General features: G+C 37.4%; 1 long non-coding RNA gene across 1 annotated transcript; it reads left to right on the forward strand.

The window, feature by feature from the left end:
• Positions 1 to 28,175: 28,175 nt before the first annotated feature.
• Positions 28,176 to 37,768, forward strand: LOC116529068. Its single transcript, XR_004259366.1, has 3 exons — positions 28,176 to 28,264; positions 37,044 to 37,046; positions 37,753 to 37,768. It is a non-coding gene; the product is annotated as an uncharacterized LOC116529068 (long non-coding RNA).
• Positions 37,769 to 72,089: the final 34,321 nt, after the last annotated feature.

Genomic DNA, 72,089 nt, shown 5'->3' on the forward strand with positions numbered 1-72,089 from the left:
GGATGTGCTGTTTTTCTCAGGAGGATGGCAGCCAAGTGAGATGTGTAAACCCTAGTCTGTCTCTGTGTTTCCCACCCCTGCCTGATGGCCAGGCAGCAAGAGTTAACTCCTTTTTGGTAGTACTCAGTTTGCCCACTAGTAATTTGGCCTCCATTCCTATACTATAATCGTGTCTTCTGAGGTGAAAAATAAAATAATTTCTGTAGAGTTATGATCTAAGAAGGAAAGCATATAGATATATTGAGAAAATTAATATTGGGGATGCAAGGGATGCACACATTTTAGAAGATGCCTATGTATTTTGTTAATTTCAAACACGGTTCTCCAGTGGAATAGGAATGCCCGTAGAACCTATTTCAATACGTGCAGTTTACTTGGCCATTAACCCAAATATAAGGCCAATTATTTGATGACTGTTGGAGTGAATGAATTAATGGCCTATGACAAAGTCACCACCACTCTCCCACCCTCATGATCTCAAGAGGATGTTTAAACTGGCTTAAGGACTTCCTTCTCTAACAAGTCCTAAAATAGATGTGCAAGGCAGAGTCAGACAGACAGACAGATAGGGACTCAGAGAGATCCTCTCCCCCTAAATTATGGACAGCTAGGAACTTGGAGTTACAGAATGCATATTGTATTCATACAATTCTGAGCCCTTGCAGCTGTGAAGACAGATCTCAGCAATTTTCAGCTCTTAGAAATACACATCCTGGGGGAGGGCAGGCCTAAGGTAACATTGTTTTTATTCCCACCTTCGCTGTCCTGTGACCCAGGCTGAACATGATCCAAGAAATGCTAGTTCACCACATTTGTAACACAGCTGTGCATAAAATGGGGCCAAAGCATCACACATCTCAATTCTGGCCTCTCTCTTTGGGGGTCTTTTCTCATAGCCTCATATCCTCACCCCCGGTACCTCCCTTATCCCCCTGAGCCATCTCTACAACAGCAGGACCACGTCTTCCCACATGGAAAGTTCCAGTACCTTTTGTCCTGTGGAAGAGTGTTGCATGCAGCATGACTATGTGGTTTTGTTAAGAGCTGTGGTGACATAGCTTTCTTGGACTTTCCGGTGTGTGAGGGTGGACTCTCTCACGAACACGTTATCCAACACAGCCTTTGTTCTTTACAGGCAAGAGAGCAAGAGAATACTTGGACGATGCTTCAGAATGTATAGCAAAACCCTGGCTTCCAGTCAAGGACAGAAGGCGGGGGGCTTAGGAGGAGGTTAAGACTCCCTCAGCATTTATAATATAGACCAGACTTGAATCCATATGGCATTGTAACGGCAATCACTGTGGTTTCACTCTCCAGCCAATTCTGATCTTAGTAGGGAAGAAGTGTTTCTTTTGTTGGGTGTGCCCTTCCTCTTTTCTGAATATTTTGGGGCCTGCATTGCCTATCAGATAGCTGAAAGATGGAATTGTTCATATGTTATTCAGTTTTCACCAAAGGCTTAAAGCTATCAAAAATCTGAGAAACCCATCTTGTTCTTTCAAAGTTGGCTTGCTTCAGGAAGAACTGAGAACTTTCAGAAAAGAATAAGTTAAAAAAATGGTATATCACAAGCGAAATACATTGAGAGTCCATAGCTTATCCTTGGGGCTTCCCCTCCCTGGATTCTAATTAAGTCAAATCTTTTCAGTAATATTCCCACTGTGGTCCTAGATCTGCCTCTTGGCTTACAAGTAAATAGGTAACAAGTCAAATATTTTTGTCACTCTCTATTGCGCCCTTTAAGTAGATAAAGGGGCTATAGGGACACTTAGGAAAAATTTACCAAGATTCTGCATAAACATTAAAAAAACGGCTAGAATATCTCCATAAAAATGAAATGTCTGGTTTGCATAGTTTCCAGAAATAAAGCTAATTCTAAGTATAATATATTCTAAATCAGAATAATAGCTTTGAGGTTATTTGAAGACTGAAACATGGAGCAGCCATGATACCACGCAACTTTCTATCATTGGACTCGCTCTGTCTCCTGGCCTTAGGAGCCCTTCTCTCGTAGGATCTCTGTTACTCTCCCGCAGGATAGGGAACAGGGAAGAGGTGGCAGAAAGAAAGGGAGGTGGAAAAGTTGAGAGAAGTAAAGCCCACAAATCCAGGAGAAAGGAAAGGTCTACAGTGGAATTGGGAATATGGAGAATTAGACTGATGCATATGGAATTGTGACTCTCTAATAAACATTTTTTTAAAGTTGGAAATAACATTGCGGTCTAAATTTGGATAGACATCTTTAGTAGAAGACCAGATAATAAAAGGCAGAGTGTGTAGAAGGATTTGCTGAAAAGAAATGGGGAGGCAAGAGAGTTTCAAGGATGTTGTTGCTTGTTAGTGTTTGGTGCCCTGGGAAGCTTGGAATTGCAGACTACTGGCCTGTTGGAACAGAAATGGTTTTCCTGCATCAGCAGACTCTTATTTCTAGCCCTAACTCAATCTCTTGGGAGGAAGGTGGGGAGTCAAAATCTCCTTTAGTCATTATAAAAAGTATGTTTATTGAACTGCTTTAGGTCATTCTACAGTTATCAACCCCCCTCAGAAATTTCCTGGTAAAGAAACAAAGTCCCATGACTTTAGATAAAAAATTAAGGGAAAATAAAGTTATGGCAGATGGTAACCTGTCACCATGTAATGACAAAAGTGGTTCAAATCCAATTGAAGTCCGTTAAAGGTCCTCAGGGTTTAGTAAGATGTGGCAGCCTACAAAGTGCAAAAGTGCGATTATTGTTTTCCTCACTAGGCAGGAATTGGGCTAGTCTAGAAGCTGAAGTAATTATTTTTTAAGAGTTCATTTTCTTTTGTTTTCATTTGTTATTTATTTCTCTATTATTTTTATTTTTAGAGTCAGGATCTTACTCTGTTACCCAGGCTGGGGTGCCATGGTGCCATCAGAATTCACTTCAGCCACAAACTTCTGGACTAAAGCAATCCTTCCACCTCAGCCTCTCAAGTAGATGGGACTATAGTCATGCAACCCCACGCTGGCTAATTTTTTTTTTTTTTAATTTTTGTAGAGATAGAGTCTCACTATGTTGCCCAGGCAGGCTGGCCAGAATCATATTCTTAACCACAAAATTTAAGTCAGCTGAAATTACAGTTCTGTTTGCAAGGCATGGGACTCCTTTAATATGCATGAAGCTTTTTTTCCATGTACAGGTAGTTTAGGTGGCTTCACTCATCACATCCTGACTAGTTACGTTGCTATTTGCTAAAGTATGCCAACGTTAAACTGAAATATTTTAACCAGAACTGAGAAAACTTGAAAGTGTCTGCCCAGGTCAACACATTCCTTTTCATTAAGAAAAAGGGATTTGAGAGGGAAAAGGGCACCAGTCCAGGCCACACTCAGAAACTGGAGGAAGGAGCTCCACTTCTGATTACAGCTAAATTGAAAGTATAATGATAACTTTTTCTTTTTTTTTTTTTTTTTTTCACCTTTTGAGATGAAGTCTCATTCTATCACCCAGGGTGGAGTACAGTGGCATGCTCTCACCTCACTGCAACCTCCACCTCCTGGGTTCTAGCGATTCTCCTGCCTCAGCCTTCTGAGGAGCTGGGATGACAACTGTGCATGACTGCACCTGGCTAATTTTTTGTATTTTTAATAGAGATGTGGTTTGCTATGTTGGCCAGGCTGGTCTTTAACTCCTGACCTCAGGTAAGCCACTTGCCTCAGCCTCCCAAAGTGCTAGGTTGACAGGTGGAGCCACCATGCCCAGCCAATGATGCCTTTGTTAGTATCACTCTGAAAGGTGCATGTTCAAATGTGATCACTTTGAAGCCCTAGGTCAAGAAGTTTGGACATCAGTATATTTTTGCTAACTAAATCACTAGAGTTCTACTTTTTTACCACAAGCACTGCCAAATTACTTGCCAGCCCACAAAACATGTGAATAAAGAGATTTGGATAGTGAAAATTAAAAAAATGATACAAAGTAAATAACTTTTGACCTTGGAATATTAAATGTAGTCAAATCCACATTCAAGAAGAACATAATTTATCCCTGTGTGCAAACATTTATTCTCACCTGTTCTTTCATTTTTCTGGTAAAGTAACTGAGATATTTGTAACATGAGTCAGATGTTGGAGGGGGGCTGCTGAATTAAGAGTCCTAAGGTCTAACGAGGCAAATAAGATTAGTTTTTATCCTGAAGGCTGGTAGTAAAGATAGAAGCTGTATTAGTTTCCCAGGGCTGTCATAGCAAAATAGCATATATTTAGTGGTTTAAATGAGAGAAATTTATTTTCTCTTAGTTCTGGAGGTTTCTTCTGAGATTTCACTCTTCGGTTTGCAGATGTCTAGCTTCTTGCTCTGTTGTCACATGATCTGTTCTCTGCATGTGACCACTTTTCTAATGTCCCTTTATGTGTCCACATTTCCTCTTCTTATAAGGATACCAGTTAAATAAGATTGTAGACCTCATTTTATTTTGATTATCTCTTTAAAAACATTATATCTACACACAGTCACTGTATTATGCTGTTCTTGTATTGCTATAAAGAAATACCTGAAACTTAGTAATCTAAAAAGAAAAGAACATTTAATTGGCTCACAGGTGTGCAGGCTTTACAGGAAGCATGGTTATGGCATCTGCTCAGCTACTAGGGAGGCCCCAGGAAGTTTACAATCATGGCGCAAGAGGAGGCGGAGGGGGGAGGGACGTCACATGGCCAGAGCAGGAGCAGGAGAGAGACCAAGGTGCCACACACTTTTAAACAGCCACATCTCAGGAAAAGTCACTCAATATCTTGAGGACAGCACCAAGAGAATGGTGCTAAACCATTCTTGAGAAATCTATTCCCATAATTCAGACACCTCCCACCAGGCCCCACCTCAAATACTGGGAGTTACAGTTCAACATGAGATTTGGTCAGGGACAAATATACACACCATATCATTTCAGTCCTGTTCTCTCTCAAATCTTGTATCCTTCTCACAATTAAAAACATAGTCATGCCTTCCCAGTAGTCTCACAGTCTTGTTTTGTTCCAGTGTTAATTCAAAAGTCCAAAGTCCAAGTCCAAAGACTCACCTGAGACTCATCTAATTCGATCTAGGAACCTGTAAAATCAAAACAAGTTATTTGCTTCCAAGATACAATGGGGGTACAAGCACTGGATAAACATTCCTGTTCCAAAAGGGAGAAATGGACCAAAAGAAAGGAGCTACAGGCCCCATGTGATTTCAAAACCCAACAAGGGAATCATTAAACCTTAAAGCTTCTAGTCTCTTTTGACTCCATGTCCCACATCCAAGGCACACTGGTGCAATGTGTGGGCTCCCAAGGTGTTGGGTCACTCTTCTCCCAGGATACAGCACTGGTGGCTGTTCTCAGATTGTTGAGTGCCTTTGTAGGCTCAAAGTGCAAGTTGCCAGTGGATCTACTGTTCTGTGATCTGGAGGATGGTGGCTTCCTTCTCACAGCTCCACTAGGCAGTGCCCTGGTGAGGACTTCGTATGGGGGCTCCAACCACATATTTTCCCTCCACATTGCCCTAGTAAAGGTTCTCTGTGGGGGCTCTGCCCCTGCAGCAGGCTTCTGTCTGGAGACTCAGGCTTTCTCATTTACCTTCTGAAATCTAGATGGAGGCTGCCAAGCCTCAACTCTTATAGTATGTGCACTCAGGCTTACCACCACATCGAAGCCACCAAGTCTTACAGCTTGCACCTCTGGAGTTATGGACCAAGCTGTAACTGGCCCTCTCTGAGCTGAAGCTGGAGCTGGAGCAACCAGGATGTGGGGAGCAGTGTCCTGAGACTGTGCAGGGGAACAGAGGTCCCTAAAATGCTTTGGAGGCTTTTTCCCCATTGTCTTGGCTATTTGCACTTGGCTCTTTTTTGGCTATGCAAATCTTCTAGCAAGTGGTTCCTGTACAGCCTTCATAAATTCTTTTCCTGAAAATGCTTTTTGCTTCTTTGCCACATGGCTAAGTGGCAAATTTTCCAAACTTTTACACTCTGCTTCCTGTTTAATATAATTTCCAACTTTGAGTCATTTTTTTGCTCCTGCATCTGTGCATAGGTTGTTAGAAGCAGTCAGTTTACATCCTGAATGCTTTGCTGCTTAGAAAGTTTTTCTGCCAGATACTCAAAAGTCATCTCTCTCAAGTTCAGACCTCCACAGATCCCTGAGGCATGAAAAGAATGCAGCCAAGTTCTTTGTAAAGGCATAACATGGTAACCTTTGCTTTAGTTCCCAATAACTTTCTCATTTCCATCTGAGACTTCATTAGCCTGGGCTTCACTGTCCATATCACTATCAACATTTTAGTCTCAACCATTTAATCAGTCTCTAGGAAGCTGCACCTCTTCCATCAAGCCCTCCAAACTCTTCTAACCTCTACCTGTTACCCAGTTTCAAAGCTGCTTCCAAATTTTCGGGTATCTTTATACCGAAATGCCCCACTCCTCAGTATCAATTTTCTGTATTAGGCAGTTCTTGCATTGATATAAATAAATACCTGAGACTGTATAATTTATAAAGAAAAGGGGTTTGATTGGCTCAAGGTTCCGCAGGCTGTACAGGAAGCATAGCGCTGGCATCTGCTTGGCTTTTGGGGAGGCCTCAGGAATCTTAAATCATAGCATAAGGCAAAGAAAGAACAGGATTTTTAACATGACCAGAGCAGGAATGAGAGAGGGAGAGAGAGAGAGAGAGCAGACTTTCAAAACAGCCATATCATGCTAGAAGTCACTCACTAACATGAAGACAGCACCAAGGGGATGGTGCTAAGACATTCATAAGAAATTTGCCCCCATGATCCAGTCACCTCCCACCAGGCCTGACCTCCAGTACTGAGGATTACATTTCAACATGAGATCTGGGCAGGAGCAAATACCCAAACTGCATCAGTCACATTCTGAAGTACTAGGGGTCAGGACTTCAACATATAAATTTGGGATGTAGCACAATTCAGCCTGTAATAGATACATGAACAGATAAACAAGTGTAACAAAGCAATGTGGTATAAGAATAGAAGACCGAATCGGAGTTGGAAAATAAAGATTAATTCTACCCAGAGACATGCAAAAAGGAGGTAAGTTTGAAAAGGATACATGACAGTTGTCCAAGCAAGGAGTGGATATTAGGTGGGTCGCATGCAGAGTTGGAGAGAATAAAGGATAAATGGGAAAATAATTTCAAGCCCAGGTGGATGCATAAGTACAGACATAGGGTTATGAAACAAGATTTTAATATAAGATCAATCTAAGGGGACAAGAGAAAGGTGTGACAGGGGACAAGCCTTGAATGGCAAGCAAGTGTGAGGTCATGGCAAGCCTTATACTCGACAATGTTGCCTTATGGTCATAAGAGCAAGCTCTGAATTAGACAGACAGAGTCCAAACCCAGGTAGTACCAAGTAGTACCTTGTTCAAGTTACTGAGTATTTTTGTTCTTTCATATATATATCTACAACATAGAGTCTTTATAGAATTATATTAACTAATTAGTAATTTATTCCTCAGGATATTTGAGGATTAATTATGCTTAACACAGAGTTTGGCACTCTGGGCCTCATTGTCATTACTATTTTTTCATTGAAAAGTTTTACAGTTTATTCTGCAGGATATTTGGAGACAATTAAAGTTTTTTTGTTTTTTTTTTTTTTTTTTTTTTAGACGGAGTTTCGCTCTTGTTACCCAGGCTGGAGTGCAATGGCGTGATCTCGGCTCACCGCAACCTCCGCCTCCTGGGTTCAGGCAATTCTCCTGCCTCAGCCTCCTGAGTAGCTGGGATTACAGGCACGCGCCACCATGCCCAGCTAATTTTTTGTATTTTTAGTAGAGACGGGGTTTCACCATGTTGACCAGGATGGTCTCGATCTCCTGACCTCGTGATCCACCCGCCTCGGCCTCCCAAAGTGCTGAGATTACAGGCTTGAGCCACCGCGCCCGGCCGACAATTAAAGTTTTTAAGTAGAGAGGTAGTGTGATTAGATCTTAAAAACCATTCTGGTAACAGTGAGGATCACAAATCAATGAGGCAAAAGGCTGGTGGAGAGTGCCTGTTTGAAACCTTTTGCAAAATCCTTCTTAAGTGACCAAAGAACATAAACATGGGAAGTTCAAGTGAGAAGGAGAAGAAGAAAAAGAAGGAAGAAGAAGAAGGAGGAAGAGGAGGAGACAGAGAAGGGGGATGAGGAGGAAGAGGAGGATGGGAAGGAGGAGGAGATGGAGGAAAGAAATAGATGAGTAATGTAAGGTAAGCTCAACATAAGTTGGTTGGGGAATAAAAAGCAATAGAAGAATAGTATGATTTCCAGATTTCTAGCTTGGAGGATGGAGTAATCCATCATTGAGGAGGGAATAAAACACAAGAATCAGGTTTGGAGAGAAATATTATGGAATCAATTTTGGAAATGCTTGTTGACCATACCATTCATGGCCTCTATCCCTTCTCCCCAAACTTCAGTTTCATGGTTTTTCACCATAATCATTCCTTTGAAAATCTCCTCAGCTCCTTTACCAATCTTTGCATCTATCATTAAACATAATAAAATACCAATCATAGTTAAAAACACATCCCCACAGTAGAAAGCAGCTACAAGAACAAATTCAAAACCATGCTGACTTATCTCACTTTAAATTTATGACCACAATCTTAAGTGGGCCATCCTGTGCAGAAGGCATTTTTTTTTTTTTTTTTTAGACAAAGTCTTGCTCTGTCTTCTAGGCTGGAGTGCAATGGCATGATCTTGGTTCACTGCAATCTTCACTTTCTGGGTCTGAGCCATTCTCCTGCCTCAGCCTCCCAAGCAGCTGGAACTACAGGTATGTGCCAACATGCCCGGGTAATTTTTGGATTTTTGGTAGAGACAGGGTTTTGCCATGTTGGCCAGCCTGGTCTCAAACTCCTGACCTCAAGTGATCCACCCCGCCTTAGCCTCTCAAAGTGCTGGGATTGTAGGCATGAGCCACCGCGCCTGGCCCAGAAGTCTTATTTTAACTGACTTCTTGTGGAAAGTCAGTTCTCCTCCCACAACTATTTCACCATTTCCTCCTTCCCCAACTCCGCGGTCTTCAGTCTAGACTCAGCTGATAAAACATGTTTAATAGTTTACCTAGAAACTAAGAAGCAGCCCGAAGTCTAGGTCATCTTCCCCGTTCTCCCTGCACCTCTCACCATGTATTCTGTCTTCTTCCTATCACAGTGGAAGAAATATCTTTTCTTTTAAGGCCAATCCTTTCACTTGTCCTTGGATTTCCACCCTTCTTAATTATGCAAAATCTTTGCTCCCACATTCAATCCTAATTTCTCCTTTATTTTTAGTTTTTTCTATTGGATGATTTCATCAGCATACAAACATGATACAGTATCTCTCATCTTAAAAAACAGCCTCTCTCGTAACACGTTTTTCCTTCCAGCTTCTCGCAGTTCACTGGTCCACTTTTGACAAAACTTCTTGGAAGATTATTTACATTGTCTCCTCCTTTCTTCAGGCCCTTTTTCCCTATCTACCAGAATGCTCCTTTCTCATCTCTTTGCTGACCGTTCATTCCTTTGGTCCACAGACCTTCTTTCTTCAATTCTGCACCCTCTCCTATGTAAAGCCATCCAGTCTTATCCCAGTAAGTAACATCTTTATTCTGGCAGAGCTCTAACCCCAGCCTCTTCTTTGAGTTTCTGACTTGCATGTCCAGGTATCTATTCAACATCTCAAACTTAACATGTCCAAAAAAGAATTATTGCTATTCCTTTACCTCACACCCAGTTTCTCCACAATGTCCCCATCTAGGTAAAGATACCACTGTTCACCCAGATGCTCAGGCAACCTTGGAGTCATCCTTGACTCTCCCCTCTCCCTAACATTCTTTGTACAAATCTACCAGCAAGTTCCATCTACTCTCTCTTCAGTGTGTGTCTTGAATTAAATTACTGGCATGCAGCTGATAGTAGAATTGTTAACAGTTGGGAGGCAGACTATGTGAAGTGTTTCAGCAATAGGGAAGTTCCAAGGAAGCCTCTAAATTTTCAGGTGAGAAACTAAAAGACAGTAATGATGATATACTAGATGAATTTTCTCTGTTCTCTTAACCCCTGTGGGTATTTTAGTGATTGGATATGGAAAGAAATTACAAATTGCATTTACAATTGTGAAATTGTAATTCAGTGTTGAGACCATGAATTTATTAGCTTGCTTTTTCATATTGAGCCATTTCCCTAATTTTTGTTTTATTATGTTTTAATTCAAAAGAGCATTTTTGGGTGAATATTATATGCAAACAGCTAGGTAGTAGAAAATGCATAGTGGTGCCTTGGAATTTGAAAAAGGAGATCATATATGAATGCTATGGCTCCTGAGGGACAAATTGTTTCAAAGGGAGCTAGGATTCTATTCTAGTCATTCAGGCGAAGAATAAGAACCCAGAGAACAAACTAGTAACCACCAACAATAGAGCCCTCAGCAACTCACATAGCTACTAACATACCATTCCAATGTTTTCAGGTTAGTGGGATGGCCAAAGAAGAGAACAGACCATTTCCTCTCAGGGATTATAGTGGGAATTTAAGTAAAAGCTACTTAATATTTTACTTAAGTAAAACCTGTCAACTGGTGTTACTTTCTAATGTAAAAAAAAAATCTGTTTCATACAGTACCTGGCATCTCTATAATCTTCCATGCTTTAATAAGTCTACATTACCAGAAAAAATAATCTCGTAGCTCTCTGACCACAGGGTCTTACTCTCTCTCTATCCCTCTCTCTCCCTTTCCTTCTCTTTTTCTTCCTCCATCCCTCCCTCCCTTCTACCTTCTTTTCATTTATCTATCTCTCCATCTTAATTTAAATTTCAAAGTAAATTACTTCAAAGTAAGCAATTACAAATTCTTGGGACAGGAATCTTATAAATGCTTTCCAGAATATAGCTATCCTAGCTAATTCTAAAAGCGTTTTCAAGAAAGTCCTCAACAGGCTTAGTTGCCCGCTGAGTTTTACACCTGCTTGTTAAAGGTCGTAGGGGTGAGGAAGGAAAGGGGGAAATGGTGAGATACTTTTTTTAAACGAATAAACTGACTTTAAAAGAACTTCTTTCAACCTGCCGAGGTTCTTAGAAAAATAGGATAGTATTTTATAGTAGGCAACAAATTACATTATTTCCCCTGGTGTTGCTTGTGATAATCATATTACTCGCCAGCAACTCTCCAGGTATTCACGTGGCCACGAGGTGTAATTCCATAGTAGTTTAGATGTTCCACTATAATTTATAGTAATATGAATTAATATCCATTTACTATGAAGTATTAATAAGAAAAATACATGTAGGGACTTTGTGGAGTACTGTGTTTTTGTACTTTAGAGAAAAAAGAAAACCTTGCACAGTACCACATTCCCTAGTTATCCACAGTGAAAGTTTATTGAACCATCATTTTGCAGGCAAATAATCTGAAGTTACTAAAGGCTGAGGACACAGTAAAAAATGATGAAATATTGGTGGCTTGGTAAAATAGCTTGATTGATCAAGTCAGTCAAGTTGTTGAGAAAGAGCAAAGCAGATGAAGCAAAATGTTCCAGGGTATATTTGATCACAGTGACTTTTGGCACATTTTAAGTCTCCCTTTGATGCTTTTGGCATTGTATTCGGTAGCCAAGAGCTCCTCCCTCTACCCTCCTACCCCACTGACTGACCTCACACTAATCACTCAGTTTGGGCAATGAAATATGAACAGAAGTGACAATGCTTTGCCATAAGTTCTGCCGTCTCACATTGCTGTTCCTCAATCCACCTCCATCACTGAATAAGTATGAGCTGGAGCAGAGATACGCCAGATAGGCTACCCCACAGGGAATGGGGAATGGGGACAAGCAATGCAGTCATTCATTACTGCAGCATAACTTAGCATGGGTAAATAATACACCCTATTTCAAAGAGCCAAAACTGTTCTTAATCTGAAAAAAAAAAAAAAAAAAAAAGAGACAGGATTTAGGTTGCAATCATGTTATTCTACTTATTCTACTAACAACACAAAAGGCCACAGATCTTTATTAAACTTAGCTTCCAGGGAAAACCTTCTTAACATTTCCAAGAGAAAATTCCTTTTTGGCAATCTGCAGTTTTTTAAATCTTTATTTCAACTGAAATATAAAAGGAATACAACTAATTAATAGTTGTGATGTTATCTGTGGTAAAATGTTGGATGTAACTAAGAATTCAAAATTAGGTTTTTATGTTAACAATAGAATTCACAATGAGATTTCATTTATTTGCATGAACAAAGAGCTGAACATTGGGGAAATTTAATTCACCTTTTAGCCAAGGATAGTGGTTAAAACTTAAGGAAGACAAAATAAAATCATTAGAATTCTCAAAAGAGAAAAAGCTTCTTATTCTGGATGCATAATGTTGGATGCGTCTTTTATAAATTTGTACCACGTGCTTTGGTCTACCTTGTAATAGAGGCTTCCTCTAACTTCTGAATTAGTGAAAAAGGTTATAAAAAAAAACAGTTATTCCATAGTACTCCCTCATGACTGTCTTTTCAAACAAGTGACCCAGACTTACCCAATGCTATTGCCTTACCCAGCTTGGCAGCCTGGATGCAAATTTTCTGCGTAGTATTTGGGAAAATAACTCTTCAAGGGACAAAGAGTAGTCTAATATTTGCTGCCACCTCATGCTATGCAGACCCTGGTTTTTAGACTTTCGCCAAGTGAGGGGAAATCTGCAGCCACAATACAGAGATCAGCATGGAGGGCAGGTTTCTGCAGCAGCAGTCAAAGCCTGGGCCTGCCACTGTGGCAGCCCTTGGATTTCTCATTCTTTTTTGTTAAGCTCAAGCTGTTTTTCAGGGAATTCAAACAACTATGGATCATATTTCTAGTGAGGAGATAAACTATAGAATCGTGACCCTTCCTTCATAGAAAGAAACTGAATATGAGTAATTTCCCACCCCTTACCACCAAACCTAACCCTGTAATATTCTTGCAGCCTGGACACTCGGGTCTCTGCTTACCCATCTCTAGAGATGGAGAACTTAGTGTCTCCTACATCTGCACAGCTGGAGCTATTAGAAAGCATATCATTATACTTCACTATCATCTTACTCTCTGTTGTTTATACTCATTGACCCTGGTTTTATCTCTAGGGTCACACTGAATGAGTTTGATCCCTCCACATGAAAGGGCTGAAACAGCTGAAACACTTAAAGTCATTCAATATGGCTTCATCCTTCCCAGGGCAGGGACTCTGCCCCAAAGAAGCCTTCCTCTTTCTAAAGAAATAAGTCACTATCCCTCCACGACTATTCATTTGGTAGAATTTCTAATCCACTTACTTTTTTTTTTTTTTAAGGCAGGATCTGACTTTGTTGCCAGGCTAGAGTGCCAGTAGCAGGATCATCACTTACTGTCACCTCCAAGTTTTGGAATCATGCAGTCCTCCGGCCTCAGGCTCCTGAATAGCTAGGACTAAAAATGCAGGCCACCCTGCCTGGCTAATTTAAAAAATATGGCAGAGAAAGGGTCTCACTTTGTTGCCCAGATCATCTTGAACTCAGGGCCTCAAGCAACTCTTCCACCTTGGCCTCTTAAAGCACTGGGATTACAGGCATGAGCCACTGCACCTGGCTTTAGCCACAATTTTGATACTCTTTTCAGAATACACTAAGGTTTAACATTAGCTTCCTTAATATAGAAGTCTCTGAGCTCACTGTACCAAGCCTCATTATCTAGAAAATGCTGAGAAATATATTGCCAACATCTTTTCATTCTAGGTTTTTGACTAATGGGCTATGTGAGCAACCATACTCACCTATTCATCCATTAGTGCTATTTATCAAGAAAATTCTTTATTATTATTATTATTATTATTTTATTATACTTTAAGTTCTGGGATACACGGGCAGAATGTGCAGGTTTGTTACATAGGTATACACACGTCATGGTGGTTTGCTACACCCATCAACCCGTCATCTACATTAGGTATTTCTCCTAATGCTATCCCTCCCCTAGGCTTCCACCCCCTGACAGGGCTCAGAGTGTGATGTTCCCCTCCCTGTGTCCACAAGTTCTCATTGTTCAACTCCCACTTATGAGTGAGAACATGTAGTAAGTTTGGTTTTCTGTTCCTGTGTTAGTTTGCTGCGAATGATGGTTTCCAGCTTCATTCATGTCCCTGCAAAGGACATGAACTCATCCTTTTTTATGGTTGTATAGTATTCCATGGTGTATATGTGCCAGATTTTCTTTTTCCAGTCTATCATTGATGGGCATATGGGTTGGCTCCAAGTCTTTGCTAAAGTGAACAGTGATGCAATAAACATATGTATGCATGTGTCTTTATAGAATGATTTACAATCTTTTGGGTATATACTCAGTAATGGATTGCTGAGTCAAGTGGTATTTCTGATTCTAGATCCTTGAGGAATTGCCACAATGTCTTCCACAATGGTAGAACTAATTTACACTCCAAACAACTGTGTAAAAGCATTCCTATTTCTCCACATCCTCTCCAGCATCTGTTGTTTCCTGACTTTTTAAATGATTGTCATTCTAACTGGTGTGAGATGGTATCTCATTGTGGTTTTGATTTGCATTTCTCTAATAATCAGTGATGATGAGGTTTTCTTCATATGTTTGTTGGCCACATAAATGTCTTCTTTTAAGAAGTGTCTGTTCATACCCTTTGCCCACATTTTCATGGAGTCATTTGTTTTTTTCTTGTAAATTTATTTACATTACTTGTAGATTCTGGGTATTAGCCCTTTGTCAAGTGGATAAAAATTGCAAAAATTTTTCTCCATTTTATAGGTTGCCTGTTCACTCCGATGATAGTTTCTTTTGCTCTGCAGAAGCTCTTTAGTTTAATTAGATCCCATTTGTCAATTTTGGCTTTTGTTGCCTTTGCTTTTGGTGTTTCAGTCATGTAATCTTTACCCATGCCTATGTCCTGAATGGTATTGCCTAAGTTTTCTTCTAGGGTTTTTATGGTTTTAGGTCTTAACGTTTAAGTCTTTAATCCATCTTGAGCTTATTCAGGGGCTTATAGATAAAACTCCCATCTCCCAGAGACAGAGCACCTGGGGGAAGGGGTAGCTGTGTGTACAGCTTCAGCAGACTTAAACGTTCCTGTCTGCTGGCTATGAAGAAAGCAGCAGATCTCCTAACACAGTGCTTGAGCTCTGCTAAGGGATAGACTGCCTCCTCAATGGGTCCCTGACCCCCATGCCTCCTGATGTGGAGATACCTCCCAGCAGGGGTCAACTGACACCTCATACAGGAGAGTTTTGGCTGGCATCTGGGATGAAGCTTCCAGAGGAAGGAACAGGCAGCAGTCTTTGCTGTTCTGCAGCCTCTGCTGGTGATACCCAGGCAAGCAGGTCCTGGAGTGGACCTCCAGCAAACTCCAGCAGACCTGCAGCAGAGGGGCCTGACTGTTAGAAGGAAAACTAACAAATAGAAAGGAATAGCAAGGGAATTCTTTAAATCCAGTTTGTATGTGTGGCTCCTAAACCCTCTCCATTAGCTGGTAGTGCTAAGGGAATATTTGGGACCAAAGTTTCAAATCCTAACTTAGTAAGATGAACCTTCACCTTGCTAACATGTTTGGAGAAATCAAGAGACTGAATATGTAGCGGTAATTCCTACCAACTAAAGGTAATTTGAAGATAAGTTTTAGCTATTAGGACCTTTAATGGGATCCATCTATCCCTATAGGATTGTGACGAAAGCACTGAGAGCAGGTACCACAAAAGGGTTGTTCCGTCCTTGCTCAAATCCCTGGCACCCAATATAAACAAAGCTCTATGGACTTTTTTGCCTGTTCACTTCAACTGCATGAAACAAGTCTTGTAAATGTCTGCTAAGTCATTTTCTCAAGCCTCTGGTTAAGACAAGGAAGTCCTAGCAAGAGCCGCAGCAGCACAACATGCAGCCCCTCCACCACAAAGAGAAAAATGAAATTTTACTCTAAAAATACTCCTTACCATCTTATTTATTCCAGAAATATATAGACGTTGACTGCGATATTGTAAACATGACAGTCCCTTCAATGTGAGCTGAATTAATTGATTTATTAGGCGCAAAATAGCTATGTGGGCTGGACTAAATTGGCTTATTAAGGATTCAATTGTACTAATTGCTTGCATAGTGGGCAAAGGAACAAAGGGAGGAGGGGAGAAAGAGAAGCTAGTGCCTGTCAGAGAGATCCTTGCTAGTCAGTCCACAGTGAAAGAGAATACCCTGCACCTCAGTGGCTTGTGTAAAGCTACTGGTGGCTCCTGCAAGGAAGCAAGACTTTAGAATACCATGTTAACCCAGCTAAAGTTCCAAAGAAAAATCTATTTTGTTGTAACTAGTCACATGTCTTATTCTGCCTGCACTGACGTCGGTGCATAAACACTAGAAAAAATGAGGCTCTCCTTTCTCAGTTATAGGAGAGTAGGTTCTCTGAAATGAAAAGAACCCTGGCTCTGAGCTGAGGGAAAGCAGGAAAGCCTCGGGTGCCTAGGTGGTGTGTTAGGGCAAGTTTATATCTTTTCCCCAGGCATGGAGATTATGGAGAAGCCATGCCAAAGACAGCTACAGAGCATAGATTTTGGAGCCAGAGAGAACTGGGTTTGAGCTTCTGTTCTGTCATTTTCTGTCTGTTCTTATGCAACTTACTTAGTTTTCCTGAGCCTCAGTTTCCTGTGCCTACCTCACAGAACTTTACAGAGATGCATATGAGAATATTTGAAGGTGGCTTTTATCATGCCTGGCACATACTAAGCATTCAATAATCGTTTTAAAAATGCCTCTGTGATTGTCAGAAGGACAATTTTATATAATCCACTCTAGAATCTCTTCCAGATCCAAAATTCTATCAGTCTCCATCTGTACAGTTAATTAGAATCACAGAATGTTAGCGCTTAAAGGGACCTGAGAGATCATCTATTTCAACCTCCTTGTATTACATATGGAAAAATTAAGGTCCAGATTAAAGATTAAGCGCTTTGCCCAAACTCTCCCTAAAATTATTCTGTCAAGAAAAACTAAATCTTAAATTTTAACTAATTAAAATTATATTTCAAAAAATTGCTTTGCATGTACCATGCACTTCAGCTTTTATCTACAGAGCTCTATAAACATCATTCAGTTATGGTGTAAATCACCACTGTGCTGTAGATAAGTATTCATTCTCATTACTTGTTTAATAGGTATTAAGCACTCACAAGTAAAACTCAAAATGCAAAAAATAACCGTTACCTCATGATGTTTGCTCATAGATATTTCTGGTTAGCTTTGTCTTCTTTCCCACCCACGCTACCAATATCTATTTCTCTATAAATTAACCTCAGTATCACTGGGGTTTATAGCCTCTGTTAGTACAGAGCATCTGCTGTGCACCTTTATTGTTGGCTTAGGACCTTAGGTGGGAGGAAAGCCTCTCTGGACTTGTGTTCAGCTGTGAGCTTGCACTGGGGTTACTCATGATTATGGGGCCTGTTATAACTGTGTAATGGACTCGGTAGAGTAACATTTGCTGATACATCATCCTCTTCAAGACTTCCATATCCATTTAGGAAATTGCCTCCTCCTGGTGCATCAGGTTCATTGTGCTATTATAATATTTAAAAATAACCAGAGAGGCTATTACTCAGATGATAGTGGTTGGCTGTTTTTGTCTTTGTATTGATAGCAGAGATGTTTCTTGTTTTTTTTTTTTGTTTGTTTGTTTTTTTGTTTTAAGTTATTCGATGATGGCAGGAAGGATTTTAGGCAAAACCAGTCAAATATCTTGACTGAAGAGGGCCAAGAGAAGTGGTGAAAACTTCATCCCCAGAACCATATAGGCAGCTCCATTTGCATCTTTTTGTGCAGTGGTTTCCAAGCAGCCTGTGGAGAGGCAGGAAGTAGATGGCTCCCTTGGGGTTCCTTTGAGCACGATGATCACATGCTGTTATAATATCCCAGGAGACCTTGCATAAATGAAACTATGGCTTGAAAAGCGTTTCCTTCCCCTTGTTCACATGGCAGACAAATATGTCTACCACATCCTCCCTGGATACACTCCTTCCTTTTCTGAGACAAAAAGAACTTCAGAAGAAATGATGCTTTTTCCCCCACAGAAAAGGACCTTTCTGTAGACTAAGCAAAGTAGAAAAGAAGGTAGTTATTATGTAATATATCTTACCCAGGAAAGATAAAATGAAGGCTTAGCCCCAGTATTGCTACTGTAGGAATCCAGCTGAGATTCAAGGCTGGTGACCCAGACTCGTGAGCTCCTGGTGTCTGGGGTACTTCAGGAAACATTGCAACAGAAAATGAAGGTGGGGCTTGATTCAGGGATTATAAGGGGTCAGAAATAAGCCAGTGTTTATGTTGCCTACAAAAAGTTTAATAGCTATAGTGTTTGAACTTTGGTGTTTGTTTAAAAAACTGCCAGCAAACAACATTTTTCCATTTTTCTCTGCAGTAACTGTTGGTTGCTTCAAATCCCTTCATGAATGTATTATGGAAAACTGAGACAGAGTTTTCCCCTTGTTAGCTAAGTGCATGCCTGCTGAGGTTTTATGTTAGAAAATAAGATTTTCTTTAAAGAAAATGTACAATAGAAATCTAAACCATCAAGCACAAAATCATGTAGCCCAGAAATACATGCCTGTTTGTATTTTTTTCACCAAAGCCTCTACCTTCCATTTATTGTATGCATGCTACAGAACCAAACAATACTAATTTCAAAGGTATAATATGTTGATGTGTTCACCTTTGGGTTGCTTTTCTATTGTTGTTGTTATTTTTTGAGATAGAATCTCCCTCGGTTGCCCGGGCTGGAGTGCAGTGGCACCATCTTGGCTCACGGCAACCTCTGCCTCCTGGGTTCAAGAGATTCTCATGCCTCAGCCTCTCAAGTGGCTGGAATTACAGACACTCACCTTTACACTTGTCTAATTTTTTTTGTATTTTCAGTAGAGTGGGGTTTTGCCATGTTGACCAGGGTGGTCTTGAACTGCTGGCCTTAAGTGATCTCGCTGCTTGGGCCTTCCACAGTGCTGGGATTACAGGGGTGAGCCACTGAGTCTGACCAGTGGGTTCAACTTTAGAGCATTTTACCTTTCTTTGATGCTAAAATGAATCATTTCACTGAAGACTTTATTAAGCATTCATATGAATTTATATTTTTGTACTCTTATTTATGATTTGGCAGCCAGAATATAGGCTTTTACACAGAATATACTAAATGAATGTTATATTTGCTTTCCTGTGTTAACACAGGATATATATACATATATATTTTTTAACACAGGATATGTTTATACATATTTGTTAACACAATTATGTTAACACAGTAGATACACACACACACACATACACACACACACATACATAAAGTGTGTTGAAAATACTTGAAACCCTGCTAAGTCTTCCAGTTCCTTAAAAATTTCTGGATGCTCTTGGCCTGATAGTCAGCTTTTTGGTGGCACAAGTGCATGAAGTTTGAAGCTAGGCTGAGGTTTGAGTCAAGTCTTGATACTCACATAGTCTCTGAGTCTTGAATCTCTGATTCATAAAATGTGTCTATCAAGATCCACCTCATAAGGTTGTGGGGAGTATTAAATGAAGTAACTGGCACATAGTTCCATGCTCACTTGTGGTATCTAATCAGCTTTTAATCAATAGTAGCTATTGCTAATATTTTCAAAGCTCTACAATAAGGATCTATTCTGAAACCTATCTATACTCTGTCTGCACAAACTTTTGAGTGTTGAAATTTTGTAGAGAAAGAACCATAAAAATATCCAAGATTTGTTGACCTTAAAAGGTTTTCAGTGATGAGAGTTTTAAAAAATTAAAATATTTAAAGACTGTTTGTTCTGTATTACTGCCACTAATTAATGATTGCAACGCTTTTGTTATGACAAGCCACATGTCTCAGCCAAATATCTAGCCTTTGAGTAGCGACATTGCAATGGACTATTCTTTATTTTTCTATGCTGTGATGTTTCTATTTTCCACTCCTTGGACAAGTGAATACAGTATTAACCACAAATAATAGTTCATTGAATTTTCATCTCTCTAGAAGAGGAGTAAGCTTGTAATTGTCCTATGCTTTGTGACCAATCAGATTAAAGAAAATTCTTCCTGAATAGGGTATTTTATCAATACAAATATATAAGTCAATTATTTACAGCTGTTCTCCCACCTTAAAGAGTGATTGGGATCTGGCATAAATATGGATTTAGCAGAAGATTGCATCCTTTGATAGGAGAGGTTAATGTCATGTTTAAAATTAAAAAGTATATATTTTAACTTAATTATAAATGTACATTTCATGTGGTCTCCAGAATTTTTTAGCTCTTAACTTCAAAATAATAGGTGGACTGGTAATTGAAAAGAGGGAAATATAATGTGATCTTTTTAAAGAGCATTTTTAGATATTCTGGTTATTGCAAAGATCTGACTCTTTAGAAGTCATGATTCCCACTACATTGTAAGCTCTTTGAAGGCATAGATCTTTATTTGCTGGTGTATTCCATGCACCTTGAACAGCAAGTCCTGGCTAAAAGGTGCTCAGAAATTGTCCATTGAATGAATGACTAAATAATCACTTAGGTCAGAATTCGACTATATATTGTGTGCATATTGTCAATAGTTATTAAGGAAGGAAAACAATTATTGCTTTATTTATCTCTCTGTTCTTTGAAATTTTCCTGCTATTACACTTGAAGATTAACTAAAATATCAAGTACTGCCTCATTGGTGTGATCACATGGCCTTCCAGCTCCTTTGATGATCTCACCTGCGGTCAGGCCCTGTCATCAACCTGGGACTTTACTGCAACTTCTGCATTATTTTTTAATTGCAGATTTTCTTACCAAACATACTCTTAAGTGTGTTTTTTAAAAAGGTGAGAAACCAGATTTGGAGATCTCAAAATGCCAGATATAAACTGAAGTTTAAAGAGCTGACTTTTTATTCTTACTCCTCTGTCTAAATACCAAAATAAATTTCAATATTTGTGGAAAACCAGATATGCACCAGGCATTGTGCTTGATGAAAATGAGAATGTATGATTGTAGACAGAAGGTTTTCTAAACATTTAACACTAGGCAATTCTCAGTTCCCCTGGGTGTTCAGTTGCAGTGTTTTTTCACTCCTTAAATATTAGCATGTGTATTCAATAAATGTATACATATTTACTTATGAACATATGCAAAATATATGTATATATTCTTTGTCTAAGAACAAAGAATAGCTGATTTATGTGTTTTTTTAAAATAATGGGATAACGAAGTCCCAAATTTGGAATGCCTCAGCTATTGAAATGTACTGATGTAGTGTAAATACCTCTTTCAATAATCCAGAAGAAGCCGTTTTACCAGCAACTTTTTGAAGCCTTCATCTTTAGGTTCTTTCTTTCTCCTTGGTATATGAGACATTTGTATTCTTCTCACAAACTCACATAATTCCTAGTCCTCATCCTCTGTACTACCAAGCTGAGAAACGTTAGGAGTCCAGAATCATTACGCAAACCACACAGCTGCTGTCATATCCCTTGCCTCTATAATTTCCCCTGATTGATATATTTGTGCTCAGAATGGATAATCCATCATTTTAAAAGGTTAATATAAAATGCTCACAATGGCAATTCTCTTTGTATTTGGTTTAATTCTATCTTCTCCCACTCTCCCTTATTTTGTTCTGTTCTTCAGGGCTGGGCTTCCTTATCCCTCTCTGAAAAGCACAGTTGGAAATGTTTGTCTGTTACCCATCAAACACAATATGGTTGTAATAGAAACAAAGGACATTCAGCCACAAGAATGACTGGGACAGACACAAAGACAAATATCTAATGAATTTGGACTAACAGCAGCAGAACAAAATGAGATCTTTTTCCAGATTGACTGTGATTTACAGTGAAGTACTTAGAATACTTTGTAGTATCCTTCTTATCCTTTGATGTGCAAAAGCTCCATTTCTCATGCATTCGTTAATAACTTCAGCAAACTTATACAAGTTATCTTGCTGGCGTCAGGGACTGTGGAATATACTGGGCACCAAAAACTTAATAAATCAAATACCTTTTCTATCTTTGCAGAACTCAAATTAGTGGGAGAAATACATGCATAAATAGATAATCACAATGTAATTATATAAATGTAATGGTATTATAATCATCTACAGGGACATTGCACCAAAAGTAATGAACTCTGCCTGAGGAAGTAAAACATAAAACAAAAAACAAAAAAAACAAAAAAAAAAAGCACTAGAAAAGAGGTGGTATTGAGCTTGGCTTTGAAACAAAAGTGCAAATGAAATCTTTCATGGGAACGGGGCTAGTCCCAGGATGCTAAGTTAAGAACCTCTAGAATGTGAGCTGCAGGGGAAATTGACACAATGCTGGGAAGGTAGAATGAGGCAAAAGTGCATTGCTATGGAGTTTCCATTTACTTGTAAAATCAAGGGTTTCAGAGCAGGGATTAAAGTTGCCTTTTCTAGAAACAGGTCTAATGCTAGAAGGAGGAGAAAAAGTGCGAAGAATAAGGACCTGCTGGGAGACAAAAGTGTTAGTAGTTTGTTTTTTCTTTTTCCCATGTTGCCATTCATTCATCAAAGCATTCTCACATATTATTTGTCATCTCAAAGTCATTAGAAGCTTATTTCATTGCAAAACAAAGCAGGATTGTCTTATTTAAAGCCCAAGTCTGGCATGGAAGAATGAGTTGTCTTCTCTAACATTCAAAACTCAAGGTGATGTGTGTGTTTCACAAAGAATCATTCACAGATATTAGTCAATTCTTCCTCAGGTAGCAGCCTCTGGAAGTAGCATCATACAAATCCCATTTCTGCTGCCTCATTGCTCCCTCAGGTAGCGTCTGATATTATCCAGAAAGAGCTGCATATTATTTTCAGATACTTCCCGAAACTTTCTCAAGGACCTCAAGAGACCTGCTGCAGGTCTAAATCATTATGTCCTTCCATCTGCTCTCCACTTTCCCTTTTCTCCTGTGACTTCTCTTTTCTTTTCTCACTGATTCTGGAGGTTCTCCAGCTTTCCGTGTTGTATTCCTTTGGGAGTCTTTGATTGTGCTTAGGCTAAGGCATGGATATATGCAGCATCCAATGGATAAAAAATGTTGTTCTTCCCATGTACTTTTTTTCTGTCTTCATATTTGTCAGCCAGAGAATGCAATAGCTACTCATCAAGGTTTCACTAGAAACTTCTGAGAAATGACTAACTGTTACTCTATAAAATGAAGTACTCCATATTTCCTCTATTTGTTCATGTCTGCCAATTCTGTGAAAAGATTCTTTGAGCTTTCCCTGTGATTTTTTTCCATCACACATGCCCTGAAGAAGGGTACTTCTATTAAAAAATGTGCCCAAATGTCTGCTTTACTATTTTGAAAGGGCATACAGTGTGACACTTCTCTCTGCTTCCTGACAAAGGCGAAAAGGTCCCTGATCCCCTTCACCAGGATCCTGAGATCAAATCCTGAGCCAAATGAACTGCTAAGTGATGCAGCCATTTTGTTACTAAAGATTTTCTAGATTGGTCTCCTGGTTTCCCTCCATATTATTTCTTTAGCTGCTTATTTACTTTTATGTTTCTTTAATCTTTCTAATTGAAACTTAGGAAACATCATGATCCTTTTTGCTGGAGAACCAATGTTCTAGTGGAAGGCTTTAGAATTCAATCATAGGAATTCACAATTTTGCTTCTTTTTAAATCATTATTTTTATTATTATCAAAATTACACATGCACATAACTTCAAAAGTTAAACAATCCTGCAAGTGTTAGAATTAAAAAAAAAAATCAATTTCCTGCCCCCAAATGTTCCAAAGCCTCATCACTAGTTTCTGGAAAAAAGCCACACTTAACGTTTTCCATTTTCCTTCATATTTCTGAATAACATGATTATAGATTCTTATTTTTATTTTTTCAATTTTCAGAGAATATCTATATTTTTCTACTATAAAAGATGAAGATTTAGCTCTCTTAAAGACTTTCTGCAGATCTCCCACCAACATGATTATCTCAGAATTCTTGCTCAAATCCATCTTCAAGTTTACTTTACTATGAATGTGTTTATACTAACACATATACAAATGGTTTTCATTATATTTTCTTTTGTATACCATTATCCAATGTGGTTCTGCCTGTTTATACTTCTGCCAATAGTGTATGAGAAATCTGTTAATTCCCATCCTCATCAGCACTTAGTATTGTCAGATTTTATTTTTAATTTTTGCCAATCAAGTCAGCCTGTGGTGTACCATGAACCATTGATTTAGGAAGAGCTGAGATGTGCAAAGGGGCCCACACGGTCTGTTGGTTTATATATTCTCCAATTCAGAACTCCTGACAAATGGGTGTTTATTCAGATCTTTCTTAGCTAGTTTTGTCATGCCCTTTAAATATTTTAAAAAATATTTCCATTTCCTTATATTCTTTATAGTGAATGCATATTTTGTAGATGATTTGGTTGAAGGAGAAAGCCACATGTTTGGAGAGGGGAATGCATTTCTGATGATTCACAATCACTTCCCTTTTGTCCATCGTCCAGCTCTGCCTCCAGACATGATATACTGGGCCCAGCGTTTGTCACTTTGGCTCAAGCAACACCCCAATCACAGCATGTGTTACTATGCTAAATCTTCCTCTACCATAGGTAACTTAAGGAGGTACTTCAGTTTCAATTCTGCCTTTTAGGCTTTACCCTTTTCAAAGTCTTGAGTTCATTGAAGCAGTATAAGATGTTAGCCAAATAGTTAACTAGACTGGTGCTAATTGTCTGTGAATACTTTAAATACCTGAAAGCAAAATTTGCCTCAGGTAAACTTCACAGAGCAGACAACTTGCCTAAGGAGTCTAAGTTGACTACACAAATAATGCTGCTGGACCAATATAACCCCTACCATAGAATTCCCAAGGATCATAAATTAAATAATATATTTTGCTAGTTTCCAAAATTTTCTACTGCTTTGGAGTTCCACTAAACATTAACACATAAAGATACAAAAGATAATAATTGCTTGTAAACGGTTAGCTCCCCAAGATGCCATACTAGTGATCAAATTGTCTACACATAGTTCCACCTAAGAAGGAAATCTCTTTTTAGTGATTAATACTTCTCAGTTTCATGTTTTAGTCTGTTTTGTGCTGCTATAATAGAATACATGAGACTAGAAAATTTATAAAGAACAGAAATTTATTTCTCACTGTTCTGGAGGTTAGGAAGGCCAATATCGAGGCACTGACAGATTTGGTTTCTGATGAGGATCCAATGTTCACTTCCAAGATGGCACTTTGAACATTGCATCTTCCAAAGGACAGAAACACAGCTCCTCACATGGCAAGAGTGGAATAGCAAAAAGAGAGAACCCACTCCTGAAAGCCTCTTTTTAAAAGCATTAAACCACCCATAAGAGTGAAACCCTCTTTGTATAAATACCTCTTAAAGGTCCCACTTTTTAATACCATGAAAATGGCAATTACATTTCAATGTGAGTTTTGGAAAGGGCAAACACTAAAATCAGCACATATCTGCATATTATATTCATTATATAGTGTAACAAATTTGAGAATTTCAAGAAGGAAATATGTCATAGGTAATCTGGGTCATATAAAGTAACCATCACCAAAAACACAACTGAAAAGAAGCAATATAATTATTAATAATAATTTGATTATATAGTACCCATATTTTCTCTGCACTGTTTATTATTCAGGCTTCATTTTAAACATATTAATAAAATTAAAAATATTGATATATTTTCTTCTTAAACCCACAAAATATGTTTACATTTTTGAAAATGTTGACCAAATTACTCCATGTCTTAAAATATTGATAGAACTTTTTTTTCTTTCCCACGTGACGTTCACTCCATAACCTTTTGCTTATATCTTTAACCATCAGCAACAAGCATATGAGGTGCTCTTGTCTCTTCAGGATCAGAAAAAATAAGCAGAAGGTAGCTAGGCATTTCTTTATGACTTTTAAGAAAAGTCTGAATTTGTGATATGGTTGTACAACCCAAAACTATTATTTAACTGAATGACAGAAATATCAACAAAATTTCTTTTTAAGTCAAATATCATTGAACTTAAAAAAATCAAGATATGTAAGTATTATATAAATACAGTTTAGGACTCTGAGATGGAATATAATCTCTGCCTGATGCCAAAGCATTGCAGAGTTGAGCAGCATCATGATTCTTATCCAGCCTAATTTTTGGAAGTTTCCCAGGTTTGACCCCATTTTATTTTATTCAATAGATAATTCAGTAATCCTTTATTTGTTCTGTGATCTTGTTTTATTTTTGCAAAAGCACTGCAGTTTCCATTTAAAATGATTTTTGTGATGTTGTGCACCAAAATCATCTTAACACATATACATAATATTCTGGGACACATAAAAATGATGATGACATATTTTGGCTTGTATTTTTTTTTAGAAGTGAGGAGGTTTTTCTAAGCTAGAATATAAATGATGGAGTTTATATATTTAAAAAATGTCTAAATGTGTTTTTTAATGAGGCATTTCTGTATTTCCCATGGCAATTTGAGATAATCACTGTGTACAATCTTTTAAAACAATTTTCCACATTTATTTTTAATTAAACTTGAGTAGGCTGAAAAAAACTCTCAATTTACCTTCAAATGAACACTCTATTTAATTCAAGTCTACCTCCCATCCCCCACTAAACCTCTGGCCAAGCAATGATGTGAACAACGTTCTCATTAGTTTTTAAATATGGATGTGTGGGTATTTTCTCTACTGGTACAATTAAAGTTATAAGTCTTTGCTTCTGGAGTTGTGATAAAGTAGTATTTTAAGGATTGACCTTGAGTCACATATATCATTGTAATTGTTTTCCCTTCTTTTAAATCAGAATTATAGATGTTACAAAGAAGTCACATGGAATTTATTTACTGTGACATTCTAGTTAACAATATTTATTAATCAAATGTCTAATTTTTTGAATGATGTTTTCTATCTGTTTTTGCGGTCCAAAATGGGAGGGAGAGGGCAACCTCTTCATTAGAGACAAGTGGTCTCATGTGATAGTTTTTATGTAAATGGGATTACTAAGGGAAAAGGTTGCTGTTAATCATGCTTATGCATCACAATTTTTCCATGAAGTAGAAGTAAATCCTCACTTTAAAGGTGAAAGAAATGATATAGAGAAAATTTGAAGTTGGTATCAATAGCTGAAAAACACAAAGTCTGAGAAAACAGTATTGCCCAGTGAGCGAGCTTTTCCTTAGGCTCTCTAGCTACTGTGCTCAGAACAGTTTCCAGTGCCATTCGTAGCCCAGTGAGCATCCCTGGTTGTGCCCATGCCTTGTAAAACAAAAGGTAACATATCAACCTTTGCCTCCTGGGCAATCGACATATAACAAAGGGCAAAGAAGAATTGATGTGGCTGACCGGAACTGCCCTCTGTGCTCTAGGACATGAACTGGGACAATTAATCTGATTTTCCTACGTAACAGCAACAAGAGCTCCACTATGCACTGAGAGAGGTTTTTTATCCAAACGGCTCCAAGTGCACCACTCCAAGGGAATGGCTCATAATTATTTCCTTACTATCACTCCTGTCCAGAGCAGATTTGGGTCATGATCAAAGAGAACGCAGGTTGCTGATTAATCCATATCGACTGTCATCCAACAGATTCATGGTGTAAAATATTACCTGAACTTTCAAAACAAATAACTGTAATTACCATTTAATTGATTTTTAACCTTCGACCACATTTTTCAGTCATAATTTTAACTTAAGTTAGAACAAAACTGAGCTACCAGATGACTACGAATCTGCAAAGAGGGTTCTGCAGGAAAGAAGGAACTCAATTCAAAGCAGGTTAACGTTTATTAAACTTAGCCATTGCTCTAATAATATGTTTCCTTCTTCTCACAAAATGTGACTATCTAATAAAAAATAATTCTTCATAGAATAGAACTAAAATAGCCTATCAAATAATCGCCTAATCTAAACCTTAGATTTGATAGATTTAAGACTAAGACCAAGAATTTTAGGCAAAGTGCTCAAAGTTACACAGCTAATAAGTGACAGAAATATTATTGAAAATAAATCAGCCACTTTTTTCTACAAATATTAAAAGTAGAACCCAAGGATTTGAAGTCATTTTTTCAAGTTTATGGGCTGGTTGGTGGAAGGGCCAGAACTGAAGTTTGGGTCACTTCCAGGTTGTCCCTAATATATTCTAGACTCAAGGCAAGAGTACATATGGAAACTCACATACCATATGTCTAAATACTTAAAAGTTATCAATCAAACTAACAAACTGTTAAATAGAATATGTTCTGTATTTGTCAACCTGAAATAATTGAAAGGATTGGAATCTAGTCTTAAAGAATTTTAATTCAAGCGAAAAGCTGGGAATAGCAATTTGGGAAGCATGGACTTCACAGAAATGGGGTCAGTGCTCCAAAATTAAAAGTTAAGGTCTTCCTATTACAGGCAGAAAACAAAGACACTTAGAAGGATGATAACATATTTTATACGAGGCTGGTTTATGGCTTACAACAATATAACTAAAGTTAGTTTTCTTTTCTATCCAGTTCATTTTCTCTCTTTTTTTACAGTTTGTTTTCCTTTTCTTTCTAATTTAAGAGTGTATTCAACATTCCATCCTAAACAATGTGATAGTCATGAAGTCTTTGTGTGAGAGAGGAAAGAGAGTAGCTCCTTTATAATGAAGACTGACATTTAAGAGGGAAGTGGTTTTCCCTGGCACCCTTTAGTCATTTATGACATTCACACAATAATGTAAGTAAGGAAGAAAGCTAATCTGCAATCAGAAAAATAAATATTATAGCTGTCTAGGTTACTGCTCCCAGTTTTCATGATCCAGGTCCCATAACTACATTCCCTTAAGGCTCAAAGTATTTTAAAGTTCCACCAGTTTATATGTTAGAATTACTTTTTTTCATATTCTTTCCCATTCATCAAGATCTTCTGAAGAAGCTGCTGTAGATGAATTCAATGGCTTTACTCCTTCTATGGTCAGAAGTTTTAGTCTCACATTACTAAAAAGCCTCACTGCTAGGATATCATGTGGATAAGGTATCAAGCTGATGGACTTTAGGCTGAATTTAAAGAAACATGAAGGAAGTAACTTTGTGGCCTGAGTCAGGCTAAACAGCTATATCTTCAATTAATGCAATTCTTTGGGAAACCATTATTTTAGTCTTTTCAGTCATCCATTGATTCCATTGTAAACAAATGCTATAACAACAATGTTGACACAAACAGGCCAAAATACAACATGCAATTATAATTCCTAAAATAAGTAACAGCTTTTGCCACTCATTTTCTTAGGATCCAATTTAGCAACCTAGAGAGTTGTTTAGAGAAGATTTTAGATATGAAAGGATAGTTATTTGGGTTTTCATACCAGTCATTAATGTAGTGATGTTATTTGATTTATCTAGGATATAGGCATAAAATTCAGTTTTTATGATAGGGTAGATTCCCTCTTGGGCTGCAGTGGCTATGTCTAAAGCTGCCCAGCTCTGTAATACAGCTTTTCTCATAAGAATAACTTTCTTGTTTAATAATGAAACACCCACGTGCCCTCATTTATAACTTTTTGTTTATAATTGGTCGTGGCCTCTATATGGCAAATGACATCCTCAAATCCAGTTGTGGTACAAAAATGGAAGCTAAAAAGTCATACGAATGGAACACAGGATGAACCCAACAGGATTGTAAATGAGGAAAATTTACAAGTTTTTACAGGGTATGTCAACTTTGTGCCCATGCATAACCCAAAGAACATCATCTTAACCATCCTTGGAGTAATCCTGACCTTAGGTTAGTGCCACACAGCCAAGATGTTCCACTTGGAGCTAATCAATAGATAGTCATTGTGCCCATTCAGTGGCATGTCAATCAGTACTTTGTAATATAATGGTGTGGATACACCATGATTTGGGAATCTATATCTCTGGTGCAATTGAACCAGGTATCTTTGGTGCAATTTATCTTTTCCTACCTTAAAGAGGTTAGTTGACTGTGCTGATCACAGGAGAGGATAAGCCAGATAAAAACATCCCAAATTTGTGTTACACTATCTTTACAATGAGTTATCTTATTTCCCAACTGGGGAAGCATCAATGTTAAAGCTAACAAATTAATTTCTTCGGTTGAGAAGCTCTTCCAATGCACTTTATTTTGTATTATTTATAAGCCAGTGATGTGCATTATCTTTAGCCACTTTAGTGTTAAGCACTGATGACTGTTTTTGAGAAACACATATATATTTCTGGTATTCTATCCAATCTTGTCCTTGGACAGGAGATACCTACCATAGAAGGCCAAAACTGCTGGCAAGGGCATGAAGCTGCAGACCCAACAAGCATCCTTTTGTAATCTACTAGTATAGTCTTGAACCCACTGCAAAAAGAGGTTTGCTTCAAGGAATAAACCCACTACAGCTAGTGATAGTAGTTACAAGACATGACCACTAGGATGAAAAGAAGGAAGCTTAGTGGGAGTTTGTAAAAGAGAACCTTTCCCATCTATTATCAATTGATAATATTAAGTATTCCTTTAAATACAGGCCTAATCCAGGGTCTTGGGATAGCTGATCTCCTCTGCAATCTTTACCTCGTCCCGGCATCACTTATCTTAAGTTGAAGATCATCTGGCTAAACAGCCTATTTAGGAAGTTCAACTTTCTTATGATGAGAGATGTTAATCCAGGAGTCTATGCCTTATAGTTTAGTAGCACAAGGTTTCATAAAGAATACCTGGTAATGTCAATTTTATCTTGTTTGGAGAGAATCCTTGAAGAGATGTAATTTCCAATAGACAAAGTGCCCAGGTTAAGTCCATGGTTCTTGAGATTTTTGTCACTGTAAGCTTACTATGAAAAGATTCTTTTACCAATGCATAATTTTTTGTTAATTTTTTCATAAGACCATTAGAGTAAGTGAATATATCTTCTTTTACTTATAAGGAGGCAAAATTTCCAAGAGATATTTCCATAAGTCTGCCTCTTATCTCAGAAAACTGGTGTTTAGTGAAGAGTGGATCTTAGGTTTAGCAGAACCAATAAAGGAGTTTTTGGACCCCACATTTTAAAAGTCTCAGTTAATTTTGCTTATCTTGTTTGTATATTCTACTAATCCAAATAACTGTGGTAATAAGCACAATGAAAATGTTGGGAAATAGGCCAGACTCTACATATTGATTGAATGATTTGTCCAGTGAAGTGAGTGTCTCTGTCATTATGAAGTTCTGGAGGAAATCTTCAGGTCAGAATAATTTTTTCTAAAAGTATTTTACTTACTGCTAATGCTGTTGCTTTTCTGTATGATAATACCTCCACTCAAATGAGAAAATATGCAAATCATTACCAGGACATATTTGTAGCCTTGTGAGGGTGGCAGCTGAATAAAATATAGTTGCCATATTTCAAAGGGAGCCTCAGGTAAATAAAAGTGTCCTTGGGAATCATGTAATGGTTTTCCTGGATTATACTTTGGCAAATATGACAGCAGTTATATGCCTTACGAGCTGCAGTCCAAAAAGGTTTCCAGTAATATCATTTTTTTCAAGCAACCATTTTCTCAAGACTCCAGTGAGTTAGATCATGCACAGAAGTTAAAAATGATAACTGTAATTCAGCAGGAAGTATGGGCAAATCATTTGGCCCATGTAATACCTCCCCTTCTGGGGAATATTTTCTCCTTTCTGTTTCCCAAACTTATTGTTCTGACTTTGGGGCTCCAGATTAAACTAATTTTATATCAACTTCAGGTGCTTTTTTAAAAGCTCATATAGGTTGGTTTTCCTGTTTGGTTGTGTTTGGAGCAGCTCTCTTTATTATATTTTCAGGTGGCTGTTTTCCTCGCTTTCTGGAGTATCTGGTTTGGAATGACCTGGAATTTAAAAACAGCCAGTGATTCTGGCAATATGACTTTTAGTAGTTGTGAAATAAGACATCCATTTTTTGTGGATTGTCCTGAAGAGGCTAAGAACTCTCTTCGTTTCCATAGTATTCCAAAAGTAATGGACTATTCCAAAAGCATATCTACTATCTGTATAAATATTAATGGATGTTCCTTTTGTCAATCGATAGGACCTAATTAATGTTGTTAATTCTGTTTATTGAGCTGAGGTGGCTTTCAGAATATGGGTGCTTTTTATCTCTTCAGTTAAAGACATTATAGTGTATCCAGCTCTGTAGACTCCAGATTTAGCCTTTAAGTGATATCCATCTGTAAACCTAACAATATCAGTGTTGGTAAGGTGGGGGAGGGTCTATCATAGGTCTGACCTGAGAGGAAGAAGTTGATCAGTTAGGGTTATGGAGTCATGAATCATCTCGTCTAAAAATTAAGGCAAAACAGTTGCAGGGTTTAGATGGTTACATCTAGAGACAATGATGTAAGGAGCTCAAAAAAGCAGGACCTTATGAGAACCAATCTACTAACTAGAGTGATGTGAGTTCAGCAATGCCTCCCCAGAATGAGGGATGAAGATAATATGGGGTTCTCTTATTATAATTTCTTTTGTTGTTTTGACTAATAAAGCTGTAGCTGTTATGGCACACATTCAAGGTGGCAATCCCCTTTCTATGGGTCTAATTGTTGGCTATGCCACCCTATAAGCCGATTTTGATTTCCATGGCTTTGAATTAGAAGGCCTAAAGTGTTTCCTTCACTTTCATGTATGAATAATGAAAATGAACGACTATAATTTGGATGCCCCAAAGTCAAGGTGTTAGCAAAGTCATTTTTTAATAATTTCTATTATCAGTTGATTTTCTTCTGTTCATTCTAGAAGGTCTCACATGTCCTGTTTTAAGAGAGCATATAAGGGCTTGGCTTTTGAAGGCAAGTTTGGGATCTAATTTTTACAATATCCTGCAGTCCCCAAAACCATCTAAATTGTTTCTTGGTTCTCGGTGGTGGAAAGGCTATGTAAATATATATGGAGTAACAGAAGGCCCTTCCTTGGATATTAGGTGGGCTACGTACCTTACTTGTTTTTGACAAAATTGAAGTTTTTCTTTAGAAATCTTATGACCCATTAAGGCTAATCCATCCACTGTGGAAATCTATTTGTACTCTGTGCAAAGAAGCAAATCATCTACATATTGTATTAAGACAGACTTCCCAATAAAGTCAGCATCTGAGAGGTCTGTTTTTAATACTAGTGAAAAGTAGGTTGGTCTTTCAGTGTATCCCTGGGACATGATTGTCCAGGCATGTTGTCCATCTTCCCAAGTGAAGGCAAAGATAAATTGGTTAAATTTATTTGCGGGAATACTAACAAAAGCACTGCATAAGTCTATGACTATATAAAAAATTGTGCATTAAATAGAATAGCTGCGAACAATGGATCAGGATTAGGCACTACTGGGTAATATGACATTACTATGTTGTTTATTGCTCTCAAATGCTGTATAAAGCCCTATCCTCTACCATTAGGGTTTCTTACTGGATCACTGTATTCTAATGGCTTGTACAGAGAACGACCACCCCTCTTTCTATATAATCTGAAATTACAGATTTTCTTCTGTCTAGGAGCCTCACTTCTCAAGGGATATTGTTTGATATTTTGAAATGGTTTTGTTGAATCTAATTTAATTTTTATTGGAGTATCTGAAACAATAGTTTTTATAGAAGTGGATAACTTTGAACACAATTGATCAGTTAATACCTTTAGCAGGTTTTAAAATTCTTCGTTGCTTAATATTTCAATGTCCTTAATGGCAAATGGATAGTAATTGAATAAGATTTTGAAAATTTTGCTGTTTCTGTTAATTTTGTTTTATCATCTATATTACCTAATTCTAAATACGTTTCACCTTTTTGGAAGAAAGAAATATGAATATTATGTAGTTCTGGCTAGGTGTGGTTGCTCATACCTGTAATTCCAGCACTTTGGGAGGCTGAGGTGGGCAGATCAAGAGGTCAGGAGTTCGAGACCATCCTGACCAACATGGTGAAACCTCATGTCTGCTAAAAAAAAAACACAAAAATTAGCCAGGCATGGTGGCATATGCCTGTAACCCCAGCTACTCAGGAGGCTGAGGCAGGAGAATTGCTTGAACCCAGAAGGCGAAGGCTGTGGTGATCACGCTACTGCACTCCAGCCTGGGTGACAGAGCAGTGAGACTCCGTATCAAAAAAGAAAAAAAGAAATATGAATATTATATAGTTCTAAGAAGTCTCTTCCTATTAAATGGTTGGGTGCTGAAGCAACCAAAAGGAGACACGAGTCCCTTGCAATGGACCTACTTGAAAAGTTAGCAGTTGGGATTTGTACACTGATTCAGGAGTATATGTAACACTCACCATGTGGACCAAGTGTTTATTTTGAGGAACGGGGACTTGTAATAAGGGGGATTTATCAAAGATAACATTGTCGCAGTATCAACAAGGGTGTGGAATTATTCTTCATTTAAAATAATTTGTATGTTTCCCAGAGTGTTAGTGAGATCCAAGTTCCTTGAATTACTCCTAACTTTTCCTCCTTTATCTGTTGTTTTATCCTCTTTCTCCTTCTGTTGTAGTTCTCAACAATTCATTTTAAATGGATGGGTGCTTTGCAGTAATTGCAAATTGGGGAGTTAGATTCATTTAGAGTTTTACTGAGAATATTTTGATGGTACAGGCTGGATGGATAATTGTTTTAGTTGCAAGTTCATGATCTTATCAGCTTTATTCTTTTCTCTGGCATCTTTCTCCTTTTCTTCTTAGTTAAAGTACAAGACAACTGGTCAGTAACATTTACCAAATCATCTTTGAGAAATGACTCAATTAGTTCATTTTTCTCTTTATTGTTAGTGCTAATTCTTCATCTAGTCCATTTATAAAGCTAGAATTGAGGAGTTAATCATTCTGATGATTAGCATAACTTGCCTCAGATAAGCCTGAATATTGTGTAAATGTCTTTTCAATTCTTTCAAAATATGACATTACTGACTCATCTGGATTTTGTCAACATTGTTGTATTTTATGCCAGTCGACTACCTTTTGGAAGATTAAAGGCAGGGCTGTAAGAAAAGCCTTTGCAGTTTCAGGAGCACTCCTGTGGTATTCCTCTGAACATTTATGGAAATCCTCCAGGAGATTTCTCACGAGGCTTTATCTACTCAATCTTTAGCCTTACTTTCTAAAACTAACATGTGAACTAGTTGACATCAATTCAAATAGCCAGGGTCATAAGCTTGAATATTTAGTTCAAATTGTTTAGCAAGCCAATAGAGTCCTGATGAATGTCAGGAAATTCCTTAACTATGCCTTCAAATTCTACCTTTGACCATGGTTGATAAAGTAAGGCAGGTCTCTTCCAGCCCCACCACCAGGCATTGGTTGTTCATGAAACTGAGCCAGAACAACAGAGGATGGGAAGAAGGAAGGGAAGGCAGATGGGGGTAAAGTAATTCAAACAGTAAAGGGTAAAGAGAAAGGGGAGCTGAGGAATGGGGAGGAGAAGCTCCTGAGGGAAGAGAAGCTTCAAAAGGCTTTGAAAATACAGAAGTTGTTTGACAATCTTTTGTTTTTCCTCGGCAAAGAAGTAACTTTATTAGAACCTTTTTTGGATGCTTCCAAATACCATTGGAAATAACTCTTACAATTATTTTGTTTTATCCTAGAGCCAGCTTTTTCTAATTGAGCATGAGAATAAGTTATTAATAGTTTAGGCATTTCAAAGGCACCTCAACTTGGCCATTGTAATTTAGATTCATCACAGGTTATATGAGACATTTTTAAAAATGATTACAAGAGGTGGCATCATAAGTATTGCATATGAATCTAGCTGAAGTTTCTAAAGTCAGACCTTTCCTTAAGGAAGACTTGGTTTTAGACGGCTGATTGCCTATAATTTATATTCTCTTTTTAAGTGACCAAAAAGCAGAAAGGGAAAGATATTTTGGATCAAGTGTACTGCCTATGGGACTAGCTCTCCAAGGTGTCACCCTTGTGTTGGTTCTTCTCTCCTACATGTTGTGGTAAAACCCAGAAATTCTGGACACTCAAAGCACTGGGAAATTAGCCCTTTAAGTGGGGTTTCTTCCTATATGTTCATCTTTGGGGATTCTCTAGGGGACCAATGCTTATCAGGAGCTACAAACTCTGACACTCTCACAAGACCTTAGTCACCTAAGGTGCTTTCTGTCCCTTCATTTTTGGGACTTATCACATTCTCATTAAGGTCTTTTTTTAATACATTTTCAGTGACTTAAAAGAATTTAATTGTGCCAATTTGAACCAAGCTTCAAAACCTGGCCAGTTTGAGACTCTCATTTTTGCTTAAGCCACAGACATTTATTCCTTCCTATTAAAGAGAAACAGCTTTTTCTTTAACCAGGTTTTGAAAGAAAGAAAATGTTGCGAATTTTAGCAAGTAAGGTCAACAAAAAGTTTTTCTTTTAACCTCAAAGAAAAGTGAAACCACAAACCTGGTAACAGCAGAATCTTGAGAGAAATAACAAACAAAATTCCTTCCTTACAGCAGCAGAGCTTCAATTCAAGCCCTGTTGAGCACGGAATCAGATTGCTTTTATAAAGTCTGGATCTCACCTAAGCCAGGGATATTAAAAAACCCCAGAGGGGCTCCACCAAGCGGTCCCATAAACTCTGGTGAAAGATGGTTGGACAGAAACGGTTCTGCAGGTACCAGGTGCTGATTAACGAAGCAACAGGAGTCAAAGGAAAGAGCCCACTTTGGATTCCATCGGAGTTACCATTTTGTCAACCTGAAATAATTGAAAGAGTCAGAATCCAGTTTTAAAACATTTTTTCAGGCCAAAAGCTGGGAATGATCATCCAGGAAACATGAACTGCAGAGAAATGGCGTTAGTGCTCCAAAGTTAAAAATTAAGACACGCTGGATGTGGTGGTTCATACCTGTAATCCCAGCACTTTGGGAGGCTGAGGCAAGTAGATCATTTGAGGTCAGGAGTTCAAGACCAGCCTGACCAGCATGATGAAACCCCATCTTAACTAAAAATACAAAATAAATTAGCTGGGGTTGTGGTGCATGCCTGTAGTCCCAGCTACTAGGAGGCTGAGGCAGGAGTATCACTTGAACCTTTGAGGTGGAGGTTCCAGTGGGCCAAGATTGTGCCACTGCACTCCAGCCTGAGGCAGGAGAATCACTTGAACCTTGGAGGTGTAGGTTCCAGTGAGCCAAGATTACACCACTACACTCCAGCCTGAGCATCAGAGCAAGACTCTGTCTCAAACACACACACACACACACACACACACACACACACACACACACTCTCACACACACACACACACAATTAAGACTTTGCTTATATAGTCAGAACACAAAGAAATTTTGAAGGATTATAACTTTTCTGGACAAGACTAGTTTTTGGCTTACAGCAATTTAATTAGTTATAGTTTCTTTTCTGTAAAGCTTATTTTCATTTTCTTTCTAATTTATAAGAGTGATTTAACATTTCATCCTAGAGAATGTGATAGTCATGGAGTGTTGATGTGACAGAGAAAAGAGAGAAGTTAATCTTTGATGAAGATCAGCATTTAAGAAGGAAGGGGACCCTTTAATTATCTACATTTTACACCATTTAGTCATTATCTACATTTTACACCGTTTAGTCATTTATGACTGGCACCCTTTAGTCATGACATTTTATACAACAATATAGGTAAGGAAAAAAGCTAATCAGAGAAACAAATATTACAGCTGTCTAGGTTATGGCTGCCTGTTTACATGACTTGGGTTCCATAATCATAGTCCCTTAGGGCTCAAAATATTTTAGTTCCAATAGCTTAGATTTTGATTTTCTTATTTTCACAGCTCCTACTTTGACAAATATACATCATTATGATATGGAAGCCTAGGTTTGAAGTAAGTCCTTAGACTCCTTAAAGTGCATGCAGAGAGCCAGCCCCTGGTGCCCAGCCTCTGCTCTGCAGCCTACCATATTTTTCCACCCCTGGCTCCAACCCATGCCACTCTAGGCCTCACAGACATACCTGTAGACAATGCAGCTAGCAGTCTAGGCATGTCCGAGTCTCATCTCTCTAATTCTCTCACTTTCTTGGCCACCCTTCGGGCTCCTAGGTCTAGGAAAGAGGTCTTCCCAGGTCAACAAGTTGATTCATGACTCTTAAATGTATTTCAAGATACCTGTTACCCTGAGAATGGTCTAGTGGCAGTGGGGAATGAGACGGCTGCTGCTTCTGGATGGACACATAGCATTAGCCCTGAAGACAACTCAATATAGATAGTCAAAGAGTAAGGTTAGAGTTGGAGCTTGCAAAATGTGGAGGCCTACAACAGGGGCCTTTCTTGCCTAGATACAAGGGAAGCACTTTTGTCTTTACCTCAAAGCCCTGTGTTTTTATTCTTTACCAGCATAACCCTCTGAGATACAATTGTTCAAAACATTTTATTATCCTTCAAAAAGAAAATTTAGAACATCTTAATTTCTCATCCCATTTTCTATTTTAATCAAAACAGATCATCAGTGTTGGACTGACTAGTTCTATAACTTTTTTTTCAGAATAAAATGCATTTCAGCTGCTAACAATCTAAATTCCAACTGCATGTAACATTCTAAATGAGCACATACATTTTCTTTTTACTAGACTGTGAGACAAGTATGCTAATTTAAAACTCCAAATAATTGGAGGGATTTATAAAACTTGAAAGTCTTATAGAAATATTTATTTAAAATTTCAATATAAAATATATGGTAAAAGGTAAAGAAGTGGTAGTTGTTATAGTTTAATAAATGAGCTGAGAGATAAATTAATAGTCATCTTTAAGTTGATGAATGGTACTAAATTATCTCTCTGACTTTTACGGTGGTTAGTGCCAAAATTTTGAAAAGTAAAAATGAAATCAGTAATCTAGATTTCTCTAATTGTATAAATGCTTATTACAGACATCACCCACAATCCACACAAACCCATCCACATGCACATATCTCAATAATTTAATCTGTTACTCTTATCCAAATATTTGCCTGTATGTAGTTATCACTCTTGCAGGTATCACTCTCCCTTTTCAAATACTGTTTCTTCAAACCATTCTACTTTCTCTTTACTTAGAGTGGAAGCAGGTATGAATATTAGGTTATTTGGAGTTCACAAAAGTCTTTTCCCCAGTTCTCTCTTATGATACCCTATGAAGTATATATTATCCCCAATTCACTGATGAAAAATTTGAGCATTAATGGCATGAAAGAAATTGAATAAGCCACAGAACAATTATATGGGAGAGCAAGGACTCAACCAAGAAATGAGTACATGCCCAATGTCCCCTGTTTACGTCATGTGTCTCTCAAACAAAAAACATCAATTCCTGAGTGAGCACCAACATAGAGATAAGAATGTTTTAAAGGATTTTATACTTGAGCAACACCCAGTTAAAACTATTAGTTTGGTGCAAAATTAATTTTGGCTTTGCCAACAAAATAGCAAAACCCCAATAACTTTCGCACCAACCTAATGTAAGAGATTATTGGAGAATCACAAGCTGCATTTGCTTCTGTCCTGTGAATTCCTGCCACCCTTGTTTCACGCTTTCTCAAACTCACCTGTTGCTGACATTCACCTCTTCATATATATTTGTTCTTTGTGTCAGTTATTAGTTTATTCTGACTCCCTCCCATTATCTTTTATGTGCTCCGATAAGATTCGTTTTGTTATTATTTAGTGAGAAAACTGAGACTCAGAATGAATAACTGCCTTCTTTACAGGTCACACAACTGGGAACGGTTACATCCAGAGCCATATGATTTCCACTCTGTCGGGCCAGTGAAAAATTCAAGAATAAATAACCTAGAAAAAACAGGAAATATTGTTTAAAACACATATTATCATAGCTGCTACAGTTGATTGCTTGCATCTTACATTTAAAAGTTCCTCAGAAATTTAGTTAATGAATTAGGCCTTAACTAAATAGGGAAAGGAGTGACAGCTGCCGATGTACGACAGCCATGTTCTTCAGCCTTTTCAAATATAAAGGTTTTATTTTAAAGTAAATATTTACAAAATTATGGACCACTACATGATAGTAGTCATACTTTTAGTATTCATTGATTACAAATATTTTTTAAACCCACAACAAATTCAAGCACATTTTGAAATAAATTTGGATTTCAATGGTCTATTATACCTACATACATTAAAAATGGTATAATATAGACATGTAGAATTTTAACTACATGTTGCTAATTGAGAGGCTCCATATTATATGATTCTATTTGTACTACATCCTGGAAAATGCAAAACTATAAAGGCAATAGAAAGATTGCCGGGCATCGTGGCTCACACTTGAAATCTTGGCACTTGGGTGGCCAAGGTGGGTGGATCACAAAGTCAGGAGTTTGAGACCAGCCTTGAACAACATAGTGAAACTCCATCTCTACTAAAAATACAAAAATTTAGCCAGGCATGGTGGCAGACGCCTGTAAGCCCAGCTACTTGGGAGGCTGAGGCAGAAGAATTGCTTGAACCTGGGAAATGGAGGTTTCAAGATTGTGCCATTGAACTCCAGCCTGGGTGACAGCACAAGGCTCCATCTCAAAAAAAAAAAAAAAAAAAATCAATATTGCCAGGTATGTAGGGAGAGAGAAGGAGGGTTGAATAGGTAAAGTACAGAGGATTTTGCAAGGCTGTGAAACTATTATACTAAAATGGTGAGTACTTGGCACAAGGCATTTGTCAAAACTATGGACTCTCACTGTACAAATAGTGAATCTTAATGTATGTAATTTAAAAATAAGAGGTTGAGGGATCTCAGAATGTGACAGAACATCTAACTTTATTACAAGTGTATGAAACAACCTCTCTGCAGAAATAGGTGGGAAAGTGCTGATCAAAATAACTTTAGAAATAAGAGGAATGTATAAAACTGAAGGCAAGAGAAACTATAGGTAAGCACAATATTCCAGTTAAAAAAGTTGTTCGGCTTGGAATTATGGGTTAACAATTCTGCTACTGCTATACATGTACAATGAAATTGAACAATTACGTAAATGGCCATTGGTAGGAACCAGGTATCTTACTGTTGGAGGGGAAATTTACAGATACACAAAAGGAAGAGGGACAATGATCCATGTGGCAATAAATTAGAGCTGAAGATATCAATATGAAATCATTTTTAGCTTATTATACACATATATTGTTGCATATAGAAGTATTTATAGATGTGTGTTTATACTTTTTTTAGTATACACATATATATTTCATTTTTCTGTCAGGTGATATGGTCTGGAAACTAGTATAGTAGCAGTAAGCACACTTAGAGCCCAGATTTTGGTTTCTAATACCATTCTCCAATAAAAAGACAGCTCTTCTTTGAGAAATAGCTGATTGTAGTACTAGGGAAGGGAATATATAAGATGAGCCCTGCAGCATATTGCGGTAAGAAGTCAGAAGACAGAAAGTAAGAACTCAGCATACACACATTCAATGTTAGGAGACAGGAGCCAACTGAAAGAGCTCCAGTGGCCAAAGCTGGAGCAATTTGAGTCTGGAGCATCTTACAGTGTCAGAAAGTAAGAAAGTACTCAAAGCATCACACACACACACACACACACACACACACACACACACACACACACAGTCAATGATGGAATAGAGGAGCCAACTGAAAGAACTGCCAATGGCCAAAGCTGAAGCAAATTGAGCAAATATGTGTGTGTGTGCGCGCGTGTGTGTATGTGTGTGTGTATGTGTATATATATATATATATGTGTGTGTGTGTGTGTGTGTGTGTGTGTACAAAATTATAATCCAAACTTAAATATCCATGAATACACACTAACATAAATGATTTAACATATAATTAAAAGTGGGAAAAGAGACACATTTCCCATTCAGAACAACTCTATAGTTTATGTAGATAAATCACCCCCAAGAAGGTGAAGCATAGCTACGTGCTCCTTAAGTGTGGGCTGCATATACTGACTTCTTTCCAGAGTATAGAATGGTAAGGTGGAGAAAAGAGTAACTTCACAGTGAGGAAACCTGACAAATGAGTGAGAAATTTTATTTATTTGATCACTCAATAACTCTTGGTATACATATTTATTTTAGATGCAGTTTAATAACTCTGTAACTCAATGACCTATATTTTGGACGCTTCTTAGTTTAAAGGGAAAATAATGGCAATGTTCTGAGAAGGTTCAAAGTCCATAGAAACAATATTAGAATTTCTGCCTAATCATGATGTAGTAACTAGTACCAGAATTGCCTCCCCATCAAAAATAACTATAAAACTATAAAAGTTATATGAAACAGGCAGCCCAAGATTGTAATGCTTTACAGAAGGAAACCAGGTGAACTGAGCTCCGTATTTTCCCTGGCATTTTGCCTGGGAGTAATTTCTAGAGGTGTAGTATAAAGAAAGAAGGGTGCGGCAATGATCAGAGTTCAGACATACTGAAGTGCCATAGTGTGGGTATCAGAATGTAGGGAGCCCTGCAAAGTGTGGCCCAAATCCCTGTAAGGCATCTCTTTGGGTTTTGGCCAAAGGCTTGGCTGTGCATGCACAAGCCTAGACAATCTGAGGCCTCATCAAAAGTAGCTTCTGTGAGACTAATAGCTGAATAGGGATTGCAGAACTATAATGGATAGAACAGTGAGCACAGGTAATGAAACTCTAAGAAACGCTGGTGCTCCAGCCAAACCACAGGGGGTAACTATACTGAGATCTTTTATCAATCAGTTAATATCCCAGAACAGCCATGCTTACAAGTAAGAACCACATCTTTGAGTAAGGGCCATACTCTAGGACTAAGGATTAAGGATAAAACCTAAAGAATCCCATCCTAACGGCTGGGCATGGTGGCTCACGCATGTAATCCAAGCACTTTGGAGGTCAAGGCGGGCGGATCACTTGAGGTGGGGAGTTCAAGACCAGCCTGACCAGCATTGTGAAACCCCGTCTTAAAAAAAATAAAAAGAATCCCATCCTAACAAACAATAAGCCTAGCCTGAGAAGCTCTAAAGAATACAACAATAATTTAACTGCCTTCTAGAATAAAATAAAATGTTCTTTAAGAAGACAGAATAATCCAGAATCTGCATCTTTTACAATAAACAATATACTTTTTTAAATGATTCTATAGCTTAAAAAGGAGAAAAATGAGATTCATAATCAACAAAAAAAGCCAATGCAAACAGGCTAGAAGATGGCCCAGAAGTTAAAATTTGCAGATAAAAACTTGAGAAAAATATGTCCAAGGATTTAAAGAAAACTATGGACACAATGGGTAAATAAGGAATCTCCACAGATAAATGGAAAAAAATGTTAAAAACTCTAAAGGAAATTCTTTAACTACAAAGTATAATATCTGAACTAAAAGAAAAATAATTGAATGGGATTAACAATAGATTAGAGCTAACAGAGAAATGATTAGTAAATTTGAATAGAGATTAATAAAAATTTTACATAAAAATTAGTAAATTTCAAGAGAGACAAATAAAAAATTTGAAGAGAGACTTTTAAAAATCTGAAAAGTACAAAAGACTGAACAAAGAAAAAGCCTATGTATCTGTGAAGCATCAAGCAGTCTAGTATACATACAACTGGAGTCCTACAAAAAGAAGAAAGGAGTCTGGTAGAAAAAAAAATAATGGCTGACAATTTCAATTTCACAAATTTGATTTAACAAAACAAAATCAATAGATTCAAAATGTTTAGTCAAGCCTCAAAAAGAAAACCACATTTGAGTAATCGTAGTCCAATTCCTCAAGACCAATTATAAAAAGAAATGCCTTGATAGTCTGTATTAGTTTTCTATTGCTATGTAACAAATTACAACAAACATGGGAACCGAAAAACAATACTCATTTATTATCTCACAGTTTTTAATGGTTGGAAGTCTGGGTGGGCTCAGCTGGGTTCACTACCCAAGGTCTCAAGAGGTCAAAATCAAGATGTTGGCAGAACTGAACTTTTATCTGGAAGCTCCTTGGGAGAATAATTCTGTTCCAAATTTATTCAGGTTTTTGGCAGAATCGAGTCCCTTGTGGTTGGATGTCTGAGATTCTTGTTTCCTTTTGGTCTGTTACTCAGAGGCTGCTCTCTGATCCTAGAAATTACCACCATTTCTTTTCACATTACCTTTCTTTTCATTCACCTTCCATAGTCAATGCCAACAATGGCACATCAACTCTTTCTCACACTGAATTTCTTTGATTTCTTCTTCCACATGTTTACATTCTGCTTACCCAGATAATCCCCACTCTGATTAACTTAAAGTCAACTGATTAGTAATCTTAATGACATCTGAAAATCTCTTTTGTCCTATGATGTAACAAAATCAGGGCATGATATCTCATCATATTTACACATTTGTGAATAAAGGGGACAAGGAAGAATTTTAGTACTCTGCATGCCACAAGTGAGAAAAGAAAGCTTGAATAAAGGTAATAATTATGCCTGATTTCTTATCAGAAAAAAAAGTGTGACAGCAGACAATAGAAAAGTACTTTTAAAGACAGAAAGATAAGAAAAAAACTGTCAACCTCAAATTATATATCTTTCAATACATCCTTTAATAAGAATATATTAACATCATAATTCTTATATAATAATATTAACATATTAAATGATGATATAAAATTAAAAAGACACTTTTAGGTAACTAAAATCAGAGAGAATTCATGAGATTGCACTATAAGAAATAGTAAAAGAAGTTATTCCAGCTGAAGGGAAATCATGCCAGACTACATTCTAAATTTCTGCAGAAAGAAACGAAGAAAATTAAATATGATAAATATGTGGGCAGATACAAAAACCTATCATTTTTCTTACAATAATTTCTTTAAAAGACAACTGGCTTTTTGGAGTACAGGAAAACACAGTATATGCCATGGGCCAAATCCACCTGTTGGCTTGTATATGTATGGCCTGATACTAATAATTTTTTTTAATTTTTAAAAGATTATAAAAATGATATATAAGAATGAATTAAAAATGACTAAAATTAATAATATGCATGCAAACCATATGTGGACATAATAGCCTAGAATATTTACTACCTGGTACTTAAAGGAAGTTTGATGACCTTTTTTAGAGCAAAAAATACAATAATAATAACATTTCATTATGAGGATTATAATAAATATAGTTGTTACATATATAACAACAGGAGCCATGAAGGATGGAAAAAAGTAAATGAAATTACATTGTTGTGAGATTCTTACATTTTATCTGAATTTTAAAATCACAATGTCAACTCTAGGAAACTTGTGATAAGAATGTATGTTGTAATTTCCAGAGCAATCACTAAAAAAATACAAAGTCATATGTTTAGAAAGCCAAAAGAGGAACCAAAATAGAGCACTAAATAATCTTTTACATACATAAACTTACACTCAGGAATAGAAAAAAATAGAAAAGAAAACAGATTAGAAAATCAGAAAGCAAGTATAAACATAATAGAAATAGTCTAGTAATACCAATAATTTTATTAAATATACTTGGATTAAACACTCAAAGTAAAAAGCAAAGACTGTCAGACTACATAAAAATCAAGACTCAATCATACATTATGTGCAAGCTACATGCTTTATATACAGAGATAGAAATACGTTGAAAGTAAAAGGTTGGTGCAATGGACTGAATTGTGTGGCCCACAAAATTCATATGTTGAAGCCTTAATCCCTCCCCCACCAAGTGACTATATTGGAAAAAAGAGTGCTTAAGGAGGTAACTAAGGTTAAATGAGGTAATAAGGATAGAGCTCTGATTCAATAGAACTGGTATCCTTATAAAAAGAAAAAGATATCAGAGATCTATCTCCCCCTACCATGTATGCATACAGCAAGAAAGAGGCCATCTGCAGAGAAAGAGGGCCCCTCACCCAAAAACAAACCTTGCCAGGTCTTGATCTAGGACTTTTAGCCTCCAGAATTTTCAACAAAATAAATTTTTGTTGTTTAAGACATTGAATCTATGGTATAGTGTTATGCCACCCCATGTAGACTAATGCAGTTCAAAAATGGTATACAATACAAACAGCAAGAATAAGGAAGATTATGTGAGTGTATTAATAACATTCATCAAAACAAAGAGTGTTACAAGAAATAAAGAGAGGCATTTCAAAAATGATGAGTTGCCTCCTCAGGAAGATATAAAATTATAAATGTGCATACACTAAACACAAAACCAAAAACAGATGAAACTAAAGGGAGAAATAGATAAACACCCATTGTTAGGAATTTTAATGCTCTTTTCTCAATAATTGATAGAACAAGTAGATAAAAATCAACAAGGCTATGGAAGAGTTGAACAACGCTATGAGCCACCTTGACTTTATTAACATTCATGGAACACCCTAACCCAAAACAAAAGAAAGCACACTATTTTTAAGTGCACATGAAACATTCACCAAGATAGGCCATATGCTGGGTTATAAAATTAGTCTCAATAAATTAAATATATTAAAATCATAAAGAGTATGATATCTGACAAGGGTGGAATTCAATTACATATCAATAACATTAACATCTTTTTAAAGCTCCAGCTATCTGAAAATTAACCATACACTTCTAAACAAATTAGAATTTAAAATAAAGGATATTGGAAATTACATGTTTTGAATGGAATGATAGTGAAAACACATGAAAATTTTTGAGAGGCAACTCAAACAGTGCTTAAAAGAAATACAGTAATTCCTCCGTATTCTTGGGGGATTGGTTCCAGGATCCCCACAGATACAAAAATCCACAGATACTCAAGTCCCTTATGTAAAATGGCATAGTATTTGCATATAACCTGTGTGCATCCTCCCCATACTTTAGATCATCTCTAGATTACTTATAATAACTAGCACAATGCCTACACATCAGTTCATTCACATGGGGTAAACTTAGCAATTAGCATGCAGTGAATTCAAGTTCTGTTTTTGGAACTTTGTGGGTTTTTTTTTACAAATATTTTTGATCCAAAATTGGTTGAATCCACATTTGAGGAACCCATGGATACAGAGTGCTGACTGTATATAGCTTTAAATTTTTATATTAGAAAAGAAGAATGGTGTAAAATTATCTGAATTTCTATCTGAAGATGCCAATAAAAGAAGTAAAGGAAGAAATAGTAAATACAAGAAATTAATTAAGAAGAAAATACAAAGTACCAATATCAGGAAGAAAAGAAGGACTATGACCTCTATAGATGTTAAAATGGTAATAAGAAAATATTATGAACAATATTATGTTAATACAATCTATAATTTAGGTAAATAGGAAACTTCCAATACAAATTGCCAAAAGTAACAAGTGAAGAGCAGGAATCTAAATATTTCTGTACCTACTAGAAATTAGATTTCTCATCAAATGCCTTTACACACAAATGCACACACACACACACACCAGCATAAATGTTGTTATTAGTGAATTTTATCAAATCTTCAGGCAAGAAACAATACCACTCTGAGACAATTTTTTTTCAAAAATTAGAACAAAGATTATTTTCCAAGTAGTTTAAATAAGGCCAGCATAGCTGTGATACCAAAACCTAACAAAAACAATGTAAGTAAAGAAAATTACAGCTCGATATCTCTTATAAATATTGGTAAACTAATTATCAGCAAATCGATTGATTCCAGCAATATATAAAGAGGATAATACATCATAAATGAGGTTAATCCTAAAAATGTAAGGTTGGTTTAACCTTTGAAACAATCAATATACTGTGCTGCATTTACAAAAGGGAGGGAAAATATTATTATCTCAGACTGATGTGGAAAAATATTATCATTTCAGGCAGATGCAGAAAAATATTAGACAACATCCAATACTCTTGTTTTATTTTAAAATCAAAATCCTAGCAGGCTTTTTTTTTTAATTAAAAAGAGTTGAAAGCCAATTCTAAAATGTGTATAGAAATTCAGATTCTGGAATAGCCAAGACAAATTTGAAAAAGAGCAAAGTTAAAGGATTAATACAGCCTTATTTCAAGACTTATTTGAAAGCAATAGTAACCAAGACAGTACAGTATTGATGTACAGGAAGGCTAATATGTCAATGGAACTGAAAAGAGACTTCAAAAATAGACCCACGGATTTATAGTAAATTCTTCCTCTATAAAGGTGCTAATGAGGATACAATTTTTTAAAAATAAATGGTGTTTTAAAATGAATAAAGCATATAGAAAACAAAAATCCTATCTTTCACCATAACCAATAATTAATTCAAGAAGGAATTCAGGAACATTCTAATTTTAGTCTTTTCATTATTTTGAAATATACAATAAATTATTAACTATATTTGCCCTATTGTGCTACTAAACATTAGATCTTATTCCTTCTGTCTAACTGTGTTTTGTACCCATTAACCATCCCTAATACAAAGAAATGAAAAATGCTTGAGGTGACAGATACCCCAATAACCCTGATTTGATCATAGCACATTGTACTCTTTTATCAAAACATCACATGTGACCCATAGATATGTACAACTGTTATGTATCTATAATAATTAAAAATTTAAAAATTTTAAAGAAATTCAGTAGGTTCACATAATTTAAGAGGTTTTTTAATGTTGGTTTTTTGTTTTTGTTTATTGATTTTTGTTATATTTATTTAAAATATAATCTAAATCTATAAACCTTCTGAAAAAAAGTTATAGGCAAATAAATATCTTCATCACGTGGGAATAGGCAAATTTTTCTTAGGCATCATGAAGAAAAGCAATAGCATTAAAAAAATGATAAATTAAGCTTCATTAAAATGTAAAACGTTAGCTCATCAAAAGACACCATTAAGAAAGTTAATAGGCAAGCCACAGACTGGGAATACATATATAGGTCTGAGAACGTACTTATATCTAGAATATTCAAAGAATTCCTACAAATAGAAATGAAAAAGGAAAACAGAATAAAAATGGGCAAAAGACTTAGACACTTTGCAAAAGAAAATATACAAATGGTGAAAAAGTACACGAAAATTTCTCAGCATCATTAGGGAAATGTAAATGAAAATCTACTAGAATCACATTCTGCACACCTGCTCGAAAGGGTAAAATGTGAGACAGATGATACAGAGTGTTAGTGAGAATGTGGACAAACTGGACCTCTCAGACAATGCTGGCAAGAATAATGAATGCTATAATTTCCTTGGAAAACTTTGGCAGTTTCTTACAGAAGTTAACCATATACTTACCCTGTGACCCAACAATTACACTCTTAGTTATTTACCCAATAGATTTTAAAACAAAAGTCCAAAAGGGTCTTCCACAAGAAAATTGGAAACAACTTTATTTATAATAGCTCCAAACTGGAAACAATCCAAAGTCCATCATAGGAGAATGGATAAGCAAATTATGGCATATCTACACAAAGGAATGCTTCTCAACAGTAAGAAAAGAATAAACCCCTAGGATACCAAATAATATCAGTGAATCTCAAAATCGTCATGACCAAAGGAAGCCAAACATAAAAGATTACATACTCTTTGATTACACTTATGTGAAGTTCAAGAATATGAAGATAAAAATCAAAATAGGAGTAGCTTATGAAGGGTGGGGATTTATTGGATAAAGGTAGTGGAAACTATCTCAGATAACGACATTGTGTTGTATCTTGACTAAGCTGTTTAATTTGTCAAAGTTCATTGAATTATACATAGAAGATATGTATATTTCTCTGCATGCAAATTTTACCTAAATTTTTGAAACCCAACAACGTAAAAGTTGAATAAAAACCATCTTCCGAGGCCTTGGGTAACATATTTAGACACACAACTACACGTGAGCAAAGTAATGAGCAGAAAATCTAAAAAGAGTAGGCAGAAAAGTTAGACAGTGTCATGCCAATACCACCCAAGCTGTTTACAGCCTGTCTGTAAAAGGTTTCTCACAAGTGGAAAAACAGACAGGCCCTGTATTTGCACTGCCAACTTTGATTATGGAGGACACCATGGGGATTGGACAATCTGCTGCCATTACTGTCCCTCATCAGTAAACCACTTCAAGACTATCCAGCAGGTAATTTTTGAAAAAAAAAATCTTTGCAAAGCAAATATTGCAGAGAAACATTGACAGCTCTGGTCCCATAAAAGGCTATATAAAGAACCACTCAATGGGAAAAGCTGTTGATGAATTTGAAAGACTGTTCAGGGTATCTGGTGAGAACAGAGTGTGAGTCCAGACGGAAGAAGTAAATCAAAGTACACGACCAGATTGAGATTTTTTAAATCTGAACCATGAAGATGGCCTATATCTTGCCTTTCTTAGGAGAAAAGTGCTGTAACCAAAGGGGCCTCTCAGGGAACTTAAAGACACACACCAAACCCTGAAAAACAGAATTAGCAAGATCACAACATGCTGGTACTATTTTTGAATAGTTTTACCGGTAAAATAGACACCTATAGTCACTTTAAAATTAAATTCAAATATAAGCAACTAGTTTATGGGAGCTCTATGCCAACAGTGGGGCAATTTCAAGGCTGAGTTTGATTCGTGCACTGGTCAGGAACAGGAAAAGATGCAGAATGTCAAGAGATGATGAAATGATACAATTGCAGCATTTATCAGGGTAAAAGAACGAGTAAGACACAAGATGACAAAAAAAGCCCATCTTGGAGAAGTTTTATCACCATCAACTGATAACCAGAGCAGTTGTTGATTAGTGCTGGCCATATTTGTAGGGTCTCTTTCTTGGATTCTTAGTGAGATGAGCATGCTGACCTTCTCACTGATCATGCTTATAAAAATAAATCACAGTCTACTAGTTTAACTGAAGCTGTATATCCATTTTTAAAAGTAATTTCTTTGCAAAAGAAAAAAAAAATTGGTACATGTGAAGATGTAATCAGCATCAAGAGAGTTCAATTAACATCCCTCTCTCCTTCATTTTAAACAAATGGAAGGAGGTAAGCTTGAAATTGCATTTGTAGTTTTCATGCAATTTTACTCATAGTACATAAAAACCACAATCTCTACTGTGTCTTTTTTTAAAAAATCTAAGCTCAAGAGCCACTGAGAAAGGACAGATAGAGCTGATTAAAATCTAAAAGCAGCCAAGCCTCAAATGCCTTAGCAGTCTTCATTTTGTCATAGTATGAGTGCTACTGTAGTTATGAAAGGGCATTTAGCAATTGTAACTGCATGAACTTCAAGCTGGGAGAGTAAATTACAGAAGTTCACAGCCAGGATCCATGCGGATGAAAAATGAAATGTTTTCTAGAACCCAGTTGGTGATTGGGAGATGGCCTTCAGGGACCTGCGTCACAAATGCCTGCTCCTTCCTTCCCTTCCCTAGGGGCTTGTGGTCAATAATGCTGGTCTGCCTCTCTTTGACCAGCATAAGCTGGATGCTCTCAGCTAGCCCACGGACTCAGAGGACCTCAAGGAAAGGGAAATGCAAGGCTTGTCTCCCTGCTTTCTCCAGTCACAAGAAGGATTAATGCTGCCTTGAATTGCTCAAGATAAAGAATGCTTTTTCACTAGGGACTGTATCAGTAGCTGGAGGCTTCCACTATGTGAAGAAAGGAGCTCAAAGATCAATAGCATGGGGTTGAGGGGAAAGGCAGTCTTTTCGTTTGCTCTCTCTACAAATTCCTTCTCCTATGCTGCAAGACCTCAGATTTGTTCTTCTTGGGAGTACCTTCCATCACCATGTTGTAGGGTAAACCTTGTCCTGATGCTGTCTGACGCCCTCAGATGGACAGCTCTTGGAATCCAGATGCTCTTCTCTCTGGACGCATTATGTTAATTTGCCACCACCTGAGAGATGCATTCCTCCTGCGACATCCTCTACAAACAATAATGCTGATGGTGCTGATAGTACTAATAAAGCTTAAGAAAAGGAACTGAGCTAGCTCTGACTAGACATTGGGAGGAAACTTTCCAGCCTGCCCTTTCTTCCGTCTCTTGCTAGTCTGCCTGTATCTAGACTAGCTAGCTCACTATCAAATTGCCTTGAGATTGAGGACCCAAGCCTTAGCCACTAATTACTGTACTATTTCATGTAGAGTGATGTTTAGAAGAGGTCTCTCCTCTGAATGCCACAGCTGTAACGCCTATTTCATCCTTAGTGTCTCCATTTTGCATCTCACAGATGCTTCAAACTTAATATGTCTAAAATAAAACTCTCCTCTCCACCCAGCCTATTTTTATCTCATTCTTCTCCATTTTAGTAAATGCCACCTAGCTGTTAAAGGCAGACATAGGAATTATGTTTTATCTCTGTCTCTTTGCTAATCATTTCATTTCTAATCTCTCTCAAAAAGTCCTGCTTATACTACCAGCAAAATATATCTTGAGTTTGCCACTTCCAAGGCCGGGCGCGGTGGCTCATGCCTGTAATCCTAGCAGTTTGGGAGGCCAAGGTGGGTGGATCACTTGAGGTCAGGAGTTCAAGAGTTTGCCACTTCCAGACTAGGCCAGCATTGCATTATCTCTTGTCTTGTCTCTACGATGAGGTAATAAATATTTGTTGTTTTAAGTCGCTAAGTTTTGTGGTAATTTGTAACAGAGCAATAAATAACAAATAGAGTTTAACTCATCTATAAAATGTGCATAATAGTACTTAACTTACAAAACTGTTTCAAGGATTAAAAATAATGTATCATAAGCATCTTACATATCATAGGCATTCAATAAAGAGCTGAACATGAAAAATGAAAAACAGTCCAATGAGAAATTGGAAAGAGATACTACCCCAGAACTCCTGAGCAGTCGATGAATGCTTATTGATATTATGTAAATATTTTCCATCTAGCAAGGGTAAAAAATTTCCTGAAAAGCTCAAAGGAAAATTATATTTTATACTCCATTCATGTGTTTCCTATGTTTTATTTTCTTTTTTCAGAAAATATAAAACAACTCCTTGAATATGGACATCATCCAATTTGTTCATCACCATCATCAACAGTAAACACTTGCTGAGTGTGTTATGCTCAGTTTTGCCCACAGCTCCCAAGATCCTCCAGCATTAAGGATGCTCATTCCTCACAGCCCATTCCCAACAACTACTGTGTACCCTGTTGGAGCTGTTCAAGGCTAGGGACAATCAGTGAACTCATGTAAATTGTGTGCTTTGTTCTGGGATTTCTCCCATTTATTTTGGACATTGCAATGCTTTGTTTTGAGGGACTATTACTCCTCCATTTCCAACCACAAGTATCTCTGCTTCTTCCTCTTCCCTACAACTCCTCTCCTCAGAAGTGGTGGGCATGGGACCCAAACTGATCAGAAGCCTTCCCCAGGACTTTTCAAATTGAAAAAGGGGCAAATAAGGGAAATGGAGCATTGCTACTGCTAACAGTCCTGACTAGAGACCTGTGGAGCAGGCTGGTCTGGAAGAATGAAGTTGTCATAGGAATGGGAAAGAAACAAATCAGAGAAAGCAACACAAAATGCTCTGAAGTGTTCCAGTCTCTGAAGCTTGCTTTACTCTTCTCTCTGCAGTAATTTGTTTATATGCATCAATATATTTCACTTTGTGCTGTTTAAAATTGCGTTTCTGTCCCTTAATATCCAAAGAACCCTGACTAATGGAGCTAGGCATGCCAGCAATGAACCTGGAAGTACTAGAAGGGTAAGTGGACACTCAATTCAAATTAGAATGGGAATGTTGACTTTGATGAGGTGACCTGAGTTATTCAGCTATAATTAAAAAGTAGGAGAGGAATCTATGCCAATTCAAAATGTAAATTATTCAACGTACCTTCTAAATACATTTGTGATAATTACTCTTTGTTGAAGTAGAGCCCACATAGTGAAAGCTGCACACCTCATGAATATACAGCTCAGTAGATTATCTCAAAATGGACATACTAAGGAACCATCATCCAGATTAAGAAAAAGTGTCACTATCACCCCAAATGCAGCCCTTAGTGTTAGTGTGCTGAGAGGTCAAAGGAAATTTCTTTGATCTCATCTGAAATTAAGCTAGAGGGGCCTCAGAGAGCCATGCAAGCTTGATGCAGGCCCTTGGAGTTTAAGTGACCTCACAACTGGCATGTAGTAAGCCCTAAAGAAGCTCAGGCAAGAGGTATGACGGAAGCTGCTCCTTCGTGAGCGTAGACTTAACAAAGCCAAGTTGAGAATGAGTCCATCACATGCACAGACAGCAGGGCAAAGGTGGGTGCCTTCCCAAAACCAGAAGTAGGCTTTGCAAAAGGTCTTGGGTCCATCAAAACTGAGTTTGTTTTAAAAAGAATCCCACTCAAGAATGACTTCAGGGGTAAAGGACCCCTAAAATGAGATGGGACAATAAAAGCCTAGAAGTTGTGAGGCACTAATGGAGCTGGCCAGTGGGAGGACTTGCATGGCTTAACTCATGGCAGACACATCAGGGGCAGTCAGTGAGAGAGGTTCTCAGAATGCGCAAACATGTCACATGGGAGTCCTTAACACAGAGTCAAGCAAAAAGAAGGAGACAGGAACAAGATTGCTTTTATATGATACTCAAACTCCAACAAGTCCCACTTGTTCGACAAAACAGATTCAGGCACGAGTGTTATCTTCCCTACTCAATGGGTAAGCACTCTGAGAACAAGTGTGTTTTGTTTACTCCCACCTGATGCTGACCAGATGAACACATACTTACTGGTCAGCACGCCAAAGTGAGTTTTGATTCACTGCCTGTTAAGGGAAGATAAACAAAGTGTCAAATACAGATGGAGCAAGGAAAGGCTAGAAAATGAATGTGAAGACAAGAGTTATTCAGCACATCCAGAGATCTAATGCTATTTGTCGCTCTTCCTTTTTTTTTTTCCTATTCCTTTTCCATACCTCCATGACTGGAAGCTGGGGTGGCAGCAGAGGAGGTGGCCCTGAGCAGAGGAGGAGGCACAGAGGTTGATGAGAGCAGAGTTTCTCGCTGTTGGAGAAGGGATTTGCAAATGTGGGACAGGTACTAGTGGACATAAAAATGTGTGTGCATGCATGGGTATGTGTGTGTGATATGCATAATTATATCTATTCCTAGATACTTACTTTCTAGTTCTGTTCCTGAAAGGCCTCTGAGTAACCCCAGAAGCAATGAGCATAGTGAGGGTCCAGATCATGACTCCGAGAAACCTTCCACTAAAACAAACAAGGAGGCCTCAGAAAAATGGCTGACTCAGGGATAGGACAGGGAAGTACAAGATACACCTGTAACATCTTTTTTGTGACAAAATGTAAAGATGTGCTTAAGGAATAATAGGCACATTTCAGAAGGACACAGGAGCCCAGCAAGAGCCTGTCACTGACGAACTTCGGAAAATTTGAGCATCAAAATACATAATTGCAGAAATAGATTGCAGCCCTTTGAATAAGAAATCTCAAAGTACATCCTGGCCTTAAAAATAAATGAATGAATACATTTATATGACTTTTCCTTAAATTATTATTCCAACTAGTAAGGGTAGAAGAAATAATGGAGGTGGGGCCCAGTGGCTCACGCCTATAATCCCAGCACTTTGGGAGGCCAAGGTGGGTGGATCATGAGATTAAGAGATCAAGACCATCCTGCCCAAAATGGTGAAACCCTGTCTCTACTAAAAATACAAAATAAATAAATAAATAAATAATTACCTGGGTGTTGTGGTGCACGCCTGTGGTCCCAGCTACTTAGGAGGCTGAGGCAGGAGAATCACTTGAATCTGGGAGGCAGAAGTTGCAGAGAGCTGAGAGGGCGCCACTGCACTGCAGACTCCATCTCAAAAAAAAAAAAAAAAAAGAAAGAATGGAAACAAAATGCCACATCAGTGGTGGTTGATCGAGGTGGTAGCCTTCCAAAAGATGCTTAGGGTGGGAGCTAGAGGTTTGATGGGGAACAGGATGTCAGTAGTCTCGGAGTATCTCCAAAATACTTTTCAGTTACAAAAGGAAACATGGGGACTTTTAGGTGAAGAAATCTGACAAACATCCACTTGGATGTGATCAAGGTTAACATCACCAGCGGTGGGACAGATCAACTCCATGTGGCCCCTGTTATGGATTCACTGAGATGAGCTCACCGTCATTTCTGTGATATTCCCCCAGGAATGCACAGCTTGAGACTGGACGCAAAGAAGAATCAAGCACACAGATTGAAGGATGAAACTGTCCTTCCACAGAACGAAACTGTCAAGATCCTAAAGACAAGGAAAGATGAGAAAACAGCTGCATATTAAAAAGGACAAAATACATATGACAACTAAAGGCAATATGTGATTCTGAACTGAATCTTGAGCCAGAAAGAAAAAGAGACATTGTTGAGGTATTTGGAAAAAATTTAATATGCTTCATTAACTAGATGTTATTGTTGCATTCATATTGATTTACTGATTAGGGTGGTTGCAGTGTGGTTATGCAGGTGTCTGCCAATTCTCAACACCTTGTTTTGGAGATTTACATACTACTGTTTTTAAGGGCAAACGGAGTATTATGACTGACACTTGTTCTTGAATAGTTCAGCAAATGAATAGTATACCAGGGAGGCGGGGGATTGTGGGGGAGGAAAGAGAGGAGAAACAAAGAGAGAGAGAAAATGTGATGAATAAGATAAAATGTTTACTGAAGAGTAAGACTGAAAGGGATAAACAGGAGTTTATTGTTCTGTTGCAACTTTTCAGAAAATGTGAAATTACTTCAAAATAAATTATTAAAACATTTAAAATATTATTTTAATTATTTACGCCTATATATTATCATTTATTTGATTCATATGACAAGCTCACTAACTGTTATGAGTTCCCAATATTCATATGCTGAGGTCCTAACGCCCAGTACCTCAGAATGTGACTGTATTTGGAAATGAGTCATTGAGGACATCAATAGTTAGGTCACGATGAGGTCACATCAGATCGAGTGGGCCCGAATCAGCTATGACTAGTGTGATGTTAAAAGGGGAAATTTGGAGGCAGACATGCACACAAGGAGAGTGCCATCTGAAGATCAGGACAGAGCCAAGAGATACCAGAGACTGCCAGCAAACCACCAGAAGCTGGGGCGAAGACAGGGAACATATTCTTTCTTTTTTTTTTTTTTTAAGATGGGGTTTCACCATGATGGCCAGGCTGGTCTTTTATATTTTTTTTTTGAGGAAGAAAGAGAGAAAGAAAGAAAGAGAAAGAATTAAAAAAAAGAATGAAGGAAAGAAGAAAGAGGAAGAGGGAGAGAGAACAGGGGTGTTGCTTTATTGCCCGGGCTAGAATGCAGTCTAAAAATGGGTATGCCTGTAATTGTGTTTAATAATAGAGACATTAAAAAAAATGAGGGAAGAAAATAATTAACAAGCAGCCAACCAATGTTTCATTTAAACCTGTAAATAGGTGTGATGTAGTACTGTTAAGAGTGTATATTTTGTGTATTTAAAGTGGAGAGTTCTATAAATGTTAATTAAGTCTACTTGTTCCGGATCTGAGTTCAAGTCCTGAATGTCGATGTTAACTTTCTGTCTCATTGATCTGTCAAATATTAATGTTGAAGTCTCCCACTATCATTGTGTGGGAGTCCAAGTCTCTTTATAAGTCTTATATATCTGGGTATTCCTGTATTGGGTGCGTATATATTTAGGATCTTTAGCTCTTCTTGTTATATTGATCCTTTTATCATTATGTAATATCCTTCTTTGCTTTTTTTGATGTTTGTTGCTTTGAAGTATATTTTATCAGCAAAAATTGCAGCTCCTACTTTCTGTTTATTTATTTTTGCTCTCCATTTGGTTGGTAAATTTTTCTCCATCCCTTTGTTTTGAGTCTTTGTGTATCCTTGCATGTGAGATGGATCTGGATATAGCATACCAATGAGTCTTGGCTTTTTTTTACCTGTCTGTGTCTTTGGATTGGGGGATTTAGTCGATTTAAATTTAGAATTGATAACAATATATGTGAGTTTGATACTGTCATTTAATGTTAGCTGGCTGTTTTGCCCATTAGTTGATGCAATTTCTTAATTATGTTGATGTTCTTTATTTTTTGGTATTTTTTAGAAAGGCTGATACTGGTTGTTCCTTTCTATTTGTAGTGGTTCTTTCAGAAGCTCTTGTAAAGCAGGCCTGGTGGTGATGAAATCTCTGAGTGCTTGCTTGTTCACAAAAGATTTTATTTTTCCTTCGCTTATGAAGCTTAGTTTGGCTGGATGTAAAATTCTGGGTTGAAAGTTCTTTTCTTTAAGGATGTTGAATATTGGCCCCCACTCTCTTCTGTCTTGTAGGGTGTCTGCTGAGAGATCTGCTGTGAGTCTGATAGGCTTCCCTTTATGGGTAACCTAACCTTTCTCTCTGGCTGCCCTCAGTATTTTCTCTTTCATTTCAAGCCTGGTGAATCTGGCGATTATGTGCCTTGAGGTTGGTCTTCTTGAGGAATGTCTTTGTGGTGTTCTCTGTATTACCTGGAGTTGAATATTGTCCTGCCTTACTAGGTTGGGAAAGTTTTCCTGAATAATATCCTGAAGCGTATTTTCCAGCTTGGATTGATTCTCTTGGTCACATTCAGGTACACCTATCAAACGTAGATTAGGTCTTTTCACATAGTCCCATATTTCTTGGAGACTTCGCTCATTCTTTTTTATCCTTTTTTCTCTAATCTTGTCTTTTTGTTTCATTTCATGAAGTTGATCTTCCACCTCTCATATCTTTTCTTCTGCTTGATCAATTGGGCTGTTAAAACTTGTGCATACTTTGCGAAGTTCTCGTGCTGTGTTTTTCAGCTCCATTAATTCACTTATATTCCTCTCTAAATTGTGTGTTATTGTTAACATTTCGTCAAACCTTTTTTCAAAGTTCTTAGTTTCTTTGCATTGGGTTAGAACAAGTTCTTTTAATTCCCAGAAGTTTCTTATCATCCACTTTTTAAAGCCTGCTTCTGCTAATGGAACACAGTCTTTCTCTATCAGGCCTTGTTCTGTTGCTGATGAGGAACTGTGATCCCCTGTAGGGGGAGAGGCGTTCTGATTTTGGGTATTCTCAGCCTTTTTAGGCTGGTTTCTTCCCTTCATTATAAATTTATCCATCTGTGGTCTTTATAATTACCGTCTTTATAGTTGGGTTTCTGAATAGACGTCCAACTTGTTGATTCCCGGCGCTAAAATCTGAGCAAACCACTACGCCGGCCAAAACAGCGGCTTTAAGATTGATGGTGCTTTTCTGACTCTTTTCTTTCTTAGAGTCTTCAGAGGGAATCAACCCTTACAATACCTTCATCTCAGGCTTCCAGCCTCCAGAACTGTGGGAAAATCATTTCTGTTGTTCAAGCGGCTCAGACAGGAGCACTTTGTTACAACAGCTGCAGCAAACTGAACACAATCTCTGAGTATCTACGGAAATGAAATGAAATGACAGTGTTACACAGTAAGATGCAACAATTAGGAGGGACTTTAAAACAGTTTCTTTGGATTATGAAAAGAAGAAAATTACCTGAATTGCATAAGTAAAGGCATTTCTCATTGAATTAATGTTTGTATATTTTTGATGTGACAATCTCTGTGGTAACTACAGGGACACAGCAGCCACTATACAGACAAAGCTCTTACTTTCATGGAGCTTATATTCTAATGGAGGAAGGGGGGAAATAAACAGGTGCTCATAAGAGAAGAAATATAAAATGAAAAAGGATGAGGAGCTGTAGAACAATAAAACCTACTATTTTAGGTGGGTCAATCTGAGAAGACCTCTCAAAGACTCAGGTAAAATGAAGGAATGGGAACGAGCTTTCCACTAGGGAGAACAGCAAGTGAAATACGGGCAAGGTATTTGGGGTATGGAGGAACAGCAGGAAGGCCACTATAGCTGAAGCAGAGTAAGAAATGGAAAGAGTAATTAGAGATTGCACTGGAAAAGTAGCCAAGGATGAGATCATGGAGGAACTTTAGAGCAAGGATTTTAAATTTTATTCCAAGTGTCAAGGAAAGGCATTTCAGCGTTTTAAGTACTAGAATGACATAAATAGATATTATATTTTCAAAGGGTTCCCGTGGCTGCTGTAAGTAGCCTGTAGGAGGCTTGCATAGAATAAGGCAGCTGCTTGGGGTCCTGGGCTCAGGAGCTTCTGTTTGCTCCTCCAGACCCTCTCTGGACCTGTCTCCATACTGGGTCCCCAGAATCTGACCTTTCTGTGCTATGTCACAGTTTCCTTGACTTCAGCTTATGGTAGCCGCCAGCAGAAAACTGAGAAGAGAATGCGGTTGGTGCATTAATCCTCCCTGCTCCCTCCCTGCTAAGTTGCTGAGGGTTGGCTGCATCTCCCTACCAAGGCCACAGCTGCTGTCAGATAGCCCCTAATTTCCCTGAATTTTGATATCTGCTTGCTCCCTTTGTCCCTTCAGGGTTTGGGGTGAAAATCACTTCCTATTTTTACTAGCTTTGAGTGATAGAACCTTTCTTTATTGGTTTCCTTAACCCTACCTTCACCTTTTCAAATAATGTCTTTAGCTTCTCTCCCTAATTCCTCAGTTTGTGTATACTGTCTTTTAACCCTGCCAGATCCCTGACTGACACTGAGATATTGCAGTAATCTGATGTTGTCTTGAAGTAAAGTGGTATCAGTTAAGGTAAAAAGAGGTTGGATTTGGAATGTATCTGGAAGGTGGAGTTAATGGTATTTGATGATGGGTAGGCTGTGAGGCATAAAAGAAAAATAAAATATGATGATTATAAATTTTGGCTTGAATGACTAGAGCACAGAGGAGAATTTAAAAGCAGCTTTGGTGGAGATGGGGTTTCACCAAGTTGGCCAGGCTGATCTTGAACTCCTGACCTCATGATCCACCCCCCTCGGCCTCCCAAAGTCCTGGGACTAAAGGCATGGGCCACAAAGTGAGACTCCATCTCAAAGAACAAAAAAAAAGCAGCTTTTGCAGAGAAAAAAGAATTCAATTGTGTGCACAATAATGTAGAACGTTATACAGTCAAGTTTTAATTTTAAGTAGGTGGTTGTAGTTGAAGAAAAAGGCCAAAATTGGAGACCTGCCTCCAGTCAAAACTTCTGCTTCCAGTCACCATGGAGCAATAGAGGCTGGATTTACCTTCTACTCTGAAACAATGAACAAATAATTATATATATATATATATATGTGTGTGTGTGTGTGTATATATATATATATATACATATACACACACACACACACACACACATATGTGTGTGTGTGTGTGTGTGTGAAACAACAGTTTGCAGGACACTTAACACCAGGCAAAAAAGGGACAGTGAAACTGAGGAAAGAAACCAATGGGATGAGGTGTACAATTGCCCTGGGTTACTTCCTTGAGAGAGTATACATGCTCTGGCACAGGAAGGAGAAACCCAAGTAGAGCCTGGAAGACTCTGAGTGGAGGAGATAGAGCGGAGGGTGCTGGGAGAAAAAGGAGGCAGAGTTCACAGGACAGAGTAGCAGACAGGAGACAGCACTCAGAAAGAGAATTCCAGAGATCCACATAGGGTTCCTCTCAAGTATGTAGCAAAGTATAGATCCATTCATGTATGTGAGAAAATTATCCAAGGCTGGAGAAAGGACCACTTGAAGAATACTTGGAACTCATACAGGACCAGAAATAATGCCTGTCTCAACCAGCCAGAATAAAAACCTCATTATTTATCGGCAATGAGGGTAGAGTACACAAAAGACTTTGCCTCAGTAGTGGGAATTAATAAACCCTGGACTGAGCACTTCTCTTGTCTCATTTGGAAAATCTTTAAAGCAAGATTTGAAAGGACCAAACTGTTTCCAAGAACCAAGTAACTAACTATATCCCAGAACTAAACTCAAGTACACTTGTAGGAAAAAAAATTATGTCCAGCCCTCAACAAGTTAAAATTTACAATGAACTACCCATCATTAGCAGAAAAAGCAATCAGTATAAATAATCTTATCTGTTTAAATTTAGACACAGATGTTAGAATTAAAAGACAAAGATGTTAAAACAGTTTTTAAAACTGTATTACCTATGTTTAAAAGGTTAAATAGAGAGAAAATTGGGGGTAAAACAAACTTGTAGAGGTAAAAATTACAGTGTGAGAAATTAAAAACAATAGTTCTGCATGGGACTAATAAAAGATTAGACGTTATGGAAGAAAAAAATGAGTGAACTTGCAGCCATAGCAATAGAAACCATGCAAAAGAAGAGGAGTAAGAAATAATGAAAGGATTAGTGAGCTGTGGAATAACTTCAAGTGGTCTAATTTGCCTTTAGTTGAAGTCTCCTAAAGAGAGTAGAACAGAAAGAATATTAGAAAAATCATGGAAAAAAATTTCCAAATTGCATGAAAAACTATATACCTAAGAATTCAACAAATTCAATCACAAGAAACATGAAGAAAACTCTACCTAAGATACATTATAATCAAATTGGTTAAAATCAGTGACAAAGAAAAATCTAAATACAGCCATAGAAAATATATATAGTACCTACTAAGGACCGAATTTAACAATAACACCAGATTTCTCATCAGAAACAAGGCAAATGAGAAGACAGCAGATTAACATCTTTACTAAAATGAAGAATGCAGATACAAATCGACAGTCAACAACTTTTAGATGATATTGAAAACTATGGGAACTAGGAAGTGAATGACAAAAAAAGAGGATAAAGATAGTCAAAAAAGATGAATGAATAAGTACTAATGGAAAATGGCCAATACTATAGGAGTGAAGTTGACATGAGGCACTTTGAGGCTGACTTTTTGAGAACTGACAATACTCTATACTTGGGTGACAAAGCCAACGATTGTTAACATCACTTAAGAATAAGTAAGACACAATAGTATGAAATCAATTGGCAACCGTTAAGGGGGCAAAATTTTGCTAGGACTTTTATTTTCATACTCAAAGGAGCCAAATGACGTAGATTTTTGCTTTTTGGCCATTGTCCAAAGAGTCTTTTGTTTTTCTCTTTCGCATGTCTCCGCAAGTGATGACACATTCATCAAATTCATTCAGCCGTCTGATACTGTCCTTATCTGAAATGACTCTTAGAATCCTTAAATTAATCCATTTTGTTCAAAGATAAGGCTTTTGGTTTTAATTGCGAAATTAAAACCAAATTTGGAATTTGTTTTGCAAATGGTATAACAAATGACATGGCTTCTCCTGGAAGTAAATTCTGAAAGGAAAAACAATTTAGGAAAAATATACAAGTTTGTTGTGATTATGACTGGGCTGTCAAAAATTGAAAAATGGAGAAGAATGAGAAAGAGGGGAGAAGCGAGTAGTTGTGGCAGCCTGGTGGCCACCACAAAGCCAGCCTCCACACTTCACAATGCAAGCAGGAAGTCAACCAAAAGCTAGATCCAGGGGATCTTGGTTTGGTTTGTGCCTCAAAGAGGGAAAAAAACTGAAATGGCCAAAAAATAAAAGAGGAAGTCAACCACTTTAAATGTATCAGACTACGCATTTTCAAATTTGTAAGTATAAATATGATATTAAAAAATGTTTTCATACCAAGCAAAGTCAAAGCAGAAACTTAACTGTATTCTTTATTCACTTCCTCATTGTCCATAATGATGATTTTTTTTTTCTGAAATTATACTATTCTTCTTTAACTTGTCTGAAAATCAATGTATTTTATAGTGTATTTTTGACTATTCCATCACCAGGCAATTCTACCAGTGCCTAATTTGAAAGTGAAGCAATTCTATCACCTTGTCTGTGCCACTTTATATATTTATCTTTCCTTTCATTGTCTCATTCCCTCAATATCTATTCCTCTCCCTTTCTCCTGCTCTCACTGTCTCTCTGTGTTAGTCCATTTTCACTCTGCTGATAAAGACATACCTGAGACTGGGTAATTTATAAGGAAAATGAGGTTTAATGGACTCACAGTTCCACATGGCCAGAGAGGCTTCACAATCGTGGTGGAAAACAAAGAACAAAGGGATGTCCTACACAGCGGCAGGCAAGGGAGAATGAGAGCCAAGCAAAAGTGGAAACCTCTTATAAAATCATCAGATCTCATGAGACTTATTGAATACCAGGAGAACAGTATGGGGGAAACTGCCCCATGATTCAGTTATCCCCCACTAGGTCCCTCCCACAACACGTGGGAACTGTGGAAGCTACAATTCAAGATGAGATTTGAGTAGGGACAAAGCCAAACCATATCACTCACTCTCTCTCTCTCTATATATATATATATCTATCTGTGTGTGTGTGTGTGTGTGTGTGTGTGTGTGTGTGTGTGTGTCTTAATTTTACAGTGAAAAGGAAATAATTTATGTGGCATTAGAGGCAAAGCAAGCCCCTAGAGATACAAAGGGGAAAGAGAACAAAGCTAGCAGTCATCCATTACATCGTATGAGTGTAACTAATCACAGTTTCTTCCTTTTACTTGAAGCAAACATGACCATAATGTAGAGAATATAGTGCACTGAAAGAAATAAATATTTTTAAATGTCAAAAAAAAAGAATGCCTTTAAGAAGAGTCATACTTTTATCTGTTCAGTTGAAAAGACACAGTATTAGATTCTATAGTGGCAATTCCCTAAGGCAAAAAAAGGAAATTCCATTTTTGGAAACATTGAAAATATGGCTACTATTAAACTACTTTAGAAAATATGGTTAAGCCCTTCATCTAAAGATCCAGTTCAAATCACAGCTATCTTAAGCAACTGCATTTGAGAGCAATGAGTGATTCCCTGAAAAAGACCCAGTTGGCCCTATTCCAGGTGGGCCATGTCATTTCAAATCACAGAATCTTAGAGTTGAGAGAATTTTAGAATGTGCCTGTTTCAACCTTCCAATGAATTAAAGAATCCATTCTATAATATCTCTCGTAAATGCTAATTACATCTCCATTTGAACTGCCCTAGGGATAGGAAACTCACTACCTTACAAAATATCACATCTCAGTTTTTTGAATTGTGTTAGTTGTAGAAATGTCTTTTTAAAATTTTGAAAAATCTTTTAAAATATATTTTTTAGTCTTTTATATTTAACTAAAATCTGCCTTTTTGCAGCTTCTATTCTCAGGAAAAGATCATAAGCATCAACGCTGGTCTCTCTGCCGTTGGAACTGTTCTAGAGTTCCAAATTCAGAGATATTCATCTGGCCAGTATTTGATAGGCAATGCAGTTGGAAGCAGAGGGTGTGGGATGCAGGATACTGGAGAACAGGGATTCTTAACACTTTAGGATCTGGATAGTATAGAGTCACAGCTAGAAAGATCATATAATTTGTATATAAACCAAGACCTTTTTTGTCTTTTTCTAATTTTTTTTAAAAATTTTTATGGGTGCATAGTAGGCATATATATTTATAAGTACATTATATACTTTGATACATCCGTATGATGTGTAAAAATCACATCAGGTAAATGGGGCATTCATCACTTCAAGCATTTATCATTTATTTGTGTTAAAAACAATTCAAGAATACTCTGCTAGTTATTTTAAAATGTACAATAAATTATCGTTGACTCTAATCAACCTGTGTGTTATCAAATACTAGATCCTATCCATTCTTTCTATTTGTTTGTACCCGTTAACCAGCCTCACTCTCCTCTACCCCACCCACACCCTTCCCAGACTCTGGTAACCATCATTCTACTCTCTAGCTCCATGAGTTCAATTGTTTTAATTTTTAGCCCCAACCAATTAGTGAGAAAATGTGAAATTTGACTTTCTGTTCCTGGCTTATTTGACTTAACATAATAATCTCCAGTTTATCCGTGTTGTTACAAATTACAGGATCTTATGTTTTTAATGGCTGAATAGTATTTCACTATGTATATGTACCACATTCTTTTATCCATTCATCTGTTGATGGACACTTAGCTTGCTTCCAAATCTTTTGCTGTTGTGAATAGTGCTTCAATAAACATGGGAGTGCAGATATCTCTTCAGTATATTGATTTCCTTTCTTCTGGATATATACCTAGCAGTGGAATTGGTGGGTCGTGTAGTAGTTCTTTTTTTACTTTTCTGAAGAGCTTCCATGCTTTTCTACATACTGAAAGTACATTCCCATCAACAGTGTACACGGGTTCCCTTTTCCTTTTCTCCACATCCACACCAGCATTTGTTATTGCCTATCTTTTAGATGAAAGCCACTTTAACTGGAGTAAGATCATACCTCATTGTAGTTTTATTTGTGTTTCTCTGAAGATCAGTGATGTAGAGCACCTTTCTATGTACCTGCTTGCCATTTGTATACCTTCTTTTGAAAAATGTCTATTCGGATATTTCCCCCATTTTAAAATAAAATTATTACTTTTTTTTTCAGTTGAGTTGTTTGAGCTCCTTATATGTCCTGGTTATTAATCCCTTTTTAGATGGATAGTTCACAAATATTTTCTCCCATTCAGTTGGTAGTTTCTTCACTTTGTCCATTATTTCCTTTGCTATGCAGAAGCTCTTTAACTTGATGTGACCCTATTCATCCATTTTTTCTTTTGTTGCCTGTGCTTGTGGGCATTATTCAAGAAATCTTTGCCCAGACCAGTGTACTGAAGACTTTCACCAATATTTCCTTTCAGTAGTTTCAGTTTCAAGTCTTAGATTTAAGCCTTTAATCCATTTAGATTTGAATTTTGTATGTGTTGAGAGGTAAGGGTTTAGTTTCATTCTTCTGCATATGGATATCTGGTTTTCCTAGCACCATGTATTGTAGAGACTATTCTTTCTTTCTGCAAAATGTGTTCTTGGAAACTTTGTCAAAAATGAATTCACTGTAGACATATGGATTTGTTTCTTGGATACCTATTCTGTTCCACTGGTCTATGTGTCTGTTTTTATGCCAATATTATGCTGTTTTGGTTAGTATAGCTCTGTAATATAATTTGAAGTCAGGTAATGTGATTCCTCCAGTTTTGTTCTTTTTGCTTTGGGATAGCTTTGTCTACTCTGAGTCTTTTGTAGTTCTACATAAATTTTAGGATTGTTTTTTCTATTTCTGTGAAGAATCTCATTGTTATTTTGATAGGGATTGCATTGAATCTGTAGATTGCTTTGGGTAGTATGAACATTTTAACAATATTGATTCTTCCAGTTCATGAACATGAAATCTCCTTCCTTCTTAGGCTGTTCTGTTCAGCTTTTCTCACCAATGTTTCACAGTTTTCATTATAGAGATCTTGCACTTCTTTGGTTAATTCCTAGGTATTTAATTTTTTGTGTGGCTATTGTTAATGGGACTATGTTTTTATTTCTATTTCAGATTGTTCACTGTTGGCATAGAGAAATGCTACTGATTTTTGTATGTTGATTTTGTATCCTGCAATTTTATTGAATTTCTTTATCAGTTCTAATCGTTTTCTGGTGGTATTTGGGTTTTTAATGATAATTTGACTTTGTCCATTCTAATTTGGGTGCCCTTTATTTCTTTCTCTTGTCTGATTACTCTAGCTAGGACTTCAAGTACTATGTTGAATCATGGTGTTGAAAGTTCCCATCCTTGTCATGTTCCAGATCTTATAGGAAAGGCTTTTAGTTTTTCCCTATTCAGTATGATACTAGCTGTGGGTCTGTCATATGCAACTTTTATTATGTTGAAAGTATGTTTCTTCTATACTCAGTTTTGAGGGTTTTTGTTATGAAGGGATGTTGAAAATTTTCAAATACTTTCAAATGATTATATGGATTTTGTTATTCATTCTGTTGATATGATATATCCATTTATTTATTTGCATATATTCAACTATTATTGCATTCCTGGGATACAACCCATTTGATCATAATAAATGATCTTTTCAATGTGTTGTTGAATTCATTTTGGTTTTTGGTTGAGGATTTTGGCATCAGTATGTGTCAATGACTTTGCTTGTTGCTTTCTTTTTTTACTATATCAAGATACTACTGGCCTCATAGAATGAGTTTGGAAGTATTCCCTCTTCTGTTTTTCAGAGTTGTTTGACCAGGATTGGTATTAGTTCTTCTTTAAATGTTTCGTAAAATTAAGCAGTGAGGTCTAGGGTGCTGGGTTTTTCTATTCTGGGAGACTCTGTTACAGCTTTGATCTCATTATTTGTTATTGGTCTATTCAGGTTTTGGATTACTTCATGGTTTAATCTTGATAGGTTGTATGTGTGTAAGAATTTATCCATTTCTTCTAGGTTTCCCAATTATTGGCATATAGTTATTAAGCAGCCACTAATAATTCTTTGAATTTCTGTGGTATCAGAGGTAATGTCTCCTTTTTCATCTCTGAGTTTATTTATCTGGGTCTTTTTTTTCCTTAGTGTGCTAAAGTTTTGTCAATTTTACTTATATTTTTAAAATAACAACCTTTTGTTTTATTATCATGTGTGTTGTTTTTTATTTCAATTTCATATATTCCTGATCTTATCTTTATTATTTCTTTTCTCCTACTAATTTTGTTTTTGGTCTGCTCTTGCCCTTGTAGTTCTTTAAGATGTATCATTGGGTTGTTTATTTGACATTTTTCTACTTTTTGATGTAGGTGCTTATTGTTATAAACTTCCCTCCTACTACTGCTTTATCTTTATCCCTTAGGTTTTGATATGTTTTATTTCCATTTTCATTTGTTTCAAGACATTTTCAAATTTCTTTTTTTTTTTTTTTTTTTGAGATGGAGTTTCGCTCTTGTTACCCAGGCTGGAGTGCAATGGCGCGATCTTGGCTCACCACAACCTCCGCCTCCTGGGTTCAGGCAATTCTCCTGCCTCAGCCTCCTGAGTAGCTGGGATTACAGGCATGTGCCACCGTGCCCAGTTTCACTTACCTACTAGTCATTCAGAAGCATATTGTGTAAGTTCCGTTTGGTTGTATAGTTTTCTAAGTTCCTCTTATTAATAATTTTTAGTTTTATTCCATTGTGGTCAGAGAAAATACTTGATATGATTTCAATTTTGAAATCTTTAAGACTTGTTTTGTGGCCTAACATATGGTCTGTCCTTGAGAATGATCCATGTGCTGAGGAGAAGAATGCATGTTCTATAGTCATTGAATTAAATGTTCTGTAAATATTTATTAGGTCATTTGATCTATGGTGAAGATTAAGTTCAATGTTTCCTTTTTGATTTCCTATCTGGGAGATCTGTCCAATGCTGAAAGTTGGGCCTTGAAATCACCAAATATTATTGTATTGATTTCTTATTTCTTTATTTAGTTTTAATAATATTTGCTTTGTATATATGGGTGCTCCAGTATTGGGTGTATATATATTTACAATCTTGATACTTTCCCTGAATTTGACCCCTTTATCTTTATATAATGACCTTCTTTGCCTTTTTTTATAGTATTTATCTTGAAATCTTTTTGTCTAAGTATAGCCACTCCTGCTGTTTTTTGGTTTCCATTTGAATATAATATCTTTTTCCATCCATTTATTTTCAGTCTATGTGTCTCTTTATAGGCAAGTTGTGTTTCTTGCAGGCAATAGTTCATTGGGTCTTGTTTTTTATCCATTCAGCCAGGCATTGTCTTTTGATTGGAGAGTTTAGTTCATTTACATTAAATGTTATTATTAATAAGGGCTTGCTACTGACATTTGATTTGTTTTCTGATTGGTTCTTGATTTAAGGTTACCATAAGGCTTGCAAATAATATCTTATAACCCATTATTTTAAGGCTATGGGAACACTGATTCCAAAGCAAGCAAGGAGAAAACTAATAAAAACTACACTTTAACTTCATACCCCCTCCTCACTTTTTAACTTTTTGTTGTTTCTATTTATATCTTACTATGTTTGAAAAGTTATTATAGTTATTATTTGTGATAAGTTCATCTTTTAGTCTTTCTGCTCAAGACACACCACATTAACAGTGTTATAATATTGCGTGTTGGTCTGTGTACTTATTATTACCAGTGAGTTTTGTAACTCTAGATGACTTCTTATTGCTCATCAATAGGCTTTTCTTTCAGTTTGAAGAACTCCCTTTGGCATTTCTTGTAGGACAGATCTGGTGGTGATGAAATCCCTCAAATTTTGTCTGGGAAAGTCTATATTTGTTGTTCATGTTTAAAGAATGTTTTCAATGGATATGTTATTTTATGATAAAAGTGTTTCCATTCAGTACTTTAAATATGTTATGCTACTCTCTCCTGGCCTATAATATTTCCACGGAGAAGTCTGCGGCCAGACATACTGGATCTCTGTTGTATGTTGTTTCTTTCATCTTGCTGCTTTTAGAATCCTTTCTTTATCTTTGACCTTTGGGAGTTTGTTTATTAAATATCTCGAGGTAATCTTATTTGGGTTAAATCTACTTGGTGTTCTGTAATGTTCTTGACCTTGAATATTGAGAGAAAGTACTTGTAGTTGTACTTTCTCTCAGTCTGGAAAATTCCGTTATTTTGGAAAATTCTGTTATTTTCCTTTTGATCAAGGTTTTACCCTGATCTCTCTCTCTCTACCTCCTCTTTAAGGTTAATAACACTTTTGAGGCTGTTTTCTAGATCTTGCACGTGAACTTCAGTCTTTTTTTTCTTGTTTTCTGTCTCCTCTGTGTTTTTTAAAGCCTGTCTTCAAGCTCACTAATTCTGTCTTCTACTTTATCAGTTCTGCTATTAAGAAATTATGATGCATTCTTCAGTAAGTCATTTGAATTTTTCAGCTCCAGAAATTCTGTTTGGTTGTTTTTAATTATTTCACTACCAAATTTATCTTTTGGATTCTGAATTCCAACTCCATGTTATCTTGAACTTCACTGAGGTTTCTCAAAACAGCCATTTTGAATTCTCTGTCTGAAAGGTCACTTATTTCTGTCACTTTGGGATGAGTCACTGGTGACTTATTTACTTCATTTGGTGAGGTCATGTTTTCCTGGATGGCCGTGATACTTATATATGTTCCCCAAAGTTAGAGTATTGAAGAGTTAGGTATTTATTATAGTCTTCACAGTTTGTACCTGTCCTTTTTGGGAAGGCTTTCCAAGTATTCAAAGGAAATTGAGTGTTGTGATTTAAGTCTTTGGTCACTGCAGCCATACCTGCACTGGGGGCACCCCAAGCCCAGAAATGCTATGACCTTTGCAGACTCATGTAGATACTGCCTTGGTGGTCTTGGGTAAGATCCAGGAGAATGCCCCAGATTCCCATCCAGACACCCTCATTCTCTTCCCTTAGTTTCTCCCAAACTAATGGAGTTCCCCTCCATGCTGAGCTGCCAGGAGCTGGAGGAGAAATGGCACAAGCCACCATGTAGCCATCACCACTGGGACTGCACTGGATCAGACCTGAAGCCAACATGTCCTTAGCTCTTGCCCAAGGCCTAGAGCAACCAGTGCATGGTTACCACCTATGTTCCTTCAAGGCCTAGGGGCCCTACAATCAGAAGGTGGTAAATCCTAACAAGCTTGTATCCTTACCTTCAGGACAGTGAGCTCCCTCCTAGCCTATAGTGGCTCCAGAAACGCCAATGGGAACCAGAACCTGGAGTTGGGAACTGTATTAACCCATTTTCACACTGCTCTAAAGATACTACCTGAGATGGGGCAATTTATAAACAAAGGAGGTTTAATTGACTCACAGTTCTTCATGGCTGGAGAGGCCTCAGGAAACAAGGGGAAGCAAGGCACATCTTACATGGTGGCAGGAGAAAGAGAATGCGTGAGGAAGTGCCACCTGTTAAAACCATCAGCTCTCTTGAGAATTCACTCACTATCATGAGAATGGAATGGGGAAAACTGCTCCCATGAGCCAATCACCTTCCACCAGATCCCTCCCTCAACATGGGGGGATTACAATTCAAAATGAGATTTGAGCAGGGACATGGAGCAAAACCATATCAGGAACCTTAGGGATCTACCTGGTGCTCTATTCTACTTTGGCTGAGCTGGCACCCAAGCTTCAAGTCAAAGTACTTCCCACTCTTCTCTTGTCTTTTCTCAAGCAGAAGAAACCTCTTTCCTTGTGGCCAGCTCCACCCCAGGCTGGTAGTGAGCATGGCCTGGCTACTGCCAATGTTCACTCAAGGTCTAAGGGCTCTTCAGTCAGCTTGTGATGAATGCTGTGGGGCTTAAGTATCTCCTTCGAGGGTAATGGGCTCCCTCTGGCCTAAGGTGTGTCCAAAAATGCTGATCAGGAGCCAAAGCCTGGAATTGGAGGCTCCAGGAGCCCACTTTTTGCTTTACCTCACCGTGGCTGAACTGGTGCCCACGCTGCAAGATAAAGACCCCTTTACTCTTCTCTGTCCTTTCCTCAAGCAGAAGAAATTTACCCCCAACCCCTGCACCATGGTCACCACAGCTAGGAGTGTGCTGGGTCACATCTAAAGCCAGTACAGCAGTGGGGCTCACCCAAGGCTCACACTGATGTTTATTCCAGGCCCAAGGGCTCTTTGGTAAGCAGGTAATGACTCCTTCCAG

This window comes from Sapajus apella, unplaced genomic scaffold (genome assembly GCF_009761245.1).
Source record: "Sapajus apella isolate SASKATOON/1434 unplaced genomic scaffold, GSC_monkey_1.0 scaffold61, whole genome shotgun sequence".
NCBI classification, from domain to species: domain Eukaryota; kingdom Metazoa; phylum Chordata; class Mammalia; order Primates; family Cebidae; genus Sapajus; species Sapajus apella.